The following is a 61438-nucleotide window of genomic DNA, read 5'->3' as shown; positions in this document are numbered from 1 at the left end:
GAAGCGGCAGCCGCACGACGCCAGCAGTACTCTCCGACTTGGACACGTACAAAAGGGGAAGAAAAACAAACATCATAAATCACATAAATCACAGATGAAGTCTGAAGAGGTGAGTCCTGATTAATGACTTGAATGTGGGGGAGTTCCAAAAGGAGGGGGCAGTAGGTCGAGTGCTCGGTCCTTAGTCTGCCTCAGATTAGGGGTGGAAGAGAGGATGGGAGGGGGGGCACGAGAAGGCAACGGAGGAGAGGTGTGTAATAATGATGTGTGGGCTATAAAAAAAAGTGTAATATCCTCGTAAAACTGTCTTCTGCACCCAACCGTTATTCAAACCAAAGGGGCAGATTCCGATATATATATATATATATATATATATATATATATATATATATATATATATATATATATATATATATATATATAACTTTGTTTGAAGAAACACTCAGCGGTAGGGAAAGTGCTCAACAAATACGGAGCAAAATAATAATCCAGTGAGTCAAGTACACACACACACACACACACACGTATAAAACTTTGTTAAAAGAAACATGATTCAAGTAAATTCTTTGAGACAGTACAAGCCTGTTTCATGCCATAAGGAATCATCAGCTGTCAATAAAACGCTATATATGGGGTGTGTGTGTGTGTGTGTGTGTGTGTGGCGCAAGAATTTCACGGTGAAGCAACGGTTTATTCATAAAAAGAAAAACAGACGAATGATTAAATCGTTGTCAACTCGATTAATCGGAGAAATGACATGACTGCCAGAGAAATGACATGACTTGGTTTCTACCCCTGCGTTAATTAGTGCATGTGACCACAACTCCATATCGTGATAATAAAGAGCTGACCTGCCACTTGACCCGCTGCCCCCCACACACGGCACGTCTCGCGCTCTGACAACACCCCCGTCGGCTGGTCACACCGGGGCGCGTGACGGAGCCCGTCGACAGCGTTGTGGGCGCGTGCCGTCTCGGCGGCGTTAATGAGACGCGCACGCGCACAGTACGAACGAGAACGAGACGGAAGTACCGGTATTGCAGAAACAGAGGAGAGGAGGAAAGGAGGGAGGGACGGAGGGAGGGAGTCAGCGAAAACGAAGCGGAATTAGTCAATGATAGAGGGGAGGCGAGGGGAAGAGAGAGAGAGAGAGAGAGAGAGAGAGAGAGAGAGAGAGAGAGAGAGAGAGAGAGAGAGAGAGAGAGAGAGAGAGAGAGAGAGAGAGAGAGAGAGAGAGAGAGAGAGAGAGAGAGAGAGAGAGAGAGAGAGAGAGAGAGAGAGAGAGAGAGGAGAGAGAGAGAGAGAGAGAGAGAGAGAGAGAGAGAGAGAGAGAGAGAGAGAGAGAGAGAGAGAGAGAGAGAGAGAGAGAGAGAGAGAGGCAGCAGGGTTGTTCTCTGGAGGTGGACGTGGCGGGTCCGGTAGAGTTAGAAGTCTGGCAACTGTGGCAGCGGCCAAACCGAGAGAGCCATGAACCGGGCAGACCTCAGGTAAGCCGCGTTTTAACCGGATGGCTGTGTGCCCCCCCCCCCCCGTTGGTCGCTCCGTCTTCTGCGTTTTAATTACACGTCTTTCCCACAAGACGACTGGACGTGCATCGGTCTCTTTACAGATGTCATAATTTGGCCACACTTTCTTTTGTCTGGGAGCCTTGTCAGAGCTCCCGCTGTGCTCAGTCAGCGTGCAAAATGCTTAAGTAAAGCTAGGAGAGGCGGCTTCCCGGCACTTTTCTGTCCTCCCTTCTCACTCTCACTTTCTTCGTTTACCCTGCATGCCAGTGAAGCGCTAGCCGCGGTTAGCTACCATGCTAGCGGTAGCTAGTTTAGCTAGCAAGCACCGACCGACGTTAGTGTGATAAACAAGATGGCCACTGGCTAGCCCAGCTAGCGAGACATGGCAACCTTGCCCTGTCTTTGTATAGCAGATAAGCGGTTAGAAATACACGGATTTCACGATACCCCTCGTTACCACCTTTTGGTGGAGATGGGCTGAGTCTTAAAACTTCAGTATGTGTAATAAAGCGGATGGCGTCCCACAGCGAAAGGCTTAAAGACATCCTCAATCTATTTCAGTAGAAAAAAAATCACCGCCAGATTCTTGCAGTCAACTACTAATGCATGGTTTGCGTGGCGACTTGAGAAGGCTACCTGGCTGGCGTTAAAACGACAGGTATGCGTAGGGCAAACTATACTTTGCGTAAAGTTCAGTCTTGAGGTATGATACGTAATTTGACAGACGATCGCTGCTTTTGATGATTGACTTCGGTTTGCCCGTACAAGTGATTTCTTTTTAGGCAGACATGTACGTAGTGCCTGCCAAGTGAAATACCAGCTTCCTGCAAACTTTTCGGAGCGTGTGGAGGCCACTTCATTATGTCAGGACGATGGCAGATGTTAAATTTGGACAAATTGGATATTTCCAACATTTGGAGTCATTGTTATTCAGATTTTGATGTGGGATACCTGTCATTCTGTAAATGGGGTTAAAATAGATGTCAGTAAACGTTTCTGTATCCTACTGTCATTCTATTATGTCTTTCTAACCTCACCTCTCCTCTCTCTCCATCTCCTGTTTTTTTTCCATTTGTCTTTTTGTCTTGTCTCTTTAGGCCATTCCCTGTCAGGTGTGGGTGGTGACACAGGCAGGGGGTGTCGGTGACACACCGTCTCCCGTTGTCTGAACCCCAGGGGGGTCAGGTGTTCCAACATTCCATCTCAGCCTCCCCCCTCTTTCTTCCCAGGACGGGTAGATTCTCCAGAAAGAGATGGAGGAGAAGAGTGGGTGACTGAAAGAACACCTACTAACCAGACAGCAGGGTAGAGAGAAAGAGTAAAGAGGAGAGGAAGAGTAAAGAGACTTTTAAAGCAACTCTTCCCCCCTCACCATGACTGAGTTGGAGACTGAATGCATGAGCTTGGGGCTAGCTCACCTCCCTTTCCTCTGAGTGCGGCTCCCCACCCACACCTCTGATGACCCCTCCCTCCAGGTGGACTGCCCCTCCGGGCCCAATGTCTCCGCTGCGACCCCGACACCTGGCCCTCCTTTCTTCAGACTGCCCCACACCCACACCCTCAGCTCCCTGGCAGCTGAGATTGCTGAGCCTTTGGTGATGCTTCCGTGTGTGAAGAGTGAACCTGAGGATGTGGACTTGGAGCCAATTCGGACTGTGGACCTTTCTGAGATACAGCCGCTGTCAACTGCCGAACTGGGCCAGGACCAGATAAAGATGGAGATCAGCGGCCTAGACTACATCAAGTCAGAGCACCATGGTCACCACGGCAACCACCACCTGGGGCCCTTCCACCACACTGACATCACTGAGCTGGAATACAAGTCCCACTATGAGCCCAGCTTGGTGTTCGACTACATTTCCCAGGTAAATTTGTACTCCTGCAGTTTGTGTTCATTCAGATTGTGTTTTTGTGTTGGCAAGACTGGTGCTCGACTATATGTTTGACTCTAAGGTGCCCTTTCCCAGCTACACGATTGGTTGTGGACTTTATGAAGTTTTTGTTGTGCAGGGATTATTTTGACAGGTTTGAGCACTCTGTGGATACAAGTGTGCAACAAACTAGTCCAAAATTTGGGTGTCTCAGTTCATTTCCAACTAGACTGTGGTGAGAATCATTCTTTGCCTGAAGTAGTTTTTAAATCTTGACCCAAAGAATGGAAATAATGACATGATGCAATGAAACACTGGATTGTGGAAGAATGTTTTAATTGCTTGAAAGACCCATTCTGGTGACTTAAATCTAATGAAAATCATCTTGAATGTATAGTAAATCAGTTGGTGTTTCCACTGAAGATTTTATGTACCAACAGTTCCACCATAATCTTGATGTGTTGTATATCTAATTTTTGACAACGGACCTTTGAATGACTAGTTGATAGCTAGCCAAACACTGGAGCAGAACACGTTGTCAATAAATACAGCACATCTTATATATTACTGTATAGCTACCATACATTTATTAAGGAATAGCTCTCAATGCCCTATTGTCAGGGGAAAATATTATGACAATGCACAGATTTGTGGTGGTGTTCTACCATACCAACCTTAGAAAGAAGAGAAAATTTATCACTTATATAGGCTAGCAGGCCATGCTACACAAGCTGTAGGATGGTTTGATAGTGGCTCTATGCTGCTGCTTATTCCCTAAATTAAAGCAGTGTAGGTAGAACTTTGCAAGATTCAAAACTATTTCATTTAGAATAGTGTTGGTGTTTTACCAATTGGCCATTAGATTTGATTAAATGGAATCCTATGTCACTGCCACAAATTTTGTGAAGTATAAAAAAAAAAAAATCAGAATGCAGTCAGTCCCTCTGGGAACGAGTAATACAGACATGGAAAGAGATGTAGTGTCTTGCTCACACAGAAGTCCAGTGTTTAACTGTGATCGCCTACACTTGCTGTAAAGTTTCCCCTTTCGGCATTGTGCAGTCTTACTGTTAAGTTGACACAGATGGATTGTGCAACTGAGGGCATCATCCATGTCGGGGTTAGTTGCACTTTAAACAAATTTACTAGTGTTTGCGACTTGCACAAAACCGCTAGCTATTGTTGGGGAAAGAGCTACAACTAGCAATTGGTAGACAGCCTGAGAGCACAGAGGGGTGAAAGCTAAGACAGGTGGGACAAAACTAATAACAGTAAGGGGTTAACCAATTTCTACCAAAATTTATGATTTCGACAAATGCCAGAAATTTTACCCATTTTGAATACAACATCAATCTGCCTCTATTTGGCACAAATTTTGACTGTTCAACATTTGTTTCAAAATGTCTGAGACCCATAGTTTTGATTTTTGGTAACACTATACTCAGATACTCCCTAACTATGCAGCTAGCTGAAACATTATGTTTTTCACTGGAATGAGCCTTTTAATTCTTGCTTAATGAAAACATCCCACTGTGAACTCAAAATGCATTGCACTCATTACTAAACTTCCACTTTTTTGTTTTGGACTCTAGGTTCCCTACAAGGGGTATGTAACCCAAGTGTAACCAGCTAAAGATCTCATGAAATGACACACAGAGCACTGCAGGCTTTTTCCAATTTGATATATATTCATCCATCCTTTAACCCATCCATTAACTAGACCGCTTATCCTGCTCTCAGGGTCGCGGGGATGCTGGAGCCTATCCCAGCAGTCATTGGGCGGAAAGACACCCTGGACAAGGCTGCCATACCATCACATGGCTAATTAGGTCGTGTAGGGTGTAAATTGATCTTTAGTGCGTTGATTTGGTAGAAAGTCAATCTGACCCTAGCTCAAAATATCGTTAAAAATGTCCTGTCCGGTAGTTTTCCTTGTGAGTTTCTTGCAAAACAAAATGTGCTTGTTCATCTCTAAAGTGTCTTTGTAACGCACAAACGCAATCAGCTGCGCTTCCCCCCTGACATCCATTGATTCACCCAACTGCAAAGCGAACATACCCGACTCTTTCAGTTTTTCCACCACTTGGTCAATAATGTCAATTCCCATGTCGTCGATCCGATCGCACACAGTATTATTTGACAATGGCACTTTCTTCAGGACATCAGCTGCTTTCTTATCAATCATTGTTTCTGCGAGAATTACAGCAGCAGGCAAGATTAGCTCTTCGGCTATGGTAAATGGCTTTTTTGATTAGCCACGAGTAGCGACACTGCATATGATCAAATTAAATAAAGAACTTGGTTTGAATTTTGCTAGAGAGGGAGTTTGATTTGGGTAATGGCCTATAATTGCAGGGTATTTTTTTTAGAATAATGTGGACATTGATATGCTATTGACTAGTTTCAGTTTGGTGGTAGAAATTCACTTCTCTCAATTTCCCTAACATTCATTAGACATTTTTGTTGGTTTGCACCCACCAGATGCAGGATGATGTAACTGTGAAATTATTTTATTAATCAGAGAAAAAAACAGTTCTGAACACAAAAATACTTTTTTTTGGTGAATTTCTATAACAATGTTAAAAAGATGCAAAGCGGTGACAAGAATGAAAGTGAATTTTTGATTGCAGGGACCTTTAAGGCCAAGTGGGTCACATCAGGTGCAGTGTTTCAGCACAAGCCACGGTATGTATGGCAGTGTGATGTCACAAAATGCGTACCAAGAAAAGCTATCTATCTGAAACAAACCTGAACGTCTAACACGCCATATGCTATACTTTTTTTTTTTTTTAGCAGACATGCAATGCCAAATAAGCCCATACAAGATCGCTGTCAAGTACATTGAGCCCGCTGCTGTGTGTGTGTGTGTGTGTGTGCGTGCGTGCGTGCGTGCGTGCGTGCGTGTGTGTGTGTGTGAGAACCAATTTTACAAAACTTGCTTTGTCAATCTTTTTATTGCATTAAGTTTTCTTTCAAGACAACACAATAATAGTGAATACACACAGGTAAAATATACTGTCATAGACTCTAATGCAATATTTCCAAGTTCACACACAGTAACTTAACTATGTATCAACAAAGTCTGCTCTGCAGCAAATAATGAAACAGTGCAATATTGTTTGCAAACATTGCACATTGCAGCGCTGCTGAGGAAAGGAAATGTGAATTCTTTTGGGCTGATTTATTTGAAGTTTAGAGAAAACTTGATGCAGAGAAAAGATGAAAAGCCAGATTTTTTATTTGTTGAATTTTCATTGACAATTCAAAAATTACCCCATGAAGCAAAGTTATGGCAACTGCCATATGTAAATCTTTGCCAACTTCTGCACCTATACTAATTAAAGCAATTTTCACAAAGTAACACTGTGATTTGAATACACAATTTAACTTAAAATGTCAGATAATGAAGTGAGCTGACGTTATCTAAACTTCTAAAGCTTAAAAACTAAAAACAGGGCGTCCGTATGGCGTGGCAGTCTATTCCGTTGCCTACCAACATGGGGATCCCTCGTCGAATCTCCATGTTACCTCTGGCTTGGTTGGGCGTCCCTATGGACACAATTGGCCGTGTCTGCGGGTGGGAAGCCGGATGTGGGTATGTGTCCTGGTCGCTGCACTAACACCTCTTCTGGTAGGTCGGGCGCCTGTTCATGGGGGGAGGGGGAACTCGGAGGGGGGGGGGGGGGGGGGATAGTGTGATCCTCTCACATGCTACGTCCCCCTGGCGACATTCCTCACTGTCAGGTGGAAAGAAGCGGCTGGTGACTCCACATGTATCGGAGGAGGCATGTGGTAGTCTACTGCCCTGCCTGAATCGGCAGAGGGGGTGGAGCAGCGCCGTGGCGTTGTCTGTATCTGCAGAGACTCTGTCCTCTGCCTGTATTTTCTTACTTTGATGTGTACGGGATGTTTCTGGGCATTAACCTTAGGGCAGCAGGACTCTAAAAACGTAGCGACCAGGTGCCAGATTGAGATCATAAGCACATATCCAAGAAGCTGCTACGACAATGGCGGACGCAGCTCATTCCAAAACAAGGGTGAATTTAGGGTTGGCTTCTATCCGTTGGCGAGCACTGAAGGAGAGGGTGGGAATGAAGAGCGACACAGAGTTAATCAGTACATTGGGATGTGTTCTGGCAACTGCAGTCAGCGGGCGTGTGCTTATGGTGTTGTTGAGCTGGGGAGGAGGGGCCAACTTTGAATGTTGTGTTTACAAACTGCAACTGACAAATCCTACTCGTTCTACCTTTAACTATGAGTAACTTTACACACAGCGAGACCAACACTGTGTGGCATGCAGTTAATTCACAAGAAATGAAATACAAACTCGTGGGGTCATCATGAAAACAGGATGTATGGCGAAAAACCGTTATTTTTGCAATGAAATATATTATAATTCAATTGAAACTGTTTAAAAGGGTTCCTGATGGTGATGTAATTTGCATTTAAAATGCCAGTCAAGACCAGGTGGCGTGGCGGTCTATTCCGTTGCCTACCAACATTGGGATCAGTGATTTGAATCCCTGTGTTACCTTTGGCTTGGTCCGGCGTTGCTACAGATACAATTGGCCATGTCTGCGGGTGGGAAGCCGGATGTGGGTATGTCTTCTGGTCGCTGCACTAGTGCTTCCTCTGGTCGGTCAGGTTGCCTGTTCGGTGGGGGTGGGGGGTGGGGGGGCAGCGTGATCCTCCCACGTGTTACAACCCCCTGGCAAAACTCCTCACTGTCAGGTAAAAAGAAGCGGCTGGCGACTCCACATGTATCGGAGGAGGCATGTGGTAGTCTGCAGCCCTCCCCGGATCAGCAGAGGGGGTGGAGCAGCAACCAGGACGGCTCAGAAGAATGGAGTAATTGGCCGGATACAATTTGGGAGAAAAAGTAAAAATCCAAAAAAAGAAAAAAGCCAATCAGGTCGTAGCAAAATGAAATCAAGTTAACAGCAAGAGAGCTGTTAACTGAGATTATACTTTGTATAAGGTATGTTCCACACTAGGGATGAACAATATATAATTTGAGAATCAACAATCGCAATATTCACATTTGCAAGAATCTCAGTGCAAAGGATGCAAACACAAATTAGGCCCATCAAGCATGTTGGACTAAAACTCTTATTGCATGATAGAAAATTAAATCTAGCAATGTCCAGCTTTTATGTATACTATTTTAAGAAAAATATTCTTTCACATTTGACAAATAATGCAATTTAGTCTGATTTAATGACTTGGAAAACTGCCTTATTTCCCTTCTAAAACCTCATTGCTAGAGTGAAGCATTCTTTGCATGTTGAGCTTGGAAAGTTAAAAGCTTCATTTACCTTGTGAAACAAAATTTCTTTTTCATGGGTTCTTTTAATAACTGACCTCTTCCAAAACATTCCCTCGTCACAACCCAATTTTGACAGTAATCTCCAAACAACCACCAAGCACATCCGATTATTTTCTAAGCCTGTTTGTTTTTTGTTTTAATCTTTTTTATGCTTTGTTACAGAACAACGTAGCACGAATGTTCCTACTTGACATTGTCTCTGACAGTCAGCCAGCTAACAGGGCCCAGTTATGTAGTGATAAACAGCACACTAATTTAAACTGAGCATCAGCATTTTAATCAATGGCACTTGCTGTAGGCTATACCATATCAACGTCCGCAATTTGAAAAGCAAAGAGGTGAACAACTTCATAAACTTTAACCACAAATAAAAGGGAAAGAAACATAGTCACATCAATAGTATGCAGATGTTTTAAAAAGCAATGTGAAGAGAAATGTTTGTAGACATTGTCTTTAACATTTGTCTCTGATTTAAAGATGTGCTAATCAGGGAGATAAGCAGGTGTACTATTGAATTGGAAAGAAACCAACAGTGCTGTAATTGGGCTTATAATTCAGACCCACTCTGGTTGTGTCCAAATACCAATACTCCAGTCATAGTATGGACTAAAGGTCTACAATATAGTCTACAAAAAATGCCAGGATATATACGATTTTTGTTGAAAAATCGAATATAAATTGATTGAACACTATTCCAGAAGAAAATGGGAAATTTGCATGTGGTTACCCTGGAGATGGAGGTTGTGTGAGCCATTTCCAATTGCCGTCACATCCGCTGGTTGACTAAGGGCTACTATAGAGATTTAGAATGCCTACTAAATGTGTTTTCAGTGGCTAGTAAGAACTAAACAGTAGGGATATCCTCATCATGTTTGTGTGGCTTCCGATTTGAATCATTCAATGAGATTCCTGATTCAATATTTATATTTATATTATGCAAACTTGGCATACATTAAGTTTAGTAATACCAGTCCAGTTTAAGTTAGATATGCTTGACAATTTAATAGCTCTGCATAAAATATATATATATATATATATATATATATATGTGTGTGTGTGTGTGTGTGTGTGTGTGTGTGTGTAATATATAATATAGTGCCAGAAATGTCCGTTAATGATTTTAATTTCTTTTGAGAAAAATAACATAATAAACTATAGGAATGATGGTAAATACAATAGTTTGTACAAAAACAAAAACCCTGACCAAAAAGTGATTTCTTTTTAAGTGCCGTAACAGGTTTTTTTTTTTTTTTAGGAATTGTTGTTTAGGTGTTTTTTTTAATGGAATCAAGCAGTAAATTAAAGGTCAGTATGTGATATATTGGAAAAGAAATGCATGACCACAAGCACCAGCTGAATGACTTGTTAAATGATCAGTTGAACGATTTCAACACAAAGCTCTGTTTTCAGAAACCACCCCAGTTCAAAAACAGCGCAGATGACAAAGTTACTTTAAGTAGAAATCTAACATATGTCTCAGCATGTTTTATTGAGAACAGTTGCATAATTTGGGTGGTAAGTTTAGCCAAGTTCTCCTGAAGTTTGGCTGAATATATTTCCCAAGTCGCAATTTGTTTAACTGGTAGCCAAGTTTGTTTATATAGCACATTGCACAAGTGCTTTGCATGAAAAAGTATAAAATGACATTAAATAAGAGGTACAGAACAAGATGGAGAATAAATTAAAAGAACATTAAAAAATTAAGATTAATTATTTAGAAAATAAATTACAGGATAAGAACAACTGGTTAAACACTAAAATAACTGATTAGCAAAGCATGGGTCGCTACAAGAAATACGAGCAAACGAACACCCAGAAGTTTAAATGACACTACCGATTGGGCTGCATTCCATTGGAAGTTGGTGGTTAAGAGCTGGTAGTTCCCACTTCCAAGCTCAACGTGTTCCATTGCCTTAGTTCAGGAAAACATTGACATCCACAGAAAATTTGTTTGGCACGCTTGTGAAATCTACTAGCATGTGCTCAGGAGCTACATGACTACAAAATGTAGGTTATAACATTAAAAAAACAACAACAGTAGTTTGGATCCAAGTTAAGGCCGATTCATACTTTACACATCCACATGTCCACGAGGGTTTGCTTTGGTCCCCGGACGTAAATGAGTCATCCACCCATGTCTGGGAGGGTCCACGCACAGCCCAGAATTTGGGAGCGTGCGGACTGTCCGCATAGCAAGCGCACTGACTGCCCACACTCCAGGTAATAGTGTGGATGCTTGTTTTGAAGAGAGGTTGTGCAAGGAGATTCACCATTACCCACATTTATATAATTCATCCTTGAAAGAATACAAAGACAGCAAATTAGCATTGAACACCTGACAAGAAATCACACAAATGCTTGGGAGAGATGAAAATGCCTGCCATCAAACAATGTTATGGTGCATTACCATAGAAGATACTGGCTGCAGCCTGGAGAACAAGGAGGGGCTACACCTAAACCCAAACCCTAACCCTAATATGATTATGGGGCGGGGTTACACGTATAGCCCTGCCACACGTGTAGCCTCATGCCATTCTCCAGGCTGCAGCTGCATGTACTTGCATTACTGCCACCAACTGGAATGGAGTGTGGATTGGGAAATGTGTGGAACGCCAGACCAACGCGGACCCTCAATTGTAGTATGAATGGAACCACGTGCACGCCTGCGCAACCGGTACAAGCGCAACTGGAAATTCTAGTTATCAGAGACAACCATAAGTCCATCCCTACTTTTCAGATTTAGGCAATATCTGCATTTCTTTCAGAAGAATTTGCAATGCTGCTTGCAACTCTAGTGAAATATGCCCTTTTATAAGCCTTCTGAAAACATAAAATAAGGCACTGAGACCTCTGTAAAAACATCCTTGCATGTAATTAATTTGAAGTTATGTAACAAGTGCCACAGCAAAAATAATCCTTCTGTAAAAGTATTTCTTTTTTCATCATATTGCGATCTACATAAAATGTCAAAACAGGGCTTTTTTTTATTAACAACACAGTTTATTGATTCATTGTCATTTTCTTTGCTTGTTTTATCCTCTGCTTCGACAAAGCAGGTCTAGCTTTTGTTCCCTCCCAGGTGAAATCAAATTGACTTGACCAGAACTGATAAACCTTTTGGCACAGTTTTCCTTTCTAGTCCCACCCGTCATTCTTGTTAGTTGGCCGAACTATAAATAACATGTGCAATGCTTGGACCTGAAATACAAGAAGTGCTTTTGGTTTTTTTACCACTCTCTGGTAGACACAAAGCCTAAAGCTTTGTCAAATCACCCTCTGCATCCTACCACCACTCAAGCCAACACCATTTGCTTGTTTGCATGAAGCCAATCAGTAAGTGAGTGTGCATTTGTGTCGGCTGAAATATGACTGTTCGTCAACAAAGGTGGGACACTGAAGAGTGGGGGAAATATTGGTTTCTGTTTTTACTGTGATATTCTGGATATAGGGTGGCACAGTGGTTAGCGCGGTCGCCTCACAGCAAGAAGGTCCTGGGTTCAAGCCCCGGGGTAGTCCAACCTTGGTAGGGCATCCTGGGTCATCCCCTGTGTGGAGTTTGCATGTTCTCCCCATGTCTGCATGGGTTTCCTCCAGGGGCTCCGGTTTCCTCCCACAGTCCAAAGACATGTAAGTCAGGTGAATTGGCAGTACTAAATTGTTCCTAGGAATGAATGGGTGTATGTGTGTCGGCCCTGTGATGGCCTGGCAGCCTGTCCAGGGTGTCTCCCCGCCTGCCGCCCAATGACTGCTGGAATAGGCTCCAGCATCCCCGTGACCCTGAGAGCAGGATAAGCGGTTAAGATAATGGATGGATGGATGGATTCTGGATATATGCATATCAAATGTGTGTGGGGGGGGGGTGCAGCTGATTTAATAGCACCTGCATATTGTTGTTGTAATGCATTAACAATAACTGTTGGGGGAAAAAAACAGTTATCAAGTTCAGACAGAAGACAAAAAAAAATGTCATGCTTGCAAAAATAAATGCTGTAAAAGAAGACTTGGGAGTACGTAGTGGTTGTTCTGACAATTTCGTTAATTGTTTTATCATACAGCAGGTCTTTTTCAAGCATATTTGGCTGGACTGGACCAACGGGCCAGCCCTACAAGCGCAAATGTCCCTTTGCTGATCAAGTTTGGTGTGACTGAATGACAAAGTTACACGATTGGGCCGCCGAATCAGGTGATCAACAGCGTTACTAAAGTCACACGATTGGTTGGCCAAGCTGCGAGAGGCATGAGGGAGAGCGCACATTTAAAGCACCTAAAATAACAATCACTCTGGGAAAACACTCGCTGGCCAATTCACAAAATGATTGCGCAGCTTTTGCGGCCCCTAAACCTGCACCAACAAGGCAAAAATAAACTTTGTAATTCTCAAAACACCCCTGAAGGGTGAAATGCACCCCTAAATGCACTGCCAAGCAAATAGCGTCTCGGTGCTCCGGTGCTATTTGCACGTATTTAAATTAGGTAATATGCATACATTTGGCACAACATTTGTCTCTTTCTATGCAAATGAGCGTCATTACCAAAAAAAAACAACAACCTCCAATTCACGACCCACATGCAATTAGAGTGAAAACTACTAGCGTCTTCAGAGTTGGTCGTAACTGACGCTCAGACATTCCAGTGACCATGGCAGCAGTGATTGTAGCCAGGTGAAGCATCGTCATGCTAGGCGTGCTCGTGAGCGGATATTTCAAAGGATAATATCCTTCATTCATTCATTCATCATCAGCCGCTTCTCCGGGGTCGGGTCGCAGTGGCAGCAAGCTAAGTAGGGCACTCCAGATGTCCCTCTTCCCAGCAACGCCCTCCAGCTCCTCCTGGGGGATCCCAAGGTGTTCCCAGGCCAGGAGAATATCCATCCATCCATTATCCGAACCACATATCCTGCTCTCAGGGTTGCGGGATGCCGGAGCCTATCCCAGCAGTCATTGGGCGGCAGGCGGGGAGACACCCTGGACAGGCCGCCAGGCCATCACAGGGCCCACACACACATTCATACCTAGGGGCAATTTAGTATGGCTGATTCACCTGGCCTACATGTCTTTGGACTGTGGGAGGAAACCGGAGCACCCGGTGGAAACACAGAGGACGACCCGTGATGACCCCCCAAGGTTGCACTACCCCGGGGCTCGAACCCAGTACCTCCTTGCTGTGAAACAACCGCGCTAACCACGGTGCCACTGTGCCGCCCGAAGGAGAATATCACTTTTTGATTTAACTGAGACCGAAATCATTGGTAGATACAGGTTGCCAGGTCTAACAATTCTTGCTATACTTGATGACATTAAGGATGGCGTTGAGCCTGCCTACTGTTGCCACATTTGAAAATTGCAGTCGGTTGCAAAACCAGGGTAAATTGCACTCAGCTGCAAAACTTTTTGGGCGTGTTTGGGCTGTAATATCATTTGCGCAATATCTCTTTGTGAATTGGACCTTGAGATGGGGCAGATAGCAGTTGCAGGTGATGCGCAATTCATAGTGCTATCAGCAACCACAATCCATTCTTTCTGACATCGCCTGTCAATACAGAGTGAGTTTTAGAAAAATGAGACATCTGCAGATAGAAACAGATGGAAGAGGAAGGGGAGTTAGCAGAAAATTAGAATAGTTATAATTACAATTAAATTAAGTTCTCTTTAAAATCAAACATCTCAAGATATGAGTGGAAAGTATTGTTCTTGCAAGATCATTTATAAAATTCTTTTTTTTTTTAACTCGAAATTGCAGATGACCATTTAATATCCAGGAATTCACATTATAGACACTACCACTGACTATCCCTGTAACCAATTGGCCACAATTTCCAACATTTACCATATACAGTCCAGCCATATTCTAGGTTTTGACCTGGTCTTGTCAAATCATGTCTTTGTGTGCCCATGTCATCCCACTTAATCAACTTTTTCCTACTTCAAAACTTTGGAAACTCTCTCAGTTGCCAATACTGGGCATGAAACTGAGTAATAGGGATGCGCCGATACCCCTTTTTTTTTTTTTTTTTTTCAGACCAAGTACAAGTACTTACATTTGGGTACTTGCCGATACCGAGTACTGATATGAGGCCTTAATAATACCATTACAGTTCTATCAATGACTTTGAAAACATGTTTAATTTTCATCTGATGTTCTTCACTTTCTGGCTGTAACAAATTAAATGTACAACATGATGCTGTTGCTGACATTTTAACATTCAGCTTTGTGTTTCCCTGAACAAACACAAACATGTTTTCTGCTTCACAGAAGTGAAGCAGAAAACATGGTTGTCACACAACCACACGCAACACAGTCGCAGTGTAGCAGGTAAAAAACCCGCTCTGCCTACATGACGTGTCGCGTCCGTGCCTGGGCTGTCAGCACTCATCCAAGTTAGCCATGCATATAACTTTGTCATTTCTCGCTCCGTTGGGACAAATTACACGTCGGCATGTTAGTTTGCTTCTCAGCCGTCACACTGCGTCATCTATCTGGCTCCATCTCCTTTTCCTGTACAGATGGTGAAAAAAGGCACTGCTCCCTTCTCACAATTTCAGCAGGATTTGTCTAGTGGGATATCTGGCGTGGTTGTATTGGAGTAGTTTTACGAGTACTAGTACATGGACAGTATCGGACCGATACCTGATACTGGTATCAGTATTGGTACATTCCTATTTTAAAGCTTGCAATTGGTCATGTTACGTCGTTATTCAGGTAAGGGTATGACTGACAAAACACCTATTCTTCCATCATCTCCTTGCCTAGCCTTCATGTTTCCATTATGATTTACTTACGATTTACAACCGTCACATTTAAACAACTGAAATTGTCTACTGTATGCACAAACATGATTCCAATTTTACTTTTAAATGACACACAGGTTATTGGATTTTGTTAAAGGATAGTGTTGCCATTAGCTTGTGCTCAAACACTAAGATAACCTTTATTCATCCCCGAAGGGAAATTCAGGTGTAGATAGGGTAAAAAAAGACATCAACAGGGTAGAGTAACAGAGGTAGATAGCTAGATAGATGGATAGATTGATAGATAGATAGACAGATAGTAGAGGTCAGTAGAGGATCAGAACAATACTAAATTTAACATTAATACTAACAATACTAAACAACATCATAGATATGAGATCAGCATCTACACAAACACATATACACTACCGTTCAAAAGTTTGGGATCACCCAAACAATTTTGTGTTTTCCATGAAAAGTCACACTTATTCACCACCATATGTTGTGAAATGAATAGAAAATAGAGTCAAGACATTGACAAGGTTAGAAATAATGATTTGTATTTGAAATAAGATTTTTTTTTACATCTAACTTTGCTTTCGTCAAAGAATCCTCCATTTGCAGCAATTACAGCATTGCAGACCTTTGGCATTCTAGCTGTTAATTTGTTGAGGTAATCTGGAGAAATTGCACCCCACGCTTCCAGAAGCAGCTCCCACAAGTTGGATTGGTTGGATTGGCACTTCTTGCGTACCATACGGTCAAGCTGCTCCCACAACAGCTCAATGGGGTTCAGATCTGGTGACTGCGCTGGCCGCTCCATTACCGATAGAATACCAGCTGCCTGCTTCTGCTCTAAATAGTTCTTGCACAATTTGGAGGTGTGTTTAGGGTCATTGTCCTGTTGTAGGATGAAATTGGCTCCAATCAAGCGCTGTCCACTGGGTATGGCATGGCGTTGCAAAATGGAGTGATAGCCTTCCTTATTCAGAATCCCTTTTACCCTGTACAAATCTCCCACCTTACCAGCACCAAAGCAACCCCAGACCATCACATTACCTCCACCATGCTTAACAGATGGCGTCAGGCATTCTTCCAGCATCTTTTCATTTGTTCTGCATCTCACAAACGTTCTTCTTTGTGATCCAAACACCTCAAACTTGGATTCATCCGTCCACAACACTTTTTTCCAGTCTTCCTCTGTCCAATGTCTGTGTTCTTTTGCCCATCTTAATCTTTTTCTTTTATTGGTCAGTCTCAGATATGGCTTTTTCTTTGCCACTCTGCCCTGAAGCCCAGAATCCCGCAGCCGCCTCTTCACTGTAGATGTTGACACTGGTGTTTTGCGGGTACTATTTAATGAAGATGCCAGTTGGGGACCTGTGAGGCGTCTGTTTCTCAAACTAGAGACTCTAATGTACTTATCTTCTTGCTCAGTTGTGCAACGCGGCCTCCCACTTCTTTTTCTACTCTGGTTAGAGCCTGTTTGTGCTGTCCTCTGAAGGGAGTAGTACACACCGGTGTAGGAAATCTTCAATTTCTTAGCAATTTCTCGCATGGAATAGCCTTCATTTCTAAGAACAAGAATAGACTGTCGAGTTTCAGATGAAAGTTCTCTTTTTCTGGCCATTTTGAGCGTTTAAATGACCCCACAAATGTGATGCTCCAGAAACTCAATCTGCTCAAAGGAAGGTCAGTTTTGTAGCTTCTGTAACGAGCTAAACTGTTTTCAGATGTGTGAACATGATTGCACAAGGGTTTTCTAATCATCAATTAGCCTTCTGAGCCAATGAGCAAACACATTGTACCATTAGAACACTGGAGTGATAGTTGCTTGAAATGGGCCTCTATACACCTATGTAGATATTGCACCAAAAACCAGACATTTGCAGCTAGAATAGTCATTTACCACATTAGCAATGTATAGAGTGTATTTCTTTAAAGTTAAGACTAGTTTAAAGTTATCTTCATTGAACAGTACAGTGCTTTTCCTTCAAAAATATGGACATTTCAATGTGATCCCAAACTTTTGAACGGTAGTGTATATATAGAGAGAGAGCAAGAGCGAGCGAGCGAGAGAGAGAGAGAGGGAGAGAGGGAGCATATACACATATATGTGAACAGTAGCAACTTTGTACACTGTAAAACTGTACACCATGTGCAATAAGCAAGGTACGGTATGGTCAGGTGGGTCACTAGATCAAATCAGCCTAATCATAAGTTAGAGGGCCCAGTGGCAATCTATGGAGGTCAAGGGAGTTTGTCCTAGTCAGTCCTTATGTGGGGGTCAGGGGGTCAAGGAGTCGGTCCTAGTCAGTCCTTGTGCCAGGGGACAGGGGGTCAAGGAGTCAGTCCTTGTGCGGGAGGAGGAGGGGAGTTAGAAAGGGGGTGCTGGATGAGGAGGGGTGAGGTTGGGGCAGGGGGTGAGCCTTGTTGTGGAGCCTGATGGCTGATGGTACAAAAGACTGGCCAGGGTGTTTTGTGGTTTGCCGGTGGGCAATGAGTCTGTGTTCTCCAATGGGAGAATTCATCAAGATGGTGGCCATCTTCCTCCTCATCCTCCCCACTGCGACTGCCTCCAGGTCATCCAGGTCAACCCCCACTACCGAGCTGGCCTTCTTCACCAGCTTGTTCCGTTTGCTGGTATCTCTCGCATTGGTGCCCCCCTCCCCCAACAAACCATAACAAAGAATAGGACACTGGCAACTACGGACTGGTAGAACATCTGCAGCAGCCTGCTACACACATTGAAGGACCGGAGCCTCCTCAGGAAGTACAGCCTGCTCTGACCCTTCTTGTCATAGGGAGTGTTGGGGTGGACCCTCTTGGGCACCAGGACAATGCAGGTGGTCTTCTGGAGCTGGGGCACCTTCCTCAGCTTCAGCAAAAGGTTGAAGAGGTGCTGGAACATGCCTGCCAGGTGCCAGGCACACACCTTGAGCACCCTGGGATTGTTGTTACCTAGTCCTCTGGCCTTGTTTACTAAAAGATTGACCACAAATGCAGTGGAGCAAGACTCACTGGGAGACATGATGCTTGCATCCTTCTTCTGGTGGGCGTAGTGGTGATGGAGTCCCATAGTTACCCCCCCCCCCTTAATTTAACTGTAATTGAAAGCTCCCTTGATAGCTTTAAGAGTCACTTGTTGATTTCTCATGACACCATGTGTCACATTTCAAGTGACACATGGTGATGAAGTGGTAGTGGGCAGAGAGTGGTTTGAGAAAGGCCCTGAGTCTACAAAGTCTTCACCAAGTACTTACTCACCTGAACTCAATAGTAACAACAGTTACTGAACAGTAGTGCGTGCATAGTGCTTTGGATCTATGATAATATCTTGTAATGATTGACCAGGGTTTTTTGTGGAATATTAGCTGCCATGTTGCACTGTGGATTAAAGCTTTTTTTTTTTTTACATCTGTACATCTGAAACACATGAACATATTTCAACTAGTGGTTGGTCAGAGGTCAAGGGGCAGCAAAATTTGACAGCCCTGGAGTAGAAAGAATTTGAGAAGGTCTACTTTCTGCTCTGGGGATAAACACAATATCACAATACCCTGCAGAAATTAAAGAGTTCTCTCACGGTTCATGTGACTTACTCCCAAACTTCCAACAGGCTGTCATAATATTTTCTCCCCTTCAGCCCTCCCTCTGTGTTGAATCACCTCACACTTGTCATGTATGAGCAAAGCTGGGGATTGAACGCCCAGACAAAGGTAAATGGAGAGCTGGGAACAGTTTTGTCTCCTCTTCGCACGGAAAGATGGCCCAGAGGCAGTGTCCTTACAGTCAGTTGGCATTAAGTTATTTTTGTATAGTGATGATATAAATGAATAAACTCCTTTAAAACAATGATGTGGTGAAATATGACAAAACAAATTAGTGCAATTAACATTTATAATTTTTGGTAAATGTTGGTAGGATTCTTTTGTTAATGTTTTTAATGCCCTTTTTTACATTGAGCATTCCACCAAGACAAAATACTATGTGCAAACTCACTGGCTGTCAGTAAAACCTCAGCTTAGTCTTGAAAATCAAGGCATTTATAAAAACACCCAAACAATGTTTGTAGTGAGTTTCCTTTCTGAAATGTCACTGTTGCCATCTTCTTCAAGCTGGATGCAATGTCCATACCTACCCCAAGTAAAAATACACCTAAATCAACAAATCGTTATATTTTACACAGATATTTTTACAACTCACTTGAGTATCACGAGATTATCTTTTCACAATGTTGTATCAATTTTCAAGAACACTGTATCACTTCTTATGGTTTCACACAAAGCTGTGGCTGCAGCACTACATTGTGTAGTTTACATCTCCAATCACTAGGGGGCAGTTGCGGTATTCGATCATGGCTGCATAACCACACTTTCCTTAAATATAGTCAAAATAACCATTCATCATAATCCCTAATCTGTATGCTTCGAAGAACAAACTTAATTTACTTGGCTTTTTAAATTTTATATCGTCTCCGCACTGTCTCCCTCCTCAGTATAATGTAGGGGACCGGTTTTACCCCGATGCATTAGCAGCTCTTGCTGTGCTGGTGTTTCCCAGACCCTAAGATCATTAACTGACTCCTGCAAATCCCTTTAAAGGCTCACCTACTTACCAGCTGAAGAACTTCTCAATGGCTGAAATCCAAAATTATGTTTTACATAAGCCACTGCCTGCCCAATTTCTCAGAAACTAATCTTTACAGGCCCTTTGCAACAGGACATTTTGTAGTAATAGCAGTATCGTTCTCCATCAGTGCAGATACTGAATATGAATAAACAGTTAATGCATTTGATACTGACTGTAAAACTGCATGTTTATTGTCTTGTTGATTTGAAGCACTTCACAATGAAATAAGAGTGGGTAATGTTCTGTTTAATTTGTTTTCTATTTGCTTTCTAAACAGAGTCACTTATATCTGGACCAGTTATAAGTAAAAGGGTCCCTGTACAAAGAAAAAAAAAATCCTGTTGTAAGAATCCAAAATTTGATAGATTTTTGCTGTGCTTTTAATGCCTTAAATTTGCTTTTGCACAAAACCAAGGGGTGTCATGTTTAATGTAAACTCAGCCCAGCTGCTGTCTATTTCAGCACTTGTTTTTCAGCTGGCTAGGATCACCAGGTTGGGATATTAATGTCTGCTACTAATCCTGGTTACTAGGATGGTGGTGGGAAGAGGTTAGATGATGTTCAGATTGGCAGTGAATACTAGTTAGAGCTGGGCAATATTTTGATATATCTATTGTGATAAGTCTAGTGATGGGCACTGTGAGACTTTTGAACTCACAAAATTGTCAAGGTTAAACGACACAAATTTTTTTGTTGAACTGTTTAAACAACAAGGTGGGGGCAAAGAGGGACTAATATGGCACGCAAATCGAGGAAAGGCCCCAAATGAGTTTTGTACGGATACAAAATTACAGATAACTTAGGAACAAACGAGCACTGAGAACATGAAAAGGCTTAGTGAGGCTGGCTTTGCATAATCTTTCTAAAATTAAACTACACACAAAAATGGGCAAAATATTGCATGGCTTATTTAAGTTTCAACTAAGACTTCAGGTATGCTTATCCCCAGTAACAGAATTCACAATACAAAATATTAAATCATTTTTTTCTTGAAGTAAGAAGGAAAAAATAAAAATGCTGGCTTTCCTTCAGAAGGCTAAAACAAGATCAAATTTACAGGATCAAATCCAGCCAGTCAGTTCTGATATTCACTGTAACTGGGTGAACCGATTGGCTGGATTTGAAGTTACTTCCCAAGGTGATGTTACAGTTGGCTAGATTTTGAAATGTTTGTATGGCTCATTGCTTGTGGAGTTAGGTCAGTTTCCCGGTTTTGCCAGTCCGGTGTACAAGCTTAAACCAGTTTGAGTTTATGCAAACCGACTGAACTGACATTTGTCATTATGAGACTTTCTTGCAAATTAAAAAGTAGCCTACATCAGCAACCTGAGGTGACGGCGTTATGGTGCTAAATCCAACTTGTATTACATTAGTAATAAGCAGTGTGACAATGTGATTTACATGTTTGTTTATAAACAGACTAACAGCCACTAGTGTCTGACAGACCATGCACAATTTAGTGCTGAGCCGAGGCCAGCAGCAAGGAGATAAGAGATAAGGTGGTGGTGGTGGTGGTAGTGGTGGGGGGTGCAGGAAGATGAGATGAGTCAGTGCGACACCTAGTGGTCTGGTCTGGTGTTTGGTTTAATATCAAACCGGCTTGAAAATTTTACTTCGGCCTAACCCTAGTTGCTTGTACACCTGGTGGCATAATGCCAGCCCTTTAAGTTACACTTAATTAATCCCCTTGGGAAAATGTGTCCTCTGCATTTGACCCACCCTAACTTCTTATGAACAGTGGGCAACCACAGTGCAGTGCCCTAGGACCAACCCCAAGTTTCGAAGCCAGTGCATTTGTCAAGGGCAATGGTAGGAGCATCTCATGCCTAACAATGCATGTCTTGGATGTGGGAGGAAATCCCCTCAAACTTTGAGAGAGCAGGCAGATTCCATGAAGAGAGTACCAAGACTTGAACCTGGAATTTCTTCCTGCAAGGCAACACTGCCAACCGCTTAGCCTCGCAAAGCCAGCCTACAAATTTCACTTCACTCAGTTACCCCTTTTCCAACATCATTGAACAGTTTCCATCCCGGTTTGCGTACCTAACTTTGAACTATTCTGAGCATTTTGACCAAAAGTAAATGGGTTCGCAACCCGAAATGTTGGCTCCCAGCTGGAATCAAAAAATGGTAGGACCTGCAGTGGGAACCATGTGGACATGTCATATTCTAGTTTGGAAAGATGGAGAAGGCAACAGTGGAGAAATTAAATCATAGGAAAAACAAGAGCGTGCAGGGGTCTGCCGATAAAACACAATGCTTGGTGAGGATTTGGTTATCTCCTGAATTTCAGGAAATGGGAGAAAGTAGCGTGAGAACGCGTAAGCTCTGTGCCGAACTAGACGAGAGTTGGCCAAGGCTAAGTACACTCAGAACGCAAGAACAAATAACAAAACTACAAAGTTCTTTTGGATGCAAACACAACAAAAAAAATGTGTTTTCTGTGGGATGAGGTGCATATTAAAATAAATCATATTTTAAAATCGCTATCAAACAGATGTAAAAATTGCATACCCTAGGAGTTCTTTTTAATATGCGTCTTTATTTAAAAAGAATGCATCGACCATGTTCATGTGTCATGAAGTCATTTATTTACCATCAATTTAACATATACTTGGAATCTTATTGGAATGCTCAACTTAGATACAAGCAAACACATTTTTTTTTGAATGAGGGATAAACTAAATCTCTGACATTATATTTAATATATGTACATTACAACACCAATAAATCTAAGTTGTCAAGTAAGGGTTTTTTTCTGTATTACAGCAGTGCATCACAAAATTTGTAATTCCTATCTTTGTGCAAAGTCAAATAACCGGCACCCCACTGTATGTGTGATATTTGCTTTGTATTGAGCTTTGGGGCCAATGTAACCTAGCCTATTAGTTACTTAGCTCTCAAAATTCCCATCTTCACTGCATAGAGATGGGCATTATTAAGGCACAGCCTAAAATAGTTATTTATTGTCCCAAGGAAGGAGTATAATTATCTTTTAGTTTTCATTATTTAATAACATGTGATATGCTACATCCCCAAATAAATTAAATCTCTTTTTTCAATAATGCTGTACTTATCTCTGTCATCTTCCTCTTCACATAGAGTTCAGAGTGTCCTATCATCTGTAATATAATGCTCGCAGAAGCTGGTATGGAGTGTTTCCTACTTTGGGAGACTTCAGGTTGGACACTTTGTCTCACGGTGGATGTTTTGGTTTAATCTTAGTTTTTCTAACCACTTAGAACCCACCCATTGTCACAAATTTTTTGTTCCAGTTGTGATTGATTGCATTGTCTCATATTAATGAAGATGGTTAACCAAAAATTAACTGAGCTTTTTGGTTCCTGATCTGCTCATTTTAGACCTTAAGCTTGTCTAATATAGAGCAACTTGGCAACAGTAGAATTGGCTTCAAATCCTAGATCAACATAATTACAATCAAATAAGGTTGAGGGTTGCTTGTGGACTTCTGGGACGATCATGTGTAAAGGAAATGCTAAGAAAGGATTGGAAGAGATTAGAAAGAAAATGAAATATATATTTTTTTCCTTTAAAGGAACATCTGGCTCTTGGGACCTATTCGCAGGAGTGGTGCAGAATGACCACAATGGGTCAGTACAATAAGCAAAAGGATCGGTTTTTTTTTGGGTTTTTTTGTATTTAACCTGCATCTCTGTCCTTATTTCAGGTATCGGACACTCTGGAGTTCATTAAGTCGGACCACCATGTAGACCTGCAGTGCTACTACGCCACAGAGCTGGGCTCCCTGAAGCATGAGTACCCAGAAACCAACCTGATGTCCAGCCACCTTCAGCGCTCGGACCTGCAGCACAATGGTCTGGAGTCCATCCATATGGCCGAGCTCCGCACCGAGCTTAATAAGCTCAGACCGGATCCCATGTTGATGGATGGCATGGGAAAGCTGGACCCTGAGTTTGGGGGTGATGGGGTATTGTACGAGCTCCAGCCTGCTAATGGAGGCAAGTCTTCACAAGCAGTGACTTCGGCAGCGACTGGGCAGGGTACCGGCGGCATTTTGGCTGGCACCACTAAGACCAAAAACCCCACTGTGCGGAAACCGCGCAACATGCTGGGGGAGAAGCCATTCTCCTGCACGCAGTGTGGGAAAAACTTCAGCACTCTGGGCAACCTGAAGACCCATCAACGAATCCATACTGGGGAGCGGCCGTATACCTGCTCCCAGTGTGGTAAGAGCTTTGGTCAGGCAGGGAACCTCAAACGGCACCAGCTGATCCACACAGGCCAGAAGCCATATGTGTGTGCCCACTGCCCCAAGGGCTTTACCAAGGCTGATGACCTGCGCGCCCACCAGCGGCTCCACACAGGTGAGCGTCCCTTCTGCTGTGCCACGTGTGGGAAAAGCTTCAGCCAGTCCAAGGAGCTGAAAGCCCACCAGCTGAGCCACACAGGCGAGCGGCCATACTGCTGCCAGCACTGTGGCAAGAGTTTCACCAAGGAGATGAGTTATCGCAGCCACCTGCAGATCCACACTGGTGAGAAGCCCTTCAGCTGCTCGCAGTGTGGCAAGACTTTTAGCAACTCCGGTGTACTCAAAACCCATGAGAAGATTCATACTGGGGAGCGACCCTTCGGCTGCACGCAGTGCGGCAAGAGCTTTGGGCGACTCGGACACCTAAAGGCCCATCAGCAGATCCACACTGGGGAGCGTCCGTTTGCATGTTCCCATTGTGGTAAGACTTTTAGCCAGTCTGGCCACCTCAAAGCACACGAGCAAATCCACAAGCGAGAGCGGGTTGACACAGGGAGCACCAGCAGCAATGGCAGCAGCAGCAGCACGATGGGAAATGATAGCAGCTAAAAGAAACATAATACCCCTTTAACCTTTTAAAAAAAGTATTATTCCTTTTTTTTTTATAAATGCTATATATTAATTTTTTTTCCTGTATGACTTTTTTCTTACATTTTTCATACATTTTTGTGCTCTTTTTTGCATTATGTAAATGGGAAGGGTCGACTTTGACTGATTTGCTCTTATGCAAGTGTCCGTGTGTGTGTATGTACATGTTATGTACTGCGTGTCTGTTGGGGTGGGGGTGGTAACCAAGGCTCTTGTAGATAATCTTGATAACTGGTCTCTGGTCTGTCTGTACTTTATTTAGTATAGAGGTGCACCGATACCTTTTTCTCAAGGACCAAGCAGAAATACTTATATATATTTTTTAGTACTTGCTGATGCGAGCACCAGCCTTTAGTTCACCAAGTGAGTACTTATCAATGTAGAGTACTTAATTTTGTACTTTGTGATACTGCACAATCTTTTACCAACCAAGTATGAGTACTTAATTTTTGATACTTGCCAATCAGAGTACTTGTCATTTACTGCGTACTTGCAAGTGATGCTGATCAGATTTTGACCAAGTATATACATATATACACAGTGGGGTCCAAAAGTCTGAGACCACGAGTGAAAATGCTTTTATAATGCTATATAAAATGCAGTCCATTCACCATTTACAATTCTATTTTGCATTCTTTTTGAATCTAATACAAAGTTTTTCATTACAGATGATTTCAGCTTAAAAGTTTGAGTGAAAAGTTGAATCTTTGAAAAATGTACATGACTGTCAGAATGTCTTGGTGTTGGTATGTCCCCTTTTTGCTTTATTGACAGCATGCACTCTAGCTGGTATGGACTCCGCAAGGTTGTACAAAATCTGATAACCCATGTTGTCTCAGCACGATCTGCCAATGTTCCAAAGAACTTCTTGTGATGGGGCAGAATGCTCGGCTTTCTCAGTCTTCAAGCACCCCATAGGTGTTTAATGGGGTTGAGGTCAGCTGGCTGTGGAGGAAAGTCCATGACAGTCAGCACTCCTTGGTCTTCTCTGATCTTCAGGTATTTCTTGCAAAGCTTTGAGGTGTGTTTGGGGTCATTATCCTGCTGCTGTATGAATCCTTCTCCACATTGACACAAACCAGAGGGTATAGCATGTCTTTGAAGAATGGAGTGGTGCTTCTCCTTTGTCAGGGTGTAGTTGATGCAGGTGTCCAGCTGCAGAGTAGGCAAAATACCCCCAGACTTGAATGTTCCCACCACCCTGTTTTACTGTTGGTTTCATACACTTTGGTATCAATCCTGTTCATCTTCTTACATACACCCTTCTATTCCATAAATCTCAAACTGGGATTCATCAGTAAATAGGACCTTTTTCCAGTGATCCACTGTGAAATGCTGCTATTTCTTAGCCTATGCTAAGCATTTGGCCATGTTTCCCTCCCTGGCCAAACACGGCCTTTTTTTTTGTTTCCCTCCCTGAGGTGGGGGGGTGGGGTGCTACTTGTCCTCTGGGACCACTACTAGACAGTTTTCATTTGACAGTACTTTTGCTGATTGGAATCTTAAGTTTTGGGTTTGTTTTTGTTTGTTTTGAAAGCAAATTCTGTATGTGATGAGGTTGCTTTCCTATCTTTCAGTGAACAAAGCTTGCTGTATTGATCTGGTGGTATGGTCACTTTTGGTCTGCCTGATTGTGCTTTGGATACAACTGGTTGAGTTTCAGCTAAGTGTTTCAGAGTGCCATGCATTGCCCTCTTACAAACCTTCAGTTTAGCCATGATTTGATGCTGAGAAAACCCCTCTTTGTTTAAAATGACACTTTGACTCCTGACATTTTCACTTGGTTCTGATGCCATGTTTCCCGCTATCACAATACTACTTAGTAAGAAATGTTCTGCTGGAAACTTGAGGCACAGCCATATTGATATAAGGTGAGCAATGGCTGTAAGTTTATTTACACAACCAAGCCTCTGATGAGTAGATCAAATCCACCTGAGTGTCATCTGAACAGAGCTTCAGTGGAAGAGATAAAACTCAAGGGGATCTGACCTTTTGCACAAAAGATTTAACATGGTCAATGCTACAAATTTGCTTAAATGGGATTGCTGACCTAGACATAGTGCAGAATCTTAAACATTTCTTCTTCATTTTACATGTCATAACTTTTTTTGTTTTTTAAATCCTCAAAATGTGGATTATTTCCAGGTTTACATGAAAATATCACAGATTTTTGAGGTGGTCTCAGACTTTTGAACTCCGTGTTTGTGTGTGTGTGTGTGTGTGTCTGTGTGTGTGTGTGTGTGTGTGCGGCGTGCGCAGTGTGCACGCACAAGTCATTCTAATTGCTGTTCTCAGTAATTTTATTTACACTGATGGTTTCGTTTATGCTGCAGTAAAGGCTATGTTCAGACAGCTGACAAATTTAACTTGCTTTTCAAATCTGATCTTTAAAACGGACATCGAGCACTAATATATGCAAGTAATCAGAAGTAGCTGATTACTTAGTTATTCTCTAATTTTATTTCTGAAGGCGCTTTTGAGCTCAGCCTGAATTGAGGCATCCTCCTACAGTAAACACAGGCATTATCTCTGCACTTGTCTATGAAAGGCAGTTTTCACATCTCAACTATGCTTGCTTGTTCCATTGTTTGTTTTTGTTGTGAGGCACACTGTTGCGCTCCTGCCTGGTGGCGGGGTGCCGCGAAGAGGCAGGGTAAATACTTTTTGATCTGAACTCGGGTCACACAGACACAGCTACAGAAATGTAGTTTAGATCAAATAGCAAACCCTAACTGAATGTGGTTAGTCAGATTTGAGAAAAAAAATATTCCATATGGTTTATTTTGTTGTTGTTTTGTTTTGTTTTGTTTTTTTGTCTGGCAGACAACAGTAAAGCCACCGGATTCAAATCAGATATGCAAAAAATAATTAGATTTGGACTACCAGTCTGAACATAGCCAAAGTGTGAGATTTTTTTAAATGGGCCATAAGATGTGTGTGTGTGTGTGTGTGTGTGTGTGTGTCTTTCAACTGAAAATACATTCCTATTATCATTCCACAATGAAACATTCCAGTATTAACAAATAATATTGTGCTAATATTCATTTTTTGATATCCACAAGCTCCATACACAGACTACTTCAGCCTACTATCAGCCCAATGAAATCTCAACTGTGGTATCGGTGCACCGCTAACTAGGTGCCATTCCCCAATTCCACCCCATCCATCTCCCCCGTCCAGCGATCGCTCACTGTGTACAAATCTTCTATTGAGGACATATAATTCCTAAAAAAAATTTAAAAATAAAAAAAAAAGTGGAAAAAAAGCAAAGCAGCATCATGTACTGTAAACAAAAATATTAAAGAAACTAATGGCATACCCTGTTCTCCTGTTTTCCTGTGTAACTAAGGCATTGTCTTATCTCAGACACACTAAAGGAAATTACCAAAGCAAGGTGCCGGTTTAAAAAAAAAGCAGTGCCCAAGCTCCACTGCCAAGGTGCCGTTTTCTGCCACGGAGAGCCAGTTTGTAAAACTGGAATTTCGTTCATCTAAAATTGCAGGTATAAAATATGCATGCACAGCGTGCTGGTTCAGCCAGGGGTTTTTCAGACTGCCACGTCCCATCACGGGATTCTTTTTTTTTTTCATTTATTTCTAGTTTTTCCCCTTATCCCACCCGATTAACGCAACGGCATACGGCCGGAACTCTTGTCGAATAACTCCCCTGGCTCACGTTTCCACAGGAAGGAGATAGTCGTAACACCAGTTTTCTTCAAACTCGTGTCGGCTGCTCTCGCTATTTTACACGCTGAAGCCTCGCATGGATTGCATTACCATCAGGCCGCGAAGGAGATCTAGGGAGAATGCTTTCGCCTGCCCGGATGGGCCAGAGGGGTCGCTGGAGAACGACGAGTGCCCGAACACTACACCGATCTACACCTACTATCCCTCGGGTAAGGGTGGCCTAATGAATGCCTTACCCCGTGGACGCTCTGGCCGTGACCGCTTACGGCGAGTCTGGGATACGAACCTCCCAGCCACATGACGAGCGGCTTGCAAGAACGGCGGTTTATTCCGCTCCGCCATCAGAGCGGCCTATCACGGGATTCTTTTGAACTTATGTATTTCATTATGTCTACTACTACTTTCGGCTGCTTCCGTTAGGGGTCGTATACAGCTTGTCATTGTCAACAGGGTGTTCATTGACTCATCTGTTTTGGTCTGCTAAGAATCTCCATCCTGTGCATGCTTTCTGTCCTGTGTAACGGGGGCAGTCCTATGCTGTTCTATGCTGGTCAGCCTGCTGCATGCCCGTCACTCTCATCATTAGCTCTGCGTTGTGTTCTATTTTCGGTGGGGTCCCAGATGTTGTGGGGGGCCCTCAGTCTCTCATCATCAGCATCATCATCATGATCAAGGAAGGAGGGGGGACACACAGGACTCTATTTGGCTCACCTTGCCATTTATTTTGGTTTCAAACCCTTCGACAAACGTCCAGTCCTCCAGCGGGAGCGGTGTTTCTTACGGACGTGGGGGTCGAAGTTCAACCACTGCCCGGACTTCACTCGTGTGCGTTAGAAGGAGAAACCGTCCACGGGACTCCGATGTAAGAAAGGATAAACAAGTATTTTATCCCACAGCTTGCAGTATCTTCTTACAGGGATACTCAAGGTTACGTTCTCCTCAACCAGCAAAACTGTCCTCCGGTAAGAAACACGCGTCGCTCGGCTCGATCGCTGCTTGAGACTCCTCCCACAAAACAAAAATGGCCTCTCCCGCGTTCCGTCTTCCGTGTACCCATAAGACCTCTCTCTTAAAGCGACAGTACACGTATATGACGGTCGTTGTAAAACACATAAAAGTAAATAATGACATAAAATAAAATGTAGTAAACACAAATAACAGCACACAGACAGGATTTGGTGATATTTCATACTCAAACAAAATAAAATAAAAACATTAATTTTAACCTGGTTACACCTGCACCTGTCTTTATACTTTGGATGTGTGTGCCCTATCTGTCTTCGCTGATAGTGTAGTTATTCCCCTTTGGAAATATCTCTATTTGTCCCCCCTGCAACCAAGGGGTACTTAAGCAGGGCAGAGGCATCTCAGAATGGTTTGAACCAAGGTGTGCAGGTGAAGCACTGACGCCCCCCCCCCCCCACTTCACCAGTTGATCCCCCAATTATGTACATTTATCCTCTCTAGTTGAAGTTGTGCTAATAAGGGAAATCAACTAGCCTAGGGATTGGTTGGAATGAAAATGTGCCAATTATTGTCACTTAAAGGCATTTGGTTAGACACCACTGTACTGTTACACCCTAGTGCCCTTAAAGTAATCTCACACTTCCCTAGGCTCTGACCATGTTTCATATTGTGTTGAAGAGTTGTCGACGGGTCGTGTGGTTTCACCTTAATTGCGAGAGTAATGAAATAATTTGGGGCGCTAAACCCCTCTAGTTATTACTAGCAGTTTACTTGTGTTTTCCTCGCACCTCCTATAGATTTAAGTTTTGCTCTTAAGTCAAAAACACAAAAGACTTGGTTTATCCCGTTTTTTGTTCAGCTTTATTGCTCAAACCAGTAGACAAGCAAGACTTGTGTCGTCTTAGTTGGGGAAAGGGCGGCCACCCTGGGTGACCTGAAGTAGTAAAGACAATGTGACATGACAGCTAACCCCTCACAAACGCACCATCCTGTTAATGCTGGCTGACATCGCATAGGTTTCTTTAAAGAAGAGACATTAACAGAAAAAGAAAAAGAAAAATGCGTGGGGATCTGGGGTTGAGACAGGCGCTTCTTGCAGAGAGATATTTGGCGCGGTGATAGAGCAAAGACGAAGGTGATTGGTGGAAATCCGACCCCAAACCCGGCCAGACAGATGAATGATTGGTCAGGTCATCTCCGTGCGGGTGTCGATTGGTTCACGCCTCAAGACTCCTCCTCCTCCTCCTCGATCTGGGTGGTGGTGGTGGTAGTAGTAATAGAAGAGCTGGGTCGTTGAAGGAAGGAGAGATGTGAAAATTAAGGGATTTCGTTCAGTCTCAGAGAAAAGGCGCACCTTATACACTACGGTAAACTTTCGGTAATAAGACGTAACAAGCCATATTTTGTATCAAATTAGACAACAAATAGAAATAATATGGTCTTTATTAGACAGTAAACAAACAGTTACACCCTAATTAGACACCATACACCTAAATTATGCTGTAATTAGAAACCGCATAAAATGCCATATTACACCCAAAATGTGCAATACTTAGACACTATTATGCCAACTTATACTTTAATTAGAAGCCAGTCACATCTGGTCGCTACTTATTAGCTCCTTCACGCCTCTGGGCGCATACGCTTCTGATGACCTCACGGTCTCACCATCCCACCTCTGACACCAATGTAGCGAATTCGGGGGGCAGCCACAGGAACTGCCGCAGCCGGGACGCGAACCCGTAATTTCCGCACCGCGGGAGACACCGCTAACCACTCGACTAAAGGTTCCGGGTAGCGTAGCGGTCTATTCCGTTGCCTACCAACACGGGATCGCCGAGTCGAATCCCCGTGTTACCTCCAGCTTGGTCGGGCGTCCCTACAGACACAACTGGCCGTTTCTGCGGGAAGTCTGATGTGGGTATTTGTCCTGGTCGCTGCACTAGCGCCTCCTCTGGTCGGTCGGGGCGCCCCCCCCCCCGGATCGGCAGAGAGGGGGTGGAGCAGCGAACGGGACGGCTCCAAAAAAAAAAGAGGAGCGGGGTAATTGGCCAGATACGATTGGGGAGAAGGGGGGGATTGAAAAAAACAAAACAAAAAAAAGTGCGGACAAACACACACACACACACACACACACACACACACACACACACACACACACACACACACCTAGGGACAATTTAGCATGGCCGATCATGTCACTTACACCAATACATCCTATTTATAATGATAATGACTCAAGTAAGAATGAACGTTGTTCTTACGTGGTTTCTTCTTCATTGCCGATGATGACGGTCTTTTTCATCAGGGAAGTGACAGCAGGGCTGACAGACAAAAAAAAAGTCAAGAAATTTAGTTTGTGGGAGATAAATATCAGTATTTGAGAAAAAAGAACTCACATTCATCTATCCAGAAAAACTCAGGTGATATGCCAAGATTCAAAATGGTCTGCACATCAAGATGTTTACCTTCATTCATTTACTAAGTATTGTATTGTGAATATATTTTTCAAATGTGTGTGTACTTTAAAGCCATTATAAATTCAGCTCATTCTTGATATGAGATCACACACAGTTATAGTGGTCAGGTTTTCCTCCTGTATGAATAAATTATTACACATTTCAAGGCGAATATATAATCCAGTGATTCAAGTAATTCTTTAATGGACAGTACAAGCCTGTTCCATGCCATAAGCAATCATCAGCTGTCAAATGTTTGTCAAAACTTGATATGTACAACGTGAAACTTTTCACCCGTTTGCTGGTAGGTGTAGCCGTGCAGGTGAAAGTTTGTCGATAATTCTGTGCATGTCGTTGACATTTATCCATGATACATCTTGCAGGCATTGCCACTGACTTTGACAAGAGCCAAAGTTTGATGGCTAGACGACTGGGTCAGAGCATCTCCAAAACGGCAGATCATCTTGTGGGGTGTTTCCATTATGCCGTGAACAGCACCTACCAAAAGTGGTCTAAGGAAGGACAACCAGTGAACCAGCGACAGGCTCATGGGCGCCCAAGGCTCATTGATGCACATGGGAAGTGAAGGTTAGCCTGTCTGGTCTGATCCCTCAGAAAATCTACTGTAGCTCAAATTTTAGTCAAAGTTAATGCTGGCTATGATGGACTGGTGTCAGGACACAGTGCATCACAGTTTTGATGACCCCTGTACACCGTCAAACATGTCTACAATGGGCACGTGAGCATTGGAACTGGATCATGGACGAATGTAAGATGATCGCCTGGTCCGATGAGTCCCGCTTTCTTTTAGATCACGTCGACAGCTGGATGCGTATACGCCATTTACCTGGGCAAGTAATGGCACCAGGGTGCACTTTGGGAAGATGACAAGCCAATGGAGGAAGTGTGATGCTCTGGGCAATGTTCTGCTGGGAAATCCTGGGTCTGGCCATTCATGTGGACGTCAATTTGACACGTGCCATCTACCTAAACACCACTTACACCATCCATCCATCCATTATCCAAACCGCTTATCCTGCCTATCTCAGTAGTCACTGGCCGGCAGGCGGGGAGACACCCTGGACAGGCCGCCAGGCCATCACAGGGCCCACACACACACACACACACACACACACACACACACACACACACACACACCTACACCTAGGGACAATTTAGTATCGCCGATCATGTCACTTACACTAATATATCCTATTTATAATGATAATGACTCATAATGACTCAGGTAAGAATGAATGTTGTTCTTACATGGTTTCTTCTTCATTGCTGATGATGACGGTCTTTTTCATCAGGGAAGTGACAGCAGGGCTGACAGACAAAAAAAAAGTCAAGAAATTTAGTGAGTGGGAGATAAATATCAGTATTTGAGAAAAAAGAACTCACATTCATCTATCCAGAAAAACTAAGGTGATATGCCAAGATTCAAAATGGTCTGCACATTAAGATGTTCACCTTCATTCATTTACTAAGTATTTTATTTTCCTCCTGTATGAATAAATTAATACACATTTCAAGGCGAATATATAATCCAGTGGTTCAAGTGATTCTTTAATGGACAGTACAAGCCTGTTCCATGCCATAAGCAATCATCAGCTGTCAAATGTTTGTCAAAACTTGATATGTACAACGTGAAACTTTTCACCCGTTCGCTCAAATTTTAGTAAAAGTTAATGCTGGCTATGATGGACAGGTGTCAGGACAATCACAGTGCATCACAGTTTTGATGACCCCTGTACACCATCAAACATGCCTACAATGGGCACATGAGCATTGGAAGTGGATCATGGACGAATGTAAGATGGTCGCCTGGTCCAATGAGTCCCCTTTTCTTTTAGATCACGTGGATGGCTGTGTATATGTGCGCCGTTTACCTGGGCAAGTAATGGCACCAGGATGCACTGTGGGAAGAAGGCAAGCTGGTGGATGCAGTGTGATGCTCTCGGCAATGTTCTGCTGAGAAACCCTGGGTCTGGCCATTCATGCGGACGTCAATTTGATATGTGCCACCTACCTAAACATCATTGAAGACCAGGTACACCCCTTCATTACAGCGGTATTCCCTGATGGCAGTGGCCGCTTTCTGCAGGATAATGTGCCCTGCCACACTGCACACATTGTTCAGGAATCATTTGAAGAACATACTGAAGTGTTCAAGGTGTTGCCCTGGCCTTCAAATTCTCCAGATCTCAATCCGATTGAGCATCTGTGGGATGTACTGGACCAGTGAGTCTGATTCATGGTGGCTCAACCAAGCAATTTACAGGACTTGAAGAATCTGCTGCTAATGTTTTGGTGCCAGGTACCTCAGGACACCATCAGGGGTCTAGTAGGGGCTGGCACTGTTTTGGTGGCACGAGGAGAACCAACAGCATATTAGCCACATGGTCATGACGTTTTGGCTCATCAGTGTACGTCACAGCTAAAAGCAAATTGGCTTGATTTACTGCATTTTTGACACATGGAAGCCTTATTTCTTGAGCTGAAAAAAAACTGATTCTTTCTCAGATTTTCTTTATCCATTGACCCCAAACTAATGGTCTAAGTCTGCACTGCTCAGCGAAGTAATGGATTGAATCAGTACTTGGTAACAGCAGCTGCTTTACGATTTGTACTTGGAACAGTATCAGCAATGAAAAAAAGTGGTATCAGTACATCCATGTTTGAATACATCCTATTTATAATGATAACGACTCAAGTAAGAATGAGCGTTGCTCTTACCTGGTTTCTTCTTTATCAGCGAAGATGACGGCCTTGGTCATCTGGATGCAGCCAGCAGAGCTGACAGACAAAAAAACAGTCAAGAACCTTAGAGACTGGAGGATAAATATCAGTATTTGAGGGGGGGGGGGAACTCACATTATCTATCCAGAAAAACTAAGCGATATGCTAAGATTTAAAATGGTCTGCACATTAAGATGTTCCTATTCATTCATTAACTAAATATTTTATTATGAATGTATTTTTCAAATGTGTGTGTACTTTAAAGCCATTATAAATTCAGTTCATTCTTGATAGAACATACACAGTTATCGTGGTCAGGTTTTCTTCCTGTATGAATAAATTAATACACATTTCAAGTTGTGTGTGTGTGTGTATATATACATATATATTGTAACATGGATGGATAAGAAGACACACTGATCGCCGGGTCTGACCCTTTGGTCGAGCGGTTAGCGATGCCTCCTGCGGTGCGGGCGATACGTGTTCGCGTCCCGGCCGCGGCAGTTCCTGTGGTTGCGTTGCCCCCCGAATTCGCCAGCGTGTCTACTAATCCATGCACGTTATAATATATATACATACACACACATATATATATAAGACTCAGCGTTTTCGGTTTTTATTTTTCAAAGCCATCCAGCATGCCCAATTTCGCCACAAGAGCACACTGTCACACGAAAAGGAACAACTTTTGGATCCGTGGAAAGATAAAATCCGGGTTAAAATCAGTTTAAAAATCTCGGTATTTTTTGGTGAAAATCGGTAAAAACCGAAAACGCTGAGCCTTGTATATATATAATGTGTGTAACCTGGATTGAAACTATTGAAATTGGGGGAAAACATTCATATTGGAAAAATTTTCCTTTTTGATCGTGCGTAGACTCAAGACAGCCAGGGTTGATAAATCACCCATGATTTAAAGCTGCAATCCCAAAGACTCTGCTTTATTTTATCCATCTGACATATGATGAAGGTTTGGCGATTCTGTTGGACAGTTAATCCATGCTACAGTAGAACAGTCTTCCAGTGTAGTTGGATGGAGGAGCCAGAGAGAAATGGATCTGTTGCAAGTGATTTTCTCAGACTACAAATAAGATGTAGTACTCATTGTGGCTCGTGTGTGTGATTTGTGATTTATTATTAAAGAAATGTTAAGGATTGTATCTTCAAATTGTTGTTTTCATGGAACAATTGAATTCATTAAAGAAAAAAGAAAAAAGGCATTTCAGCAGATGTATACCAAAGTGAAATATCTACACTTTGATAAAAAAAAACCAAACTTTTGTTTAATAACGTGGTTGCAATGGCTTATGCCATTTTTAAAGTAACAGATCATTTTAGGAACTCCCCTTACACGAAAGCTGGGATTTGCAGGGTAAAGATCACTTGTGTTTTGGGGTTGTTGTTCAAATGTCAATTGAAAAACAGATCTAATGGGTTTTGGAAGGACAAGAGTGTCCCCACATAAGTGACATGAATCGCCTCCCACCTGTCAGCTTCTCCATCCAGCAGCCTCCGGTACTCAGCAATCTCCATCTCCAGCCGAGTCTTGATGTTCAGGAGCACCTGGTACTCTTGTCCCTGGCGCTCCAGGTCGGTCCGGAGCTGCACCAGCTGCTCCTCCATGCTGGTCACCTGTAGAAAAAGAAGAAGAGCCACATAGTTGTTAGCTTGATGTAAATAATAAATAAGTCACTTTTTAAGCATATTAATTAAGTTTCCTTATTAATCCCCTTGTGGAAATTCAGTTACTGCAAATTAACCCATCCTTGCTGTGATCTGTGTCACTAGGAGCAGTAGGCTGCCACCTTCATGCTGCCCCGGGGACCAACTCCAGTTCTTTTCCCATTGCCTTGGTCAGGAGCAAAGACAGGAGTATAAACCCTAACATGCATGTTTCTTTTCATGGTGGGAGGAAACCGGAGCACCCGGAGAAAACCCACCGGAGACACGGAGAGAACATGCAAACTCCACACAGAGGACGGCCTGGGATGATCCCCAAGGTTGGACATCCCTGAGGTTCGAACCAAGGACCTTCTTGCTGTGAGGCAACAGCGCTAACCACTGGGTCACTGTGCCGCTCTCTCTCTCTCTCTATGTGTGTATGTGTGTGTGTATGTATGTGTGTGTGTGTGTGTATATATATATATATATATATATATATACACACACACACACACTCACCGGCCACTTTATTAGGTACACCTTGCTAGTACCGGGTTGGACCCCCTTTTGCCTTCAGAACTGCCTTAATCCTTTGTGGCATAGATTCAACAAGGTACTGGAAGCATTCCTCAGAGAGTTTGGTCCATATTGACATGATAGCATCACGCAGTTGCTGCAGATTTGTCGGCTGCACATCCATGATGCGAATCTCCTGGTCCACCACATCCCAAAGGTGCTCTATTGGATTGAGATCTGGTGACTGTGGAGGCCATTTGAGTGAACTCATTGTCATGTTCAAGAAACCAGTCTGAGATGATTCGAGCTTTATGACATGGCGCGTTATCCTGCTGGAAGTAGCCATTAGAAGATGGGAACACTGTGGTCATAAAGGCATGGACATGGTCAGCAACAATACTCAGGTAGGCTGTGGTGTTGACACGATGCTCAATTGGTACTAAGGGGCCCAAAGTGTGCCAAGAAAATATCCCCCACACCATTACACCACCACCAGCAGCCTGAACCGTTGATACAAGGCAGGATGGATCCATGCTTTCATGTTGTTGACCCCAAATTCTGACCCTACCATCAGAATGTTACAGCAGAAATCGAGACTCATCAGACCAGGCAACGTTTTTCCAATCTTCTATTGTCCAATTTTGGTGAGCCTGTGCGAATTGTAGCCTCAGTTTCCTGTTCTTAGCTGACAGGAGTGGCACCCAGTGTGGTCTTCTGCTGCTGTAGCCCATCTGCCTCAAGGTTCGACGTGTTGTGCGTTCAGAGATGCTCTTCTGCATACCTCGGTTGTAATGAGTGGTTATTTGAGTTACTGTTGCCTTTCTATCAGCTCAAACCAGTCTGGCCATTCTCCTCTGACCTCTGGCATCAAAAAGGCATTTTTGCCCACAGAACTGCCGCTCACTGGATATTTTCTCTTTTTCGGACCATTCTCTGTTATATATATATATAAGTCATCTAAAACTTCTCATGCATGGAGAAGACCAAATAAATTAAACTGTTTCTTGTTTTTGTTTCAGCATCACAGGGAAAAACATCAATTTCAATTCCTGGCATCTGTAAATTCCTTGGCAAGTAAAACAAATTCTGATTCTGATTCTGCAATGAAGATATAGAGTGGTTGAATAAGCTTGGCACCTTCTCTGAAAAATGATATAAAAGCCGAACACGTTATGGGATACTTTTGAAACTATGACTCCCCCAAAGACTCATCCTCGGGGTGCTTCTGTGTTCTTGAAATGTTTGTCCATGAATTTCTGGTCACATATTTTTGCTTTACCGCAGTGGGTAGAGGGTTTAATGGAATGGAAAGACTTCCTGTGGTGTGGTGGTATCAGAACCAAAAATCCAGTTGTGCTCACCCTCATCTGGTATTCAGACAGCTGCATAGAGAAACGGTTATTTATGTCCACCAAGGAAGCCTCCAGAGATGCTTTCTACAGGGAGACAGGAAGGGCAAGACACCGAGTCAGACACACAGGAGGACAAAAGTCTTGGTTGATACAATCATGCTCATTTACTGAAAATAAATCAAATAAATGTTTCATTTTCATCAGAAAACACAAATCACACCTTTTTTTTTTAAAAATTAGCCCAACCTTTAAAAAGCTGTCTCCAGTCCTATTGCTGAATTAATATGAGCAGACAAGAAGCTTATTGCATTTAGTACAAAGAAATTTGACCAGTTAGAAATTTGGATCTAATTTCCAAATCTGTTGATGTACTGACTACCATTCTGTTCTTTTCAGACTTGGATGGAGTTGATCTCTTGTGGATTACAATTTCTCTTGGGACATCTAAAGTCAACTATTAACCATCTGGCATTAAACTACCCAAACTTGGCTTTTGAGAAGCTGCCGTGTGATGTTCTGCTACAGCAACCGTAACCTCTCCCGCCCTTGCTCTGAACCCTACTTATTCACATTTGTCAGAATGTGAATAGGTGTGCCGGAGGCCAATACAGGCATGGACTCCTATCAGGATGTGGCAGTCCAGTCATACCATGCTGAGCTGTGACTGGAGCTCGATCTCCAGGGCCTGCAGTTGGCTCTTCACCTCCTTCACCTCTGTGGTAGTTGTCTTCAAGGTAACCTCACAGGTCGCCGCCTCCTTATTGATGGACTCACTCTGGGAGGAGGGTGGAGCAGAGCAGAGAGGGGAAGAGAGGAATGGAAGGAGAGGAGGGAGGATAGAGAGGGAGAGGAGGGTACGGGACAGGATGGAGAAGAAGTACAGATGTGGGTGTGGAGGAGAGGATAGAAGGACAACAGAAGAGGCCAGTGATGCAAATTTAAGTCAAATTTCAAAGAGGATGTGATTAGATTAGATTTAGCAAAGAGTGAATATTCTTCTGTGCCATTTTCTTCTCGAATGTGCTGCCTTCCTCAGCTAATTGTGGTGCTGTTTTGGTTGAGTGCTCCAACAAAGACTTTCTTTAGTTGATGTCCACTCTTGGCTCAACTCTTAAGTTGAATTTCATCACCATTATCTGTCTTTTTTATATGTGCATCCTGATGATTTTGATGGGAAATGGAGAACTGTAAAGGAAGTCTATAGAAGAACTATAAGGTGCTCAGACAATGTTTTAACGTTGACTTTGTCTCTTTTTAATCATTTTTAGGGCAGTTGAAAAGAGGGATGGAAGAGAAAAACTCTGGCTCTATTTTGGCTCCAGGGGATAGGAAACCATAAAAAAACAATGGTCTATTGTATCATAGACCCCCCCCCTCCTCTCCCCCCGATCTACTACAATAGGGGCACTGAACCAGCTCTCTTTATTATACGCACTTATAGCTAAGTGACCGGATCCACCGTCCTGTGTTGTTGCTCATGTGACTGTTGCAGGGTGCTGTAGGGTTCATTAGTAGGATGTTGTTGTATGTATTTATGAGTTGTTGTTGGTTGTTTTTTTGTTGTTCTATATAGGTAGTGTAAAGTTTAAATTTGCACTCGCTGTGTAAGGACAATAGCCTGACTCTCTCTCTCTCTTGCTCTCGCTCTCTCTCTGTACCTTGGTCTGGAACCAGACCTCCAGGTCCTTGCGGTTCTTTTGGGCCACCATCTCGTAGTGGTCTCTGATCTCGGCCAACACGGCTGTTAGGTCTTGCTGGGGAGCGGCGTCCACCTCCACATTCACCTGACCGCTCATTTGGTCCTTCATGGCCAACATGTCCTGGAGAAAGAGATGAATTAAAAAGAGGCTAGGGGCGCCCCCTGGTGGTCATAGCGACAGCCCCATATAACCATAATCATGTCAGAGCATGCCCAAATACTTTTACCCGAGTAGTTTTGGGAGTCGAACCTGCAAACACCTGCTAACTGGCTTGTTTCTCTTATCGCCAGGTTATGTGAAGCCCCATGTTGTTATTGTGTTTTATGGTATGGCATGGTGTGGTATGGTATGGTATGGTATGGTATGGTATGGTATGGTGTGGTGTGGTGTGGTGTGGTGTGGTATGGTATGGTATGTTGTGGTGTGGTGTGGTATGGTATGGTGTGGTGTGGTATGGTATGGTATGGTATGGTGTGGTGTGGTGTGGTGTGGTATGGTATGGTATGGTATGATACAGTATGGTGTGGTGTGGTATGGTATGGTATGGTATGGTATGGTGTGGTGTGGTGTGGTGTGGAATGGTATGGTATGGTATGGTATGATACAGTATGGTGTGGTGTGGTATGGTATGGTATGGTGTGGTATGGTATGGTATGGCATGATACAGTGTGGTGTGGTATGGTATGGTATGGTATGGTATGGTGTGGTGTGGTATGGTATGGTATGGTATGGTATGGTGTGGTATGGTATGGCATGATACAGTGTGGTGTGGTATGGTATGGTATGGTATGGTATGGTATGGTATGGTGTGGTGTGGTGTGGTGTGGTATGGTATGGTATGGTATGATACAGTATGGTGTGGTGTGGTGTGGTATGGTATGGTATGGTATAGTATGGTGTGGTGTGGTATGGTATGGTATGGTTTGGTGTGGTGTGGTATGGTATGGTATGGTATGGTATGGTATGGTATGGTATGGTATGATATGGGAAAATTCTGTCATTCTTAAACAAGTTGTGCTGCCCAGGAGTCTTAACAAAAGTTTGCATTTCCACCGCTAACACGGAAAAGTTTGGTTTAGTCCGATGCTGTATAGTGAACCTACCTCCTCATGGTTTTTCTTCATGAAGGCCATCTCCTCCATCAGGCTTTCTACCTGCATGGTGAGGTCTGTCTTGGCCACGCCCATGTCTCCCAGCAGCACCTTCAGCCCGGCGATATCTGCTTCCACCGACTGACGCATGGCAAACTCGTTCTCATACCTGTGCACACAAGAAGGCAGGCTTAACACTTCCATTATGCTTCGTTTATCATGGGCCACATATTGAACGCTGGCTGATCATGACATATTAGAGTTACTGTGTGGGCAGTCACTTTATGTCAAGGTGCTGGTGTGTGCCAAGCTACTTTAATATTAAAATCATAGTTTTGATGTTAAAAGAAACTCGACAGATTTTTGAAAATTGATATCAACACTTTTGAAATATGTTTTTTTTTAATTGGACGAAAACTCGATATTAAAATTTAGAAATCTGATGCCAAGTTTTTGTGGCTTTGGCATTTTACATCACTGACCCTGCTTCCTTGACCAGGTGTCAATCAAAAATAAAGACAAAAAGACAAAAAATTAAACTTTGTGGATAACTTGGCTAAGTGTAAATGCTTAATAGTAAATAATGCAAAAATAATACATTTGTTGGCTCTGCTGTCTAACAATCTGTTGGATTAAGATGATGAATAATAGATAATAAAAATAAGAAAATTAAAGATGATTATAAATATACAATAATAAATAATGACAACAATAACAATGAAATATTTTAGCGATTATGATTACTCTACCAGTAACCATAATCCCTGGTATTAATGCTATTTTTAATGCATGAGCATTAAGGCTGTTATAGGAGCTTGCAAAAATGGGGTTGATGGATGATGGATGATGTAACTGATGATGTAATTTAGGCTTTGATCCTGTCCTATTATTGTGACCCATTTATTAACAATATTTATATTCCAATCTATTCTCTGTTCTGTTTTGTGTTGTTAAAAAAAATAGAGGAGAAAGAAAGAAAGCTAGACAACCAAAGAAGCACTGTCAGAAACAAAGAAAAGGGGAAAAGCAACACAGGTGAGTTACAGACTTGATTCTGAAGTCATCCTGGGCAAGCTGGGCATTGTCAATATTGAGTACGACTGATCCCCTGGCAACAACAGCATCCTGGATCTGAAAAACAACAATGACATTATCTTCTGATTAACTTTCTCACTCATTATTGTTACTATGGTTATTATCATCATTATAGCTTTCCCCTCTAGGAAAGATAGATTTTAGCGAAGCTATAAAGGCTACACCTTAGGATGCTAAACTATGTTGATATTGGTTTGAACAAACTCGTTTAATGTTGCACACATCTATTTATGTAGTCTTTTTACATTTTAAGAGATGTCAATAGTTATAACCTTGTGTGTGTTGGTACTTACTTAACATTTTTAAATGGTAAATGGACTGCATTTTTATAGTGCTTTTCTAGTCTGCTGACCACTCAAAGTGCTTTACAGTGTGTGCCTCACATCCACCCATTCACACACACACACACACACACACCCAGTCATACACTGATGGTGGAGGCTGCCATGCAAGGCACCAACCTGCTCATCAGGAGCAGTTAGGGGTTCAGTGTCTTGCTTAAGAACACTTCGACACACTCTCTGGAGGAGCTGGAGATCAAACCAGTGACCTTCCAATTAATAGACGACCTGCTCTACCTCCTGAGCCATGCCATTAATCAGATGTTAATACTGTAAAATAATCTTACTACTTCTTCTTCTTTAAAATGCTGTGTTCATTTCCTCTTGTCATTTGTTAAGAATCCAACCAAGACACATTCTTTAGTTGGCCCACACCCAAAATTTAATGGGTGTGATTCAACTTCAAGTTGAATAAACTTATCAGTGGTTCTCAATCAGGTCCTCAGGTTCCAGCAGTATTGCTATTTTTTTCTATTCTGCCAGGTAATTAAATACCATGCTGTTTCAAGTCCAAAACCCTCCTGAGTGGAGGGTGTAACTGGAATTAGTGCTGGGCAATATGGAAAATATTATTATCCTGATATTCAAAGGGTATTTTACACAACATTGATATATAGCACGATATCTGCTGCAAAAACACTATGTTTGAGAATCCAGATTAAGTCCATCAAGCAGCCTATCAAACCAAAACTTGTTTTCCTTCCCCCTAAAAGTGTCCAGTCCTCATTTTGTGAAAAATTGTCAATAACAAATTGTCGCTATCGTTCATTTAAACAATAAAATCGTGTATAGCCATAGACAGTTTCCGACAGTATATGAATTTCAGTGCCACATAGCCTACCCATTACATTAGCCTATCCGGTACAATACCACGGAAAGATGATAAATGCAAATATTGAATAATTACCCTGGAACCTGGAACCCCAGGTTGAGCATACTTTACCTGGCAGAATAAAAACAACAGCAGGAGCCTACCAGTGGTAACCGAGAACCTGACTGAGAACCACTGAACTGTAAGGAAGCAAAATGTCTTGATGCATGCTAAATGATTCAGCTGTAAAAATCCCAGTAAGTTGAATCAATTCATCTGGACTTCATCTAAGTGACTTCACTTAGATGAGCAATGAAACATTTCTCTTTGTGTCCAGATGAACTAACTGATCAACTTTCTGGGATGTAAGGGAGCAGTGTGACAGTCTATCCCTCTACCTTGACTTGCAGCTCTGCGATGGTGGTGAGGAATTCAGTGTAGTCTCTAGTGGCAGGGCTACTCGCACTCTCCACATACTGCCTGATCTTCAGCTCCAGCTCCGCGTTGGCCTTCTCCAGTGCAGACACCTTGGCCAGGTAGGTGGCCAGGCGGTCGTTCAGGTTCTGCATGGTGTACTTCTCGTTGCCGATGAGGCTATCATCCATCACCACACCTCCGGCCCCAAATCCAGCTCCGGCCCCGAATCCTGCTCCAGCCCCGAATCCGGCTCCGGCCCCGAATCCTGCTCCAGCTCCGAATCCGGCTCCGGCTCCGGCTCCGGCTCCGGCCCCGAATCTGGCTCCGCCACCAAAACCGTAGCCGCCTCCAGCACCAGCAGCACCTCCTGAGGAAGAGGTCAAGGACTTGGAGGTGCTAATGCCGGAGATGCGCGCCCCCGAGCCCCCTGCCCCGCCGTACATGCTTGACGCGCTCATATTACCCATACCCAAGCCACCGGCCCCAAACGACATGCGGGCGCCGCCACCCATGGAGCCCCTGATGGATCCAGAGGAGGAGTAGGACATGAGAGTGGTCATGATGATGATGATGACACGCACAAGAACAGATGGCTGGCTGGCTGTCTATCTGTCTGACCAACTTATTGCTCCGGCTGGGGAGGAGAGAGAAGTGAAGTGTCAGAGATCCGCCACCTGTTTTTATTAGGAGGAGAAGGAGAGGGAGAGGGGTGGGGGTGTGTGGAAAATGAGGGCGTGATGTTACTAAAAAAGACTCATTCATTTTAATTCCCCGCGGCCCTTGTGACACAATAACCATATACACCCCATAGGTGTATGTGTATCTATTCCTGCTTGCCTTGCATTTCATCTCCTTCGCAGAAGAACTTCACCGTGTACTGACTTGCATGCTGGAACATTGTGTGCATCTCTGCAGATTTCCTCATGCTTCTGTTCATCACCGCCGGCGACGGCAGCAGGGAGGACAAGCACACGCTGGGAAAACGCTCCCAGGTTAGAAAGCTTCGGTTCCTGTTTTATTATGTCGCCATGGAATGACACACACCTGTGGCATGACAACAACAGCTCTGCAACATAGCACATGAAGACAGCTAGCACCAATCTTACCCCACATTTTGTTTTATTCCTTTTTCTTTTTCCTTTTTTTTGTGTTGTTGTTGTTGTTGTTGTTTTTTGAGTCACTGTTGAAGCAAACTAACAAATAACACCTACACTTACACACTTACACACTACACTACACTACACTACACTACACACACACACACACACACAAACACACACTTAGTACATGGTGGTGGTGTGTTTGTGAGTAAGTGCACCCACTTGAATCCAGGTGTGTGTACGCTTGTGTTTGCATGCATGGGTGTGCATGGATGTACACCGATCAGCCAAAACATTAAATCCCCCTGCCTAATATTGTGTAGGTCCCACTCGTGCCACCACAACAGCTCTGACCTCTTGAGGCGTGGACTCCACAAGACGTCTGAAGGTGTCCTCTGGTGTCTGGCACCAAGATGTTAGCAGCAGATCATTCAAGTCCTGTTACTTGTGAGGTGGGGCCTCCATGGATCAGATTTGTTTTTCCAGCACATCCTACAGGTGCTCGATCAGATTGAGATCTGGGGAATTTGGAGGCCAAAGAAACACCTTGAACTCTTTGACATGTTTTCAAACCATTCCTGAACATTTTTTACAGCGTGGCAGGGCACATTATCCTGCTGAGAGAGGCCACTGCCATCAGGGAACACTGTTGCCATGAAGGGGGGTACCTGTTTAAGTACACTGCTCAAAAAAATAAAGGGAACACATAAGCAATGCAATGTAGCTCCAAGTCAATCACACTTTTGAGATATCAACCTGTCCAGTTAGGAAGCAACACTGATTTGTGAATCAATTTCACCTGTTGGTAAATTGTCTAATTTCCACCAGGTGGAAATTAGACAATTTGCAAGACAACCCCTATAACAGGAATGGATTTGCAGGTGGTGGCCACAGACCATTTGCCTGTCCTCATCTTTTCTGGCCGATCTTTGGTTAGTTTTTCATTTTGCTAGTGCCCTCACCACTAGAGGTGGCATGAGGCGGTATCTGCAACCTACAGAAGTTGCTCAGGTAGTGCAGCTCATCCAGGATGGCACATCAATGCGTGCTGTGGCAAGAAGATTTGATGTGTCTCCCAGCACAGTGTCCAGAGCATGGAGGAGGTACCAGGAGACAGGCCAGTACACCAGGAGACGTGGAGGGGGCCGCAGGAGGACAACAACCCCGCAGCAGGACCGCTATCTGGTCCTTTGTGCAAGGAGGAACAGGAGGAGCACTGCCGGAGCCCTACAAAACGACCTTCAACAGGCCACTAATGTGCAGGTTTCTGCTCAAACAGTGAGAAACAGAATGCATGAGGATGGTATGAGGGCCCGACGTCCACAATTGGGGCCTGTGCTCACAGCCCAACACCGTGCAGCCCGATTGACCTTTGCCAGAGAACATCTTGGTTGACAGATTCGCCATTGGCGCCCTGTGCTCTTCACAGATGAGAGCAGGTTCACACTGAACACATGTGACAGACGTGAGAGAGTCTGGAGACGCTGTGGAGAACGTTCTGCTGCCTGCAACATCCTCCAGCATGACCGGTTTGGCGGTGGGTCAGTGATGGTCTGGGGAGGCATATCCTTGGAGGGCCGCACAGACCTCTACGTGCTAGCCAGAGGTACCATGACTGCCATTAGGTACCGGGATGAGATCCTCAGACCCATTGTCAGACCATATGCTGGTGCAGTGGGCCCTGGGCTCCTGCTCATGCATGACAATGCTCGTCCTCATGTGGCCAGAGTGTGTCAGCAGTTCCTGTATGTCGAGGGCATTGATGCTATGGACTGGCCTGCACGTTCCCCAGACCTGAATCCAATCGAGCACCTCTGGGACATCATGTCTCGTACCATCCGCCAACGCGATGTCGCACCACAGACTGTCCAGGAGTTGACCGATACCCTGATCCAGGTCTGGGAGGAGATCCCTCAGGAGACCATCCGTTGTCTCATCAGGAGCATGCCCAGAGCCTCATTTTGAATCGTCTTGAAGAATTTCCACAGAAGTTGGATCAGCCTATGTTCTCATTTTCCACTTTGATTTTGAGTATGATTCTGAATCCAGACCTTAATGGGCTAAGGATTTTGATTTCCATTGATCATTCTTAGGTTATTTTGCTCTAAACACATTCCTCTGTCTAATAAATAAAGATTTTCAGCTGAAATATTTCATTCATCGAGGTCTATATTGTGTTTTTAGGTGTTCCCTTTATTTTTTTGAGCAGTGTATATGTACACTCACATATTTATACACACAATATGAGTGTATACACCGATCAGCCAAAACATTAAAACCACTAACAGGTAAGTGAATAACACTGATTATCTAATTACAATGGCTCCTGTCAAGGGGTGGGATATATTAGGAAGCAAGTGAACAGTCAGTTCATGAAGTTGATGTGTTGGAGGCAGGAAAAACGGGCAAGCTCAAGGATCTGAGTGACTTTGACAAGGGCCAAATTGTGATGGCTAGACGACTGGGTCAGACAGAGTATCTCCAAAACAGCAGGTCTTGTAGGGTGTTCCCAGTATGCAGTGGTCAGTACCTACCAAAAGTGGTCCAAGAAGGACAATTGATGAACTGGCAACAGGGTCATGAGCACCCAAGGCTCATTAATGTGCATGGGGAGCGATGGCTAGCCCATCTGGTTCGATCCCACAGAAGAGCTACTGTAGCTCAAATTGCAGTAAAAGTTAATGCTGGCTATGATAGACAGGTGTCAGAACACACAGCATCACAGCTTGCTGAGTATGGACTGCACATCTGCAGACCGGTCAGAGTCAAAGTACCTTTATTGTCCCTTATAGGGAAATTAGTTGGCAGCCAGTATATGTAAAACTCTCACACAAAACAAAACATACAAACACCAAGGTAGAATTGACACACCACTGATGGACAACAAAAATCAACAGGACATAGTGGGCAAGGAGAACCAAAGGAGTTCAAATATATAGACCATGGAAACAAGTGATTTGCAGACAACAGTTGAATGCTATCTACAATTTAACAATTGACTGGCAGTGGCGACAAAGGAAGCCTTGTATCTCATAGTCCTAATACAGGGCATCCTCAACTGACGCCCTAAGGGTAACAGCTCAAACTCTGGCCGAAGGGGATGACCTTAGCACTCCAGAAGGGAAGTAACCTTTCTGAACACCCTCCTATTATAAAGGTCAGTAAGCTGGGCTTGACTCCTCCCTGAAATCCAAGTGTCCATGATGACCCCTGTCAACCATGAAAAACACCTACAGTGGGCAAGTGAGCATCAGAAGTGGACCATGGAGCAGTGGGAGGAGGTGGCCTGGTCAGATGAATCACCTTTTCTTTTAGATCACGTGGATGGCTAGGCGTGTGTGCATCATTTACCTGGGGAAGAGATGGCACCAGGGTGCACTATGGGAATTGGCAAGTTGGTGGACGCAGTGTGACGCTCTGGGCAGTGTTCTGCTGGGAAACCTTGGGTTCTGGCATTCATGTGGATGATAATTTGACACATACCACCTACACTGCTCAAAAAAATAAAGGGAACACCTAAAAACACAATATAGACCTCGATGAATGAAATATTTCAGCTGAAAATCTTTATTTATTAGACAGAGGAATGTGTTTAGAGCAAAATAACCTAAGAATGATCAATGGAAATCAAAATCCTTAGCCCATTAAGGTCTGGATTCAGAATCATACTCAAAATCAAAGTGGAAAATGAGAACATAGGCTGATCCAACTTCTGTGGAAATTCTTCAAGACGATTCAAAATGAGGCTCAGTAGTGTGTGTGGCCTCCACGTGCCTGTATGCACTCCCTACAACGTCTGGGCATGCTCCTGATGAGACGACGGATGGTCTCCTGAGGGATCTCCTCCCAGACCTGGATCAGGGCATCGGTCAACTCCTGGACAGTCTGTGGTGCGACATCGCGTTGGCGGATGGTATGAGACATGATGTCCCAGAGGTGCTCGATTGGATTCAGGTCTGGGGAACGTGCAGGCCAGTCCATAGCATCAATGCCCTCGACATACAGGAACTGCTGACACACTCTGGCCACATGAGGACGAGCATTGTCATGCATGAGCAGGAGCCCAGGGCCCACTGCACCAGCATATGGTCTGACAATGGGTCTGAGGATCTCATCCCGGTACCTAATGGCAGTCATGGTACCTCTGGCTAGCACGTAGAGGTCTGTGCGGCCCTCCAAGGATATGCCTCCCCAGACCATCACTGACCCACCGCCAAACCGGTCATGCTGGAGGATGTTGCAGGCAGCAGAACGTTCTCCACAGCGTCTCCAGACTCTCTCACGTCTGTCACATGTGTTCAGTGTGAACCTGCTCTCATCTGTGAAGAGCACAGGGTGCCAATGGCGAATCTGTCAACCAAGATGTTCTCTGGCAAAGGTCAATCGGGCTGCACGGTGTTGGGCTGTGAGCACAGGCCCCAATTGTGGACGTTGGGCCCTCATACCATCGTCATGCATTCTTTTTCTCACTGTTTGAGCAGAAACCTGCACATTAGTGGCCTGTTGAAGGTCGTTTTGTAGGGCTCCGGCAGTGCTCCTCCTGTTCCTCCTTGCACAAAGGACCAGATAGCGGTCCTGCTGCGGGGTTGTTGTCCTCCTGCGGCCCCCTCCACGTCTCCTGGTGTACTGGCCTGTCTCCTGGTACCTCCTCCATGCTCTGGACACTGTGCTGGGAGACACATCAAATCTTCTTGCCACAGCACGCATTGATGTGCCATCCTGGATGAGCTGCACTACCTGAGCAACTTCTGTAGGTTGCAGATACCGCCTCATGCCACCTCTAGTGGTGAGGGCACTAGCAAAATGAAAAACTAACCAAAGATCGGCCAGAAAAGATGAGGACAGGCAAATGGTCTGTGGCCACCACCTGCAAATCCATTCCTGTTATAGGGGTTGTCTTGCAAATTGTCTAATTTCCACCTGGTGGAAATTAGACAATTTACCAACAGGTGAAATTGATTCACAAATCAGTGTTGCTTCCTAACTGGACAGGTTGATATCTCAAAAGTGTGATTGACTTGGAGCTACATTGCATTGCTTATGTGTTCCCTTTATTTTTTTGAGCAGTGTACATGCCCATGCATGCAAGTATGCCTCTGTTTGCCTGTATGCTATTTGTGCATGCGTGTGTGAAGCCCTGAGCTCAAACCTGCATGCCTCAATTGATAGGAGCCCTGCAGGTAAACGATTGCTTGCTTGACACATTCCCAGCATTGCCACAGCACATTTGATTGAAACTAATTCACAGGTAAATCAAAACCTTAAAACTGAATGTCAATCAATCACAGTTTAACCCCAGGAGTTCCAGGAGAAATCTGATCTTTCTTCTGCAGAGCAAGAATTTCTCTACTTTTCGTAATGTTCTTAAACCATGAATTTTTGGATTCTTCATAGCTACACCTAATTTTTACTATTATAAAAGGTGTGAATGTGATAGATGCTGTCTCTGGGTGCAATCTTGGCTTCACATGAATTTCCATTACATTTTTATAGGTTTTGCAGGTTCTGTTACTCAGAGAGGTGTCGAAAATTAGAGTAACCATAACTTCCAGACATTATGAATTAAATGACAATCACTTGTCATATCCATTTTGACCAAGGCTGTGCTTTTCTCTGTATGACATCATGGCGTCCCACTGTGTCACATAGAGGTGGCACAGTGGCGCAGTGGTTAGCGCTGTCGCCTCACAGCAAGAAGGTCCCGGGTTTGAACCCCCGGGGTTGTCCAACCTTGGGGGTCACCCCAGGTTGTCCTCTGTGTGGAGTTTGCATATGTTCTCCCCGTATCTGTGGGGGGAAGACATGCATGTTTGGGTTAATACTCCTGTCTGTGCCCCTGACCGAGGCATGGCAAGATTAACTAGGGTTGGTCCCCGGGTGCTGCACGGCGGCTGCCCACTGCTCCTAGCTACACAGCTAGGCTGGGTTAAATGCAGAGAGAATTGCCCCACGGGGGATCAATAAAGTATCTCAAAATCAAAATAAATAAATAAATAAAAGTGGACTCTGTTATAGTATTTGATAATCATGGTAAGATTAAACATATTATTTATGAGGGAAAAGTTTTTTTCTGAACTATTTGAGTCCAGCATATAAAATGCATGTGTGAGAATTTGAAGCATGGGTTTCTTATTGAGAGTAATTTAAAGTACATTGACTCATATGGATTCAGTGTGTGGTTCATGGGCATAATGCCAGGTGTGTGTGTGTGTGTGTGAGAGAGAGAGAGACAGCGAGCGAGAGACAGCGAGCGAGAGAGAGAGAGAGAGAGCGCGAGAGAATGTCTCTTTCATTCCTCAATCAGCATGGCTGAGTTAAGCAGCACTTTTCCTCCAGCGCTGTGAGATTTTTTTTTTTCTCTTGAGAGCGTCCATAAATTTCCACCTCTTGAGTTATGTGAGTGAATTATGGGTGCACTGAGACATGGGTTGCATTTCAACCTTAGGCAGAATAGCTGTTTGCCAAGATGCAATAAGATAACAGATCTAGTCCTGACTAAAAGGTCCAGTAAAAGCTATGGATTATTAAAAATAACAGTTGAAGTTTCAAGTTTTTTTATTTGTCAAATGCACAAAAATACAGCATGTCAAGCATTGCTGGCAATGAAATTCTTAGGCGTCAGTTCAACTTCAAATAAAGAATAATAAAGAACATATGTTGAGCTGGGGTGTGCAATCGTCTTCTTGCGTATGGAGTATAAGCAAAGCTTGACTCGGTTTTCTCTTTAGCCTTTATCATGAGGCATATTTATTTAGGCAAACACAGCAGGTCTTGGCTCGTCTCTGCTACCGACTCTTACAACCAGCTTACAACAGACTGTCGCACATAGAGAATGTGGTGACGTCACATCTGAATGTACCATAAAGCCTTAGACAGAACAATAATACAGCTGGTACTGTAATACAATGAGTAAGGGCGCCATCAAATAACAACACTTAACACCTCCACTCGCTCTTAGCTCACTGGGTTACCTGGAAAACAAAACAACAAAAAATAAGGCTTCTTCTTTACTTTGACAATGAGAACACACTCTTTGCACTTCTAAGTGCCAAACATGTCTTGAGCAAACCTCTTTACACTTTTCAGTACACCCTCGTCGCTAGCTGCTATGATCAGATCGTCAACCCATATTATCAAGATTACCTTTTCATTATGTTTTTCTCTTGTATACACACAGTGATCAGCGGGAATCTGTACAAAACCATTTCACTCAAACATGTATGTAACATAACATTGAAGTTTCTGCCTGACTGCTTTAGACCACAGAGAGACTTCTGCAACTTGCATACTAGCTTTTCACACGTTTCTGACTTTTTCTCATAACCTTCTGGTTGCTTTATACAGATTTCAGTCAATTGGTACATGCAAATAGGCTGTCTTAATGTCCATCTGGCGTAAGACTAGGTTCTCCTGCGCTGCCTTCGGCATGACCACTCTTACACTTGTCTTATCAGCTGTGGGTGAAAATGTCTCCTCGTACTCAGTTCCTGGTTTCTGACTGTAGCCTTTTGCTACGAATCTCGCCTTGCATTTATCTGATCCATCAATGTCACTCTTGAGTGTGTAGACCCATCTACCCCCCACTGGCTGTTTACCTGGTGGCAACTGGGTCAGGCTGAAGGTCTTGTTCTCCTCCAGTGATCACATCTCCTCGTTCATGGCATTTTTCCACTGCCTTGATTTGGTTGATGCTATGGCGTCCTGGTAGGTTTGAGGAATGTCGCATACTGCTTTATAACAAGAGTCCATGCATGTTTGCAGTTTATCCTCTGTATCCTCAGTCTCAAATTCCTGTAGGTGAGCTGGTCTCCTCTTGGTTTGCAGTGGGTTACTTCTGATTACAGTCTCGGTGAATTTGCCCGGCTGTGTGCGCTCAGTCTGTTCAGGTAAACACCCTGACCTGGTACATTTTCCACATTTTCACCAACAACATTTTCTTCACTGTCATTGACCCTGGGATGTACATTCCTATCACCATATTCTATGTATGACACAGGTGTTTGTGTTTCCTTTTCTTTGGCTGTCTTGGTTGTGAACTTCACCAACCTGTGCTTTTGGACCCTCTCTATGTCTGGATAGTACACTAGATAAGCTGAGCTGTTTTTATCATAGCCAATGAAAACACCTTGCTCGCACCTAGAGTCTAGCTTCCCTTTCTCTTGCTTGTAAGCAAAACACATTGATCCAAATTTCTGCAGTTTGGATATGTTTGATTCCTTGCCTGTGAAAAGCTCATATTGCATTTTCTTTGTGCGCCTGTTGTAGCACCTGCTCCTCACATAAGCTGCTGTCTGCATAGCGTAGTTCCATAGCTTATCTGGTAACTCACTTTCTATCAGTAAGCATCTGCTCATATCATAGAGAGTTCGCCAACCACTCTCTGCTGTGCCATTTTGGTGGGGTGAATAGGGTGCAGACGTCTCGTGTCTAATCCTATTCTTGGTTAACAGTTCCTGGAAGTCTCGGCTTGTAAACTAAGTGCTGTTATCTGAATGGATACACTTGACTTCTCCGTAAGGTGCTATTTCTGCTAAGAACCTTTCTGTGGCTTGCATTGTATCACTCTTGGGCCTTAGAAAATACACCAACATGGTACCTGAGTAGTCGTCTTTAAAAGACTGTGCATATCTGTACCCTCCTATGCTCAGTGTTGGCATGGGACCGGCTAAGTCAATGTGGACTAGTTCTAAGGGTTTCTTAGCCTTTCTGTCTGTCTCCCTATTTCTCGTCTGGGTGAATTTGCCCTGTGTACACACTTCACATAACTTCCTTTTATCTCCATGCCTTTCACTACACCTTGTAACTTTTGTACATCTTTGTAGTTACAATGACCCAAAATTTCATGCCAAGTTTGCATGTTGTGACACCCTTTACATTGGTCAACACTCTCCTTAACAGTTGGCAAGTAATACAAATTTCCACTCTCGTGGATGTCAAACCTGCTACCGTCCTTGGTAACCATGCGACTGTCCCCTTTCTTGAAAGTGATTGTCGCCTCTCCGTTTGTTTCTCTTGCCACTGAAAAGATGTCATGTGGGTATGAAGGCATGTACAGTGTATCCCGTAGCTGTGCTCTGTGCTGTCGTCCGGCGCTGTCTAGTAGACATATCATCGCCGTTCCTCTTCGTTGTGCTATTCCACTGCACTTGGTCCCATTGGCTAACTCTACTGAATGGGTCTCAGGCTGGAATGGTTCGTTGAAGCTTTTAAACTTTCCCATGTCGTTCACGATGTGGGATGTTGCTCCTGCATCCACCATGATGCCTTTCATCTTCACATTGTCTGGTGGTCTCTCATTGTGTGTGTGCTTGGCCTTGAAGAAATGGTCTTGGTCGCTGTTTTGTTCCTCCGTGACTTTTCTGACACCATCTTGTTCCCCCTTTTTCTTGCACAGGGATTCTTGGTGTGTATTATTTTTGCAGTAACTGCACCACACTATTCAAAAACATTTTCTTGCCTTGTGCCCTTTTATTCCACACTTGTAACACGCCACATTGGCATCTTCATCTTTTCTGTTGCTAGCGTGCGTCTTGGTGGGGCCTCGGCCTTGCCTTGCACATGTCTTCATCACATTATCCGTAGATGGTCTCGCCTGCATCTCACAGAGCCGTAATTAGGTTCTCCGCCCTTATTATGTATTCGGTAACACTCTCGTTGTCCGCCATGTGTAGCTTGGTTAACGGCGTGTATAAATTTATTATGCATGGCTTGATTTTTCTGGAATAATGTTCTTTCAGTATTCTCAGAGCCTTCCTGCCATCATCAGCGGCTTCATGTCTTATCAGCGATAGGCTTTTATCATCTATCAGTCTTATTAGTTCAGCATAGCAATCAGCATTCTTCCTCCTATCTTCAGCTAACTGTTCTTCACTAGCACCGGTGGGCTGATGTAAAATAGTCTCTTTTAGCTTCAGAGTATGTAAGCAGCCTAGGAATCTTGTTTCTCAAAGGCCATACTTATCTTCGGATCTGTCGAACAAAAGCTGCGGTGCCAAGACTCCTGTTGCTCTGCTTGCCATTTTGCTAACGCGCCAATTTTACTGTGGCCTACTAGCTTGCTATACTTTTTCTTTGCTAAGCTAGCTTGTTAGCTTCATTGGCTAACGCATGAGAAACACATATTAAGAAACTCTGTGATACAAACGCTCACTTATCTCCAAGCTGGTCCACATACCCTGTAGAAGTTCCGTGTAATACTTGGTGTTAAACTTCTTCCGGAATGCGAGCTTGTGTCCAACTCTGCCTGGGCCCATAACCTGTTGAGCTGGGGTGCACGATCTTCTTCTTGTGTATGGAGGACAAGCAAAGCTTGACTCGGTTTTCTCTTTAGAAACCCGGGAAGAACAAAATGGAAAAACGTATGCTCTGTTCGTGGCTTCTGCTAGCGAACAGCAATACATCCAAAGCTGTTACCTGTACCCTTATGATGTTGAAGAGGAGAGAAAACGCATTCGGTAATTATTAAACATTTTATCTGGCCAGTTATTCTGTTTATTGATTCTACCAGAATTATTTGTTAGCAAACTAACGAAGCTAACTTGTTGACACTGTTGTCACTTTCAGTGGGTTTGGCTCATTCATCAATAGGTTTGACACCCAGCAAGCAAATAATTTACAATAATTTAGAATATAGCCTATGGTGAAACACTAGAGGACTGAATGTGTAGGCCTATGCAGTAATAATGTGTCAGGGATTCCAACTGCTTGTCTAGTAGCCTAGCCTATATTTTTTGTTATTGGCCTATAGTTTGATAACATCTTCAACTTACTGTCCCAAATACCTGTTAAAAACATTTCAAACGTTTCAATATTGTATTCTTCTGTTATGATAAGCAAAGCAAATCGAATTTCAAATACCTATTAAATAGTATAGCCTACTGGGAATTGTTGATGGGCACTCAGCTTGTTCTAGGGAAATGTTTAATAAATAACATGTCTTTTATTACTCTGTTGCTTTTTCAGAAATGCAATTTCCCTGCTGACTCTTGGCCATTCCGAACCAATCCTGAAGAGTGGTATTCAATGGAGGCTGTTAATTGACATGGATGACTGCACATTCAACCGCCACTTGCGTCTCAGCAGGGACCAGTTCTACGACTTCACTGAAAAGCTTCACCAGCAGGGTTTGAATGACGAACATCCGCCTGGAGGCCCCCCAAACATCCCACTTGTCAAGAAAGTAGTAATGTTCCTTTGGTATATTGCCAATCAGAATTCATACAGAGAAATATCTGACAAATTTGATGTGTCAGTGGGTGCAGCACATTATGTAATTCTCCAGTTGTTAGACCTAACTTGTGCCATGGCAGAATCCCTGATCTCCTGGCCTACCCAATGTGAGAAGCAAGTGATTGCTGGTGTGTTCAGAAGGATCAGTGGGTTTGCTAGAATCATAGGAGCCATAAATGGCTGTCATATTAAAATACAAATACCACCAAATAGGAAGCATTTTTATTCCATTCTGCTTCAAGGAATAGTGGACGACCAGGGGCGATTTATTGATATTTTTACAGGTCCTCCTGGAAGACTCCATGGTGCACGAATGTTAAGGGCCTCTCCATTCACAGAGAACTGGGGCCAGTTAATGGGAAACTATAAACTGTTTTGGGACACAGCCTATATTAGCTCAATTTTCCCTTCATTGTTACACCCAAGTGTAATAATGGTGCCCTTACTGTGGAGGAAGAACAGCAAAATGGCAGGATAAGTCGTGGTCGTGTCATCGTTGAGCAAGCATTTGGGCGCTTAAAATGCAAATGGAGGTTGCTGAGAGACTTACAGAACCTTAGAGTGGATATAGTGACCAAGCTGATAGTCTCTGCATGTGCACTCCACAACCTGACCATTGGTATGTCAGGGGACACTTGTGATGATCACCCACAAGGGTGCCCCAGATTTGCAACTGAAACCTGCACCATTCCTCTTCAACAGAGTTATTTCCTGTTTAGTTTAGTGTACACGTTAGCCCTTGGCTAATTGGTCGGACCCTTTAGTCGACGGGTTAACGTTGTCGCCCACGGTGCGAGAAATACGGGTTCACGTCCCGGTTGTGGCGACGGTTCCCGGGCGTCCCCCTCCTCGGTGCAGAGTTTCTATGCACCTATGGGCTGCTGGTAGATCTCAAAAACCGCCGCTTGGTCGATGCCGCCACTTTCTGCTCGTATGTGTGTACTCTCAGCGGAGCGGACTTCATCAGATATCAGCATGCTGTCCGCCGCAGATGATTTTCTCCGGCTTCTCGCTGAGTTCCTGTTCCTCACGCAGCCCACCTTCTTGTCTTACACCACCAAGCATGGAGTGGAGCACCACATCGCCACCACTGGCCCACCAGTCTATGCTCGGGCTCGGCGCCTCGACCCTGCCAAGCTTACCGCCATCAGGGAGGAGTTCGAGAATATGGAACGTCTCGGCATCATTCGCCGCTCCAACAGTCCATGGGCTTCACGATTACCGCTGACTCAACAATACTACAACACCGGACCACTTCCCAGTCCCACACATCCAAGATTTTTCCGCCCACCTCGCTGGAAAAGTCATCTTTTCCAAAGTGGACCTCGACCATGGATATCATCAGGTGCCTGTCCACCTGTTGGATGTCCCCAAAACAGCGGTGATCGCCCCATCTGAACTGTTCGAGTTCCTGTGCATGCCATTCGGCCTCAAGAACGCCATACAGACATTCCAGCACCTCGTGGATTCGGTACTACAGGACCTGCCTTTTGTTTTTGTCTAGCTAGACGACATCCTCATCGCCAGCACCTCCAAAGTGGGACACCTGTCCCACCTCCAGACTCTTTTTAAGCGGCTCAGCTAGCACGGGCTGATCGTCAATCCAGCCAAGTGCCAGTTTGGGCTGACAACCATCGACTTCCTCGGAAACTGAGTCACCAAAGACAGGGCGGTACCCCTCCCGTCAAATGTGGATGCCGTCGTGAACTTCCCGCGACCGCTCACAGTCAAGTCCCTACAGGAATTCCTCAGCATGGTGAACTTTTACCCCCACGTTATCCCCCAAAGCAGCTCAACTCATGCAACCCCTGTATGAGGCCCTGAAAGACAAGGCCATCAAACACACTGTGGACTGGTCTGCGGAGAGGGACAATGCGTTTGTGAACACTTAAGACTGCTCTGGCTAATACAACAAAGTTGGTGCACCCGTCACCCAAGGCTCCGATCGCTATAACTACAGATGCTTCGGACTATGCAGTCGGGGCAGTGCACGAGCAGGTGATGAACGGCGCTTGTCAGCTGCTCGCTTTCTTCAGCCGACAGTTACGCCCTACCAAACAGAAGTATAGCACCTTCGATCGGGAGCTCCTTGCTCTCTGCCTCGCCATTTGACACTTCCGTTCCCTGCTGGAGGCCCGTCAGCTCATGGCGTTTGTGGATCACAAACCACTGATGTTCACCATGGACAAGGTGGCTGACCTGTGCTCCGTCCGCCAGCAACGACAGCTTTCCTACATCTCGGAGTTCACTATGGACATACAGCATGTTGCTGGCAAAACCAACCTTGTCGCCGAGTACCTCTCTCGGGTCATTGCGGGTTCCGTCCACTTGGGTCTTGACTATGCCCGCATGGCAGCTGACCAGGCCGCCTACCCAGACATGCAGGCTTTCAGGACGGCTGTCACGGGGCTGCAGTTAGAGGATGTGGCTTTCGACGATGCTGGCATCACGCTCCTGTGCAACGTCTCCATGGGTTTGTCCCGGTGCATCATTCTCACTGGCTGGAGGCGGCGTGTTTTTGACGCTGTCCATGGCCTCTCTCACCCTGGCAAAAAGCTGTCTCAAAGACTAGTGGCAGCAAAGTTCGTCTGGCACGGGCTCAAAAAAGACATGAGACTGGGCTGGAACCTGCATGGAGTGTCAGTGCTCTAAGGTGCACCACCACACCAGAGCTCCCCTGGCACAGTACCCGGTGCCCGAAAGGAGGTTTGACCACGTAAATGTGGATCTAGTGGGCCCCCTGCACCCCTCCCATGGTTTTACTTACCTCCTCACCATGGTGGACAGGACCACTCGATGGCCAGAAACCGTGCCACTGTCATTGACGACGTCCACCAACATAGCCTCGGCGTTCATCGGGACCTGGGCCGCCTGGTTTGGCACCCCATCTGACCTCTCCTTGGACCAAGGCTTGTCTGAGCTCTGGAACGCAGTTGCAGAGAGCATAGGGGTGAAGCTCCACTGCACGACCGCAAACCACCCACAGGCCAATGGGTTGTGCGAGCCGTTTCATCGCTCTATGAAGGCTGCTGTTTGGGCCAGCCTCAAGGATAGCAGCTGGGTCGACAGGCTCCTTTGGGTCATGCTGGGCCTCAGGACTGCCTCTAAGGAGGACCTCCTGTCCTTGTCCGCTGAACTGGTTTATGGACAGCCACTGCGGGTCCCAGGGGATTTTGTCCCTAACACCACGGCCCCCTGGTCTGCAGTCCATTAACGGACCACGCTCCTAGATAACACCAGAGCCTTTGCACCGGTCCTCACTTCGCAACATGGCCTCCCACAGTCTTACATCCCTGCAAGTCTGCAGTCGGCGGAATACATTTTCATCCACCACGATGCCCACCGTGGGCCCCTGCAGCCTCCCTACGATGGGCCATTCCGCATCCTGGAGACCGGGAAAAAGCACTTTGTCGTGGAAGTCGGCAACAAACCAGAGCACATTTCATTGGATCGCCTCAAACCAGCTCACCTGGACTTGGACCGACCTGTTGGTCTTGTCCAGACCCCACGGCAGGGGCGCCCTCCTACCCTGCCCCCACCCCCCAGCAAGGCCCCTAAGGTTCCTCTGCCTGGACCCCAATGCTGCCACATGGTCCCTTAGGCCCCTCCTGTGGGCACCCCTGTCTCCGCACCTGTTCGGTGAAGCCGTTACGGCCGGATTATCCACCCCCTCTACGTTGACTTGTGAATTCCAGGGGGGGCAGGGGATGGGAGACGTATGTAGCAAACTCTATGGACATAATTCCCAATAATCGGTTCTGGTCACTTTAAGAAAGTGTTTCCGGGTTAACAGGGTGAGCTACGACGAAGATTGGTTTGGGCAGCGCCATGTTGCTGGGGGCTGTGGGTTTTAGAGAGAGAAATAAAAGACACACACATTCATGTATAGTCAATGAGAGAAATTGTCCGTCTCTTCTTTCCTGCAATTTTCACAGTATATATATATATATATATATATCATCATCATCATCATCATCATCATCATCGGCGATCACTCGGGGTCGAGTATGACTGTCCTCCTTTTTGGTCCTTGTGGGTCTTCAGGTGGGTGAAGAGGCTTATCCTGGAGCCACATATTTTGGTGCAGTGTGGGCAGGGGTGGGTGGTGGTAGTCATGGGATTGGTTTGGGCCTTTTTGGTGGAAACTCCCTCCTTTCTGAGTCTGCGCTTGTCTTCTGCAGCACAGCAGAGATCGTTATTATATAGTGCAGCTCCTTCCTGGACAAATTTTCTCCAGGTCGCCCTGTTTGTTGCTGTGTCCTCCCATGTCTTAAGGTCTATGTGGCATTTTTTGATGTTCACTTGGATGTTATCCTTATACCTTTTCTTTTGACCTCCCGGGGCATGTTGCCCTGTGAGAAGCTGGGAGTATAGGACTTGTTTTGGAAGGTGAGAGTCAGGCATACAGATGACATGGCCAGTCCATCTGAGCTGGTGTTGGGCGATGGTGGCAGCGATAGCGGGAATGTTAGCCTCCTTCAGGATGCTGGTGTTGGTGCGTCTATCTTCCCAGGTGAGCTTGAGGATTTTTCGGAGGCACCTCTGATGATGTGCCTCTAGTGCCTTCAGGTGCCTGCTGTATGTGGTCCAGGATTCTGATCCACACAGTAGGGTGGGCAACACTACCGCTCTGTAGACCAGAATTTTCCTCCTGGCCTGGAGGTCACGGTTTTAAAAGACCCTTTTTCTCAGTCTTGAGAAAACCCCACTGGCACAACTGAGGTGGTGGTGTATTTCCTTATCAATGTTAGCTTTGGAGGATAGGAGGCTTCCGAGATACGTAAAGTGGTCCACATTTTCCAGTCTGGTTTTGTCAACAGAGGTAGCTGGGGGTGGAGCAGGGTTATTTGTGTTGGGTGGTGGCTGGTAGAGGATCTGGGTCTTTATTATGTTGTGTGTGTGTGTCAGCACACAGGACGTGTGTGATGCGTCAGTGCAGTAGTACTTGAGTAGTAGTGCTTGTAGTTAGTGCATGCTGCATGCTGCTTCTGCTTGCTACTTTCTGCTCTCAGCTACTGCCGCCGGCTAGCCCTCTTGTACTTAATATTTTTGCCTATCTTGTATACACACACATACTTTACACATGGTACATTTGCATACTAACATAGTGCATACTAAAATTAGCCTACAGTCTGTAGTATGAACAATCCTGACACAGGTGTTCCTTGTTGATCAGATGAGCCACTCCTATTTCTTACTGCTTCAAAACCAACGCCAAAACTCTGCCCTGCCTGCCAAAGCATCTGCTGTGAAGGTTTTGGTTTACATAGAGCTAAAACACAGGAAGGAGAGCAATACAGTGTTTGTGCAGATGGGCTAAGAGGACA

The 61438-nt window shown here is 44.2% G+C and overlaps 2 protein-coding genes across 2 annotated transcripts; one reads left to right on the top strand and one right to left on the bottom strand.

Moving 5' to 3' along the window:
* The first annotated feature begins 1326 nt into the window (after nucleotides 1-1326).
* On the top strand, nucleotides 1327-26024 carry LOC130119375 (zinc finger protein 696-like). The gene is given in 5 exon segments (XM_056287847.1): nucleotides 1327-1487; nucleotides 2606-2920; nucleotides 2922-3062; nucleotides 3065-3373; nucleotides 23754-26024. Coding segments are annotated over 4 exon segments (1641 nt in total). The 5' UTR covers nucleotides 1327-1487; nucleotides 2606-2881; the 3' UTR covers nucleotides 24906-26024.
* Nucleotides 26025-30445: 4421 nt separating this feature from the next.
* On the bottom strand, nucleotides 30446-44342 carry LOC130119376 (keratin, type I cytoskeletal 13-like). The gene is made up of 11 exons (XM_056287848.1): nucleotides 43764-44342; nucleotides 42167-42249; nucleotides 41131-41287; nucleotides 39986-40147; nucleotides 38977-39102; nucleotides 38337-38411; nucleotides 36284-36429; nucleotides 34795-34854; nucleotides 33325-33384; nucleotides 31861-31920; nucleotides 30446-30881 (listed from the first exon to the last, which is right to left on the bottom strand). Exons 1-11 carry the CDS (start codon nucleotides 44340-44342, stop codon nucleotides 30821-30823), a joined length of 1569 nt encoding a protein of 522 aa, XP_056143823.1. The 3' UTR covers nucleotides 30446-30820.
* Between the last annotated feature and the right edge of the window lie 17096 nt (nucleotides 44343-61438).

This window comes from Lampris incognitus, chromosome 10 (assembly GCF_029633865.1).
Source record: "Lampris incognitus isolate fLamInc1 chromosome 10, fLamInc1.hap2, whole genome shotgun sequence".
NCBI classification, from domain to species: Eukaryota; Metazoa; Chordata; class Actinopteri; order Lampriformes; family Lampridae; genus Lampris; species Lampris incognitus.
Note: the sequence above shows the minus strand (reverse complement) of the source record. Positions and strands in the feature narration are given on the sequence as shown.

Coding starts and splice junctions, on each gene's coding strand:
- LOC130119376 (XM_056287848.1), bottom strand. CDS start 44,342: ATGACCACTCTCATGTCCTACTCCTCCTCTGGATCCATCAGGGGCTCC. Junction 41,288..42,166: donor CAGGATGACTTCAGAATCAA/GTCTGTAACTCA, acceptor TTGTGTGCACAG/GTATGAGAACGAGTTTGCCA. Junction 38,412..38,976: donor TCCAGTCACAGCTCAGCATG/GTATGACTGGAC, acceptor GTCTCCCTGTAG/AAAGCATCTCTGGAGGCTTC.